Consider the following 71,758-nt stretch of genomic DNA (forward strand, 5'->3'; position numbering starts at 1 on the left):
GGGGGGAAATGAGGCTCAGGGAGAGGAAGGGTGGCGCCGGGAGAGTTAGTGCTGAGACAGTCATTACATGGGCGTTACCTTGCAATAGAAGTTTTGCAATTGAGGAAACCAGACATTGTGATTAGGTTTCCATGTCAGCCTGAACCCCCGAAGGGTGCACGTATTCTCTGGGAAAAGCCAATTTTTCACTCCCCATCTTTTTTTTTTTTTTTTTTTTTTTTTTTAAGATAGCATCTCACCATGTTGCCCAGGTTGGTCTGGAACTCCTGGACTCAAGTGATCCTCCTGCCTCAGCCTCCAGAGTGCTAGAACTACAGCTGCATGTCACCAGCCCAGTTCACTCCCATTCTTATAAGGTCTGGGGGCTGTCACTAATTTCCTAGCATAGCCGGTTCCAGGAGACAGTGCTAAGGGGACTTGGATGAGCAGTAGGACCTCATCCCCAAAAAGGAGCTCAGGATGGGAAGGAGAAGAGCATACAATAAACAAGTATTGAACAAATGAGTGACTGAAGGAACTTAACCCTTCCTATTTAGCTCCTCATTGATTCTTAAATCTATACACTCCCTTCAATATACATTGCTATTTCCCAGGTCAGGTCATTATCAGCTGTCACCAGCTCCCTCCTGGTCACTTCCAAGTTAGATCTGCTCCTCCTTTCCCCATCTCCCACAGTAGACAGGGTGCTCTTCCTGAATCCTGAAGGGGACCCTACTCCTCCCATGCCTCTCTCTGGGTCACCTGCTACCTGTCCTCATCCAAACCCTTTTTTTTTTAATGGCCTATGAAATTTCAGGCAATCTTCTCATAGAGTCTCTATAGCTTTCTCTCTTCTTACTCTCCTATCCTTTGCTCTACTGGCTTCCTGACATTTTGATAAGGCCTGAAAAAAGTTTAAAGACCACTGAACTTTCAGTTCTTCAAAAAGTAGTTGAGTTCAACCAGGCACAGTAGCACAACCTGTAATCCCAGCTACTTGAGAGGCCGAGGCAAGATGATGGCAAATTCAAAGCCAGTCTCAGCAATTTAGCGAGGCCCTTAGCAACTTAGAGAGACTCTGTCTCAAAATTAAAAAATAAAAAGGACTAGGAATGTGACTCAGTGATAAAGTGCCCCTGGGTTCAATCCTCAGTACCAAAACAAAACAAACAACTACAAGTAGGTAAGTCAGATATCTAATAGCTATCTTCAAACCCTCACCTCGTCCTCACCCACCTCTAATCCCCCCAATGTGGGCTCAGGGCTCAGGAAAGAGACACAGGGGGTTGCTATACTATTATAATAATTAAAAGCATGAATTACATTATATGTATCAAAATATCAGGACTTGTAAGCACCATACCTAACTGACTCCTGAGCATTTGTATCATCCAGAGCATTTTTACTCAGGATGGAGGTGTAGTTGAAGAGGGAAGCTGAAATAGAAGCTCACTGTTCATACCTTGGGTGGCCTGCTCCAGACTGGCTGGGTAATTACAGCTCCTGAAGGTCCTGGGATGCCTGTAATTGACAGCTCATGTGTGCTAGCTCTGCTCTCTTGGGTGGCAGTGGTCCATGAGGAAGGTGACTGGAAAGAGACTTAAGTCATTCTAGGGAATGGCTTTGGTGTGTTTGTGCCCACTAAATCATTCAGGGATTTGCTGGGATGGTGGGGGTGTGTGTGTGAAGAAGTGGGTAGTATCTCTAGGGACTTTCTTGGCCCTGCAGAGGGCTGACCTTGCAGGCTTCTGGAGATTCTGTCAGATAGCGCCTACTATTTTGAAGCAGTAGGGCCACCACTAGGTGGCCCCACTTAAGTTACATCTACTTTCTGTCTGGCCTTGAGTCCCAAGTGGTGACTGATTAGGACACACCCAGGCTTTTCTCAGTCCCCAAGGGGAGGAAACTGGGATGGGTCAAGGGTTGGTTCTAGTGCCCAAGGAACAGCTCTATGCTGAAAGGGCAGAAGAGTACAGATATATGACAACATATACTGCGTCCTCTGTGTGGCTTTGCTTGATTCCCTGCTGTGGGAAATTCCATGGAAGGCCAGGTGCTCACAAACCCTGAGCCGGCCTCCAGTTGCTGCACCGGTTGCCAGGGTCTGTGGGAGTCATCAGCAGTCCAGTCGGGGAGGACTCAGTGCCAAGCAGTGGGGCTGGCCCTGCTTCCCTTCCCCAGGATAGAGATCACAGGCAAGGGGAGAGAGGTTAGGGCAGGCTAGGCTGAGGAGGCCCCTGTTTAGACAGAAACATGGTACCCCCACTTCATCCAGTTACCTGTTCACCCAACACAGATGCTTTTGCCACCCCTTTTGGGTTAAAATCAGCTCCTTCCTTAGGGATGGGGTGATAGGTGAGTCTAGCCTGCTTCAAGGAGCCATTGACCAGGGATGTTGCCTAGGGACAGCATGCAGGGTAACATCATTTGGCAATTCTCTGGACATGCTGGGGTCAAGGATAGAGGCCAATCCTGATCCTGAGCCTGAGAAGGGTCCCTAAGACCAAGTGTAGGCATGCAGTGTCTTCTACAAGTGACCTTCATCAGTTGGAAAGGGTTGGGCCTTTCTTTTTCTAGACAAGGTTGCTGTGTGGTCTTCCATTCACCTGTCAGTTTTCCCCACTTGACAGAGCCTCTTTGACATTCATGGTCCCTGAAATTCCCAGTCTGGTCATCAGCAGCTGTTATGTGAGTGCATGCATGAATGAACACAATGGAGATGTTACCAGAAGAGAGGTGTGACTTTGTTCATACAGTGAATTTAAGGAGGATTGTGAATCTCTGGGACATGCTGTGATGTGTGTTGTTCATTAAATGACATCCACTAATGTGGTCAGTGAGGTCTCCTGCAAGCCACAATAGTGAAGGGATAGTGTTAAGGTAAACACTGGTCAGTGCCTGGGAAAGCTTGTTGCTCCTGGCAGTGAGAAAGAAGGACTCTAAAGAATGTGATAACAAAGGAAACTGGCCACTTCCCTTGTTACCTATCTTGAGGTGAGGATCAAAGCAGAGTGACCTTGGTTGTAAAGTAGAAGAATGTTCTCATAAAACATCTGAAGAAATCCATCTGTGCGATCATCCTATGTATTCCCTCTGCTTGTAGATGCAGAGTGGCCCTCCATTGTATTCCAGCCTATTGCTGCCAAGAAGCATGTGAGTAATAAAATGTCCCAAACCTCTCTGTTTGAGTACTCCAAGTTCTTTCTTTGGGATCAGCCAAGAGTCTGCTTCAGGTATTTCATCCCTGGGGCTGAACAAGTATCCATTAATTCATTCCTGTATTTTTGTTCACTTATTCTCATCCATGCCCTTGATGCCAGGCTCTATGCTAGATCTGGAGACCCAGTGCTCAACAGGACAGAGGCAAAATAGTGAAGGAAGGACATGTTGAACGATGTTGGGTAATATGCATGAAATTCATCCATGAAGAGTCATCTTGCACTATGGCAGAACCTGAACCAGGTTGAGTCCCCAAAAGGTGTATGAAAGAGACAAAGAAATAGCCTTTCAGGAAGGTGTGTTCTAAGCAGGAATGGCACCTTTAAAGGCCCAGGAACTATATAACACCCAGAGTGGCTGCAGCACCAAATTTGAGGCTGCCCATGATAAGATAGGCCATCACGGATAAACTAAAGCAATTGGTAACTGTGATGAGATGTATATCTATCCTTGGGACAGTGGAATACCTTTAAGAGTTCTATATATGGAAATGAGTTACATGCAAGTCGTTTTTATTTATTATTTTGAGACAGGGTCTTACTAAGTTGCTGAGGCTGGCCTCAAACTTGTGTTCCTTCTGCCTCAGCACCTTGAGTTGCTGCAATTACAGGCATGTGCCACTGTGTCTGGTGCCTGTTGGGATTTTGAAGAAAGAAGCATCAGATGCCCAGGTGGTCAGTGCAAATCACAAATTAAGGGAACTTACACACAGAAGGGGCTGCTGTGTATCCTCATGGCAGACAGTGAGACAAGGGATGTTGTAGCTAGGTGTGTCTGCACAAAGGGTTCAGGGTGTGGAGTTTCAGTGAGGGGTTGAAGAATTTGGCTAGGGATACTTTCTTTTAGTGTTTCGGAAAAACAACCTAAATACCTTTATTCCAGTGCCTGGGAATGTTCAAGGCCCAGGCCTAAGTTCAAGCCTCCAGGGAAAAACATATCGGTGGCCAATCACAGAGAGGTAAAGGCACTTTGTTTTTCTCAGTTAGGACAGGGAAAATAGTCGGGGAACAAGTGGAAACCAAAGAAAGGCTGTGACTATGTGGGTCTGGAGTAGGCCCTGCGCTAGAGACTCTAAACTGAAAGCCATGGATTTACATGGGCCCAGCAGCCCTACATGAGGGAATGTCAAGTGTAGTGGGTTGAGTGGTGGCCCTCTAAAAAGGCACATCCATGTCCTAACACTTGGAATGCGTGAATGTGATCTTATTTGAAAAAAGGGTCTTTGCAGATAAAATCAAGTTACAGGTCATAAGGTGAGATCATCTTGGATTACCTGCATAGACTCTATATCCAATGACAAGTGTCTTTATAAGAAATCAGAAAGAAGATGCAGATGCTGAGGAGAAACCATGTGATTGGTGTTATGCAGAAGCTGGAAGGGACAAGGAAGGATTCTCCCTGCCAACCTTCAGAGGGAGCATGGTCTTGTCAACATCTTAATCTCAGACTTCAGACTTCCAGAACTATGGAACTAACTTCTGTATTTTAGGGCTCAGTTTGTAGTAATTTGGTACAACTTCCCTAGAAAATGAATACATCAGAGGCCCATGATGGAATTCAAGGGCCTTCTGCTGACGGCTAGGTGGAGGAAGTAGGGCCACAAAGGCTGAGATCAGAGATAGCATCTTCTGTAGGCAAGCAGAGGGACACAAATACAGAATGAATGAATGGCCTCCTCCTACAAGATAAGGAACATTGGAAACTGAGGAGACATGACCCTCAGCAAGTTCTGCCTCTTCTCAGGGGTTCAGATTCCTCAGAGGATATTAACCAATGAATGACTCTGAGACTCTGTGGAGACCTTGCTTATGCCTTTGGCTACAAAAACTTATTGTGTGGAGCAAGGTATATAGGAGATTTCCATCCTGTTATGGTTTAGATATTAGGTATCCCCAAAAGCTCATGTGTGAGACAATGCAAGAAAGTTTAGAGGTGAAAAGATTGGGTTAGGAGAGTTTTAGCCTAATCAGTCCATTAGTCCCTTCAATAGGGATTAATTGGGTGGTAACTGTAGGCAAGTAGGGTGTGGCTAGAGGAGGTGGGTCATTAGGGGGTGTGTACCTTTGGGGTATGTGTTTTGTGAGCTGAGCTTAATCTCTCTCTGCTTCCTGGTGCTATGTCCTGAGCTGCTTTTCTCTGTCACACTCTTCTGCCATGATGTTCTGCCACATCTTGGGCACAGAGTAATGGAGTCTATGGACAGGGACCTCTGAAACTGTAAGCCCTCAAATAAACTTTTCCACCTCTAAAATTGTTTTTTTCAGGTCTTTTGGTCCTAACAGTAAAAAAGCTGACTAAGACACATGCCTTCATGTAGTCAGTAAATAAATTGAGTCCATTTCTGTGGTTGGTGCTTAGAATATGGTGATGGAAAATGCACACATAATTTATGTACTCCTGGAGCTCCTAGTTAGTGAGGGGAGGAAGACCTTGATCAAGCAATCATTCAGTTTTCAACTGCGGCAAATATTACAAAACACAAAGGAACATGAGGGACTGTTATGGAAGGTTTGGGCTTGGTCAGGGAAATGAGGAAAATCCCTCTGCCTGAAGGAATCTGAAGAATTTTGAAGGATTTAATCAGGGAGTGGCAGGGGGTTCTAGACAGAAAGAAGAGCATGTGTAAAGACCCGGGGATTGAGTGGGAAGAGGCGGATGGCCAGTTAGAGGGACAGGAGGATGATCAGTGTGGTTAGAGAAATGAGCAGAGGCCTTATACATGACTTTTAGGCTTTTTAAGAGCAGTGCAATTTCTTCAGTTGCAAGTGATGAGCACAGATCTGCATTTTGAGATCATATCATAGAGACAAATAGTGTGGAGAGATGGGAGGGAACAGAAATGAAGGAGCAGCCATCCAGGAAAGTGTTGCAATCGTTCAAGTGAAAGAGGATGAAGGGAAATGGTGGCTTGGAAAACTTAGGCGGAGGAATTGAACAGACTTAGGATCTGGATAGATGGAATCAAGGGGCAAGGGAGGGGGAGGTGGACAAGTACAATCCCCAGACTTTGGATGGGAAGCATCTCCTTCAACACAGTAGGGAATATGGGACATGTGGAGTAGGGGGAAGGGGAGAGGACCAAGAACTCAGTGTTGAACATGTCACCAATGAGGTGTGTGTGGACACTCAAGTGGGGATGTAGACTGGTCAGTTTTGTGAGTCTAAAGTTAAGAAGCAAGGAAAGGTAAAAAGAGTAATTTGTGAGTCATCTATACATAGGAAAAAATATGGAAAAAGAAGAGGAAAGTAGAGAGCCTAGGCCTGAGCTGTGAGGAATCCACAACTTTTACTGGCTGATGAGACGGGGAGAGGAGGATGCTGGGAAGAAACCTGGGCAGATGTGGCAGGCAGGAGAGTAAGGAGGGAAAGCAAGGGACTAAAGTATTCCAAGGAAGCAGTAGGGGTGTCAAATGCTGCTCCAGAACTCAGCAGATAAGAACTAAAGTTAGGCTGTTGAATTTAGATATCTGGAGGTTAGAATGCATTGAGAACTGGTTTGGTTTTAGGGTTAGAAGGCTAAATTTGAGGCCTGAGGTGGTAAGATGGAGGTGAGGATAAGGAGATCACTCTTCCCTGCTGGGCTCAAGAGAGAGACCCCCACTAGTTTGAGGGGCTGGAGGAGAGTTTGTGTCTATAGTAGAGACTTGAACATATATATAGGTCAGTGGGAAAGATCCAATAGATAGAAGGAAGTTGAATATCCAGGAGAGAGAAGAGGGCAAGATCCTGAGAAGAGATTGGAAGATGCAGAAGGCAGAGGGAGGTTTTTGTAGCATAACGGGATATAGCAGATGTAGAAAGGTTTCTGCTTGGTTTTAGCTGAGCTTTGGCTGGAGGTTGACACAGGCAGGAACAGTGGCTCTCTTTATTTTACGTGTTGTATTTCTGTGTGTCTGTCTTTCCAGGGTCTGTGCTGCCTGACTGGCCAGTGTGTCATAGAGAATATCCACACTGGGCCTGGGTGGAGGCTGGGCATCTCCAGTTCTGGGCTCTGGTCCCTGATGAGATTCTCAGACCGTGTTTCTCCTCATTCATGAGGAGGCAGGTTCATGGAGCAGGCGTGGGAAACTGTTTGACCGCCAGGAGTCCCCCAGCGCAGCCTGAGGTTTGCTACATTCCCGCATCATTCGCTCCCAGGCTGGACTGGCACAGTGCAGTGTCTAATCTTTTGGTCTGATAAGGCAGACCTTGAGCAAAACATGGGTTCTCCAGGCTGTGGCATGACATCCCCTGTACCCTGTCTTTGGAGTGCCTGAGTCAGGGATCTGAATCCCTCTAGGAGATTGACCTGGAGACCAGTGAGTGGATCCCAGGTCCCTAGTCTTCCTCAAGGTCTTCTTCATTGGTTTGTCCCCTCTCCTGGCATGTCTCATCCACCTGGTGGTGGGATGGTGAGGTAGAGAGACAGACGGGGTCGTGTAGTCGGCAGAGTAACTGAGCAAAGGGGCATGAGCTGAAGCTGGGGAGTCCGCCAGCGCCCAGGAGCGCTCCCCGGACGCCCCCGGCGCAAGGAAGGGGTCGTCGCCCCTTCTGAAGGCGCCCAGGTGCTGCAGAGGGGCACAGGCCCAGTCCCACAGGTGGGAGCACGCCGAAGGGAGGCAGGCGCGGCATACGTGCAGCGAGCGGCCGACGGCATGAAGGGCGCGGGGCGGCCGGCTCCAGCCTGGCGCGAGGCCCGCTCCCGCTCCCGCGCAACCCGGCGGCCTGGGCCTTCCCGGCGGCGGCGTCCCCCGGCGAAGCTCCAGGGCTCAGAGCCAGGGACCCGGCCGGCCTGGGGGGCGGGAGGTGGGGACGTGGCCGAGGCTCAAGAGGGCGGAGCCCGGTCGCGGCGGGAGGCGGAGCCTCAGAGGGAGGAGGTGCCGAGCGGGCCGGGCGACGCCGCAGGAGGTTCTGGAAACGCCGGGAGCGGCGCGTGTCCAGGTGAGTGCCCCGCCTGCCGGGTCAGCTGTTGGGCTCCTTCTCAGCTGCGGGCTGGGGTCGCCGGGAGATGGGTTCTGCCAGCGCGGAGCCAGGACTCGGGTGCTGGAGCCGGGTCGCGCCGCCCGCTGCGCAATCGGCGCCCGGCGCCCGGCGCCCTCCGCCTTGTTTCTGCACCCGTCTGGGTTCCTGGCCCGCCTGCGTTCCTTCCCGAGATCAGGGTGGTGAGGTCAGCGGCGCCCTTCCTGCCGGTCCCCTCGGCGGCAGGCTGGGCGGGGCGGGGCACTTGGCCGCCCTGCCCTCTCAGGCTCCCTGGGATAGGGTGGCCTGACCCCGGGGGCTGCCAGCGGTTGGAGGCGGGGATGGGGGCGTCGGCCTGGCGGGAGGGGCTGCTCGGTGTTGGGGAAGCCCACTGCTCTTGCTCCCATGCCGGGCAGGATCAGCTGGAAGCTGTTAATTAGATGAACAGTTAATTAGATCGGTTGGCTCAAAAAGTCGTCTTTCCCCTTCTGACATTCCTGTTCAATCTGCGTGTTTTTTTTTTTTTTTTTTAATGTTGTTTGTTTGTTTCCAGAAATTACGGAGATTTGGGGTAATTAGCTAACTAATTCAACAAACGACCCGCTACCAGGAGTTGCTAGCGCAAGGGGGCAGGCAGACTGGAAGACCGGGAAGAGTACAGGCCAGAGCAGTATGGTAAGTGCTGTGCTGGCAGGAAGGTGCGCTGTGGGTACTCAGGATGCCCCAGGCCAGAGGCTTCCTTGAGGAGGTGACCCAGGAGCAGATGAAGTGTGGCAAAAGGATAATCTGGATAGAAGAAAAGGCTGTGTGAGTGGGAGCTGACTTGGGCCAGCCTCGTCCTTGTGATACTCTAGTGGAAGCAAGGTGATGGGGAAAGGACACTTGAGGAAATAGCTGCTGTGGACCCCATCCACAAAAGCCTGGAGTGAGAGGACAGTGCCAGGGGTTGTACCCTGCTTGCAACATAGTGCAGATCAGAACATTTCCTGCCCCAGCTGCTGCTGAGCAGAAAGAGTGGGCCCTTGGCCTCTGTATTCTAATTTGACACATTGAAGATGCTCAGGAGAGCATTAGGGTTGTTCCCAAGACAGACTTATCTTATACTACAGAATAACACACGCAAGCCTTGTGCTTCTTGATGCCGACTGGGCACAACAGCCCCAGCCCTCTTGCAGACTTAATCCTACAGACTTGAAGAGCAAGTCTGGTGGACATCACTTTGTAGCTTAGAGCATTCTCAATGTCCCAGACTTTGCACAGATCCATTGTTCACCTGAGAATTTATCAGATATTTCTGCCAGCTGCTGCTTATTCTCAACTTGTATCACATCCAAGACAACAGGTTTCATGATTTAGTTCTCTATTAAGTGGACCAAGATTCCCTTTGTCCTTTGCTTAAACTGTCCCTGAAGTATCCAGGGTGCAGTCTCTTACTGTGGTTGTGCCTAAGGGCCCAGCCTTTTTTTTTTTTTTTTTTTTTTTTTTTTTTTTTTTTTTTTTTCTGCTTCTCCCTGTTCACAGGATATTTGGCTTTTGAATTCTTTTCTTTTAGGACCTTCTTATTCTCACAGTGCCAAGCATGTCCACTCTGTGGCCCAGACAGTGAGGCCACGTAGCAAGGATGGAGTTGGCTGGAGGCCTTATCCCAAAGATGCTGTCATACTGAAACTGAGGTTTGTGATAGGCTCTCCTGCCCTGTCACAGGCTCTGAAGTGGGATGCCTGATAGAATGCTTACTTTGCCACTGGTTTAGACTGGCCACAGCTGTGCTCTGTTCATTTCTTGACTATCTCCTGCTTGCGTGCTTGGCTTCTGCCTAAAGTGTGCCCAGGGCTAGAATTAGGGAGATGAGGTGGCCAAGGCACTATTCTTGCCTCTGGGTAGCTCTTAATCTGTCTGAGATTGTTGTTTCATGCTGGTAGCTGGGCACATGCCAGAGGGAGTGCTCGTCACTCAGACGTTGGGTACGTGCAACTCCGAGGAATGAATCGGGTGAGGAAATACAGGGTCTTCTCATTTCCTGAGAAAACCTCCCTTTTTAGCTCTGCCCTCCCACATCCTTGGGAGGATCTGAGGCTGGATGCAACGCCTTGGCCGAGTTGTGGCCACGCTGGCTGATAATGTGCAGAAGACTGGTAGGTGTGTCCCTAGTTCTTGGGATCTGTCAAGAGTTTAATTTTATGCAGATGGAGGCTGGCAGGAAATGTAGTACAGGCACGTGCAAGCCTAGCAGAATACTAGACTGAGAGTTCAACTTTGAAAAAGTTGCTCAAATCTAGCAGTTTGGACTTTTGAAGTGCCTGAGGGTGGGACATCAGTCTATCCTAGAGTAAAGGAACCTGATGAATCCTATGGCCTGTGGGTTTGTGCTGGGAACAGGGAATGAGGGATAAATAGACAGTTTTTTTGTTCTTAGAAAGAGCAGAGAGGAATGAAAAGTCTGAACTAGACATCTTGGAGCCCTGGAGGAGAGTTTTTGTTCAGTTGGTGTCATTGCAGGGCTGAGGATTAAAGTGTTTGGGTAGTATGTTCTCCAGCTCAGAGAGGATCTGTCTGAGCTGGTCAGAGGCCAGTTTCTGCTCTAGACCTCTCCAAAAGTGCTTGCTAGAATGTAGCCTGCTCTGTACCTGGTACTCCAGAGGGTGCGGCAGAGATCCCAAGACTGGTACTTGGAGAGCCTGGAGTGAGCAGGTCAGAGGCTCAGAAGTACGTGAGATCCTAGTGTATTGGTCCAGCTCCCTGCCTTTTGCTAGAGAAATTTCCTTGGTGAGCTTTGGGACCAGGGATTGGCTGATTCCAGGGTTATCCCCGATGGGCAGCGTGTTGCATAACAGCTGACTCTAGTCTCTCCTGTAAATCTTCTGGCACTCCTGGGACATGGAGATTGCCCAGTTTCTGCTTTGTTCTTGGCGTCTTCACTGACCCCTGGTCTGGACCTCCTTCCTCACCTAATCAACAGGGCAACCAGCTGCTTCAGGTTCACTGATTTTTCTCTGGTGAAATTGTGCCTGGTGCTTGCTGATATTTGTTGTCTCGTTCAGTCACAACAGCCCTGTGAAATATAGGTCCTGGTATCATATAGATGGGGAAACTGAGGCTTAGAGAAGGCTGTGACTTACACAAGGTCACAAAGCCAGTAAGTGGTGATAGAGCTGGGATTTAACTCTGGGTCTGCCTGACAAGAGTATCTGCTCAGTGGGCTGAACTGCTTTGCCATGAGTTGGGCAGGTTGGTTACATGTGAGTGCTATAAAGTCTTGAGGTAGGAGAGCTACCCACCTGAACTCAGGGAACTGCATTGCTGTTTTCTGGGTCCATGTTGGTCTCCTGGTGGGATCCAGCCACAGATGTCTTGAACCTGCTTTGTGAACCTTTTGGGTAACCCATGATAAAGTCCTTAACCTGGGCAGCCATGCTTTACTAGAGCAAAGTGTTGCTTCCCTCTTTGGAAGACCTCTGTGCTCTAAGGTAACAGATATTCCTGAGTATGATTGGATGGCAGCTGTCTTTAATAGAAAGTGTATTTGGGGCTTAGTCTTGGTTCTGACATTGATTTGTTGTCAGATGTCAACTGCGGAAGAAGCCCTCTCAACCTCACTTGTCAATCTTTTGTATCTATCTTATACAGTAGTTTTTCCCCCTTACCCACAATTTTATTTTCCAGTTTTAGCTATACATGATCAACCACTGTCTGAAAATATTAAATAGAAAATTACAGAAATAAAAATTTGTAATTTTTTTGGGGGGGTACCAGGGATTGAACTCAGGGGCACTCGACCACTGAGCCACATCCCCAGCCCATTTTTTATGTTTTATTTAGAGACAGGGACTCACTGAGTTGCTTAGTGCCTTGCTGTTGCTGAGGCTGGCTTTGAACTTGAGATCCTCTGCCTAAGCTTCCCGAGCCTCTGGGATTTCAGGCGTGTGCCACCACACCCAGCTATATAATTTGTATTTTCTAAGTTGTGGGCCCTTCTGACGAGCATGATGAAATCTTGTGCCATCCTGCATGTTCTGTGCAGGACATGGATAATTTGTCCAGTGTATCCATGCTGTATATGCTACTCACTTGTTAGTAACTTTGTAGCCATTTTGGTTATTATATTGACTATTAATGGTATTGCATGTTCGTATAATCCTTATTTTATTTAATAATGGCCCAAAGTGGAAGAGTAGCTATGTTGGCAATTTTGTTATAATGTTATATTTTGTTATTTGTTTTTATCAGTAACCTGTTACTGTGCCTAATTAATAAGCTAAACTTTATCATAGGCACATATGTATGAAAAAACATATGAAAAAACACAGCATATGCAAGATTTGATATTTATTACCTGCGGTTTCAAGTCTCCACTGGGGGTCTTGGACTGTATCCTCCATGGACAACGGGGGATTACTATATCTGGAATGGAGATGATTATTTAGCTTACAAGATTTTGGTGAGAATTAGATGGTAGAAATGAAAGATTTTTGGAAACATAAATTGTGGTTACCTTAGACTGTGTTCCCAGAAAATAGCCTGAGGAAGAGCTTAAGTTCTTAATGCTTTATTGGAAAGCCTATTGCAGGGCAGCCAAGACAAGGGAAGGGAAAAATGAGGTAGAGAAGAATGGGAAGCACCACTTGCTGAAGTGGTGCTTTAGCAAGCTGACCACTCTGCATGGAGATCTACTTCTTGTTCACCCTTTCAGGACCTCTCTGTGCAAGCTCTGTAGAAACTCTGTGCCTCAGAGTAGTTGCTTGTAAAAGGCCTAGAGAGAGAATTTATTTGCTGAGCTCCTCTTGTCTTCTGTGCATCATTGGTCAGAACTGCCTCGTGAGCAGTTAACTTTCCCCTCACTCCTCAGGAAGGTCCTTTTGTAGACTCTAGAGAAGTCAGTACGGAGATAGTAGGAGGATCCAGAAATTCTGGCACAGGCCTTTGCAGTCTCTTTGACTAGATTAAGGCAAAAGCAAGTGGTCCAGGGCCTAGAACATGGGTGAGACCAAAAGAGTATGAGATGGCATGATGATGCTTCCAATATGGTGGTGTATGGATTTTGTCCTCGTGTAGATCCTTCTTATGAAATAAGATAGCCCAGACTGCCAAGTCCCTGCCAAGACCCTGACTGAAAACTCAACTTGGCATTTGCATATTGATTTTAACGGTCTTCCCTGCTACTTCATTGTCTAATTACTGAAGCAGGAGATTTCATGGTTTTCATGGTTCCCAATTAGGAAAGTGGAAATCAAGGTTTTCATGTACTGGATAGAGAAGGTATAATGACAGATACATATTATCTGACACATGCACCCTCATCCATTTTTGCAAGGGCCATTATGCCTTCCTTTCTCTACTGAGGGTCAAAAATAAAAAGCCCAGGGAGTTTCCTTACTGACAGTTTTTATATGGCTTCTTAAATGTGGAATGAGGGATGAGGTTCAAGAGAACACTTGACTACTTGAGCACAGTTCTAGTCTTCATTAGGTTTTTGGTGAAAGAATATTTTTCACAAGAAGAAATTGTTGAAGATACAAAACCTGGTGTAGTGAGGTGGGGCTGGAGAGGGCAGCAGGTCCAGGTCATGCAGAGTTACAAGGGCCCTTTGGGTTAAGGAGTTTGGATTTTATCCTGCTGGCAGTGGAAGCCAAAGGAAGGGATTCAGTAAGCCATGCTGACTACTTTGTAGAATGGAGTTGGAAGGGAAGCCAGATGAGGTGTGGAGAGATCAAGAGGAGGTTGGGCCAGCATGGCTATAGCAGTGTTGATTGGGACTCAGGTGATGGTTAAGGCGTGACATCAGATGAGAGTTGGGTGCCTTTCCTGGAGTGGCAGTGACAGCAGCTTCGGGCCTGAATGTTCATCCATGTGCTTTGGGAGTGAGGCCCCCTGGAGTCTCTGCACAGCTCCTCCTAAGTCGATTGTATAATTCCTTCCATCTCTGCCATCCTGGAGTTGGTCACAGCACTGGGAGGCAGGGCCATGGCAGGGGTAGGGGGTCAAGGAGACCTGTTCAGGGAGGTTTTGCTCCTTCATGGAAAGCAGGCAGAGTTTTGTCCAGTGCCAAGCAAGACCTTTCTGTTCTCAGCAAATCCATGTTCTGTCTCTAGGCTGTTAAATACATTGTTAAAACTCAAGCTGTTGGTTTGGATTGCAGCTGGGAGCTTGGCAGAGGATCCTGCCTGATGAGGTAAGGGGAGAAGCTAAGGACGCTGCTGGTTTGCAGCTGGAAACATCTTTTCATGGTCATTTGGCCAGGTTGTAAACGTTCTTTCCAAAGAGCAGTCTTGGTAGGACCTCTGGTTGTATGTCTTGGAATTTCCCTGTGCTTAGAAACAGTGCCAGTTGCCTGGTGGGTGAATTGCTGTCACTGGGGTGTTGGCAGGCTTCACAGGACCTCCTGTGGGGGTCTAAACTCTAGGGCTGCGAGGACCCCTTTGGAGTTCATTTGAGAAGGGCCTGCTTTGTTTCCTTTATATTTTAAGTATATTATATAAAATATTTTTAAAAATTCTTCTAGAATTCCTTGTAGAAAGATTAGGAAAACAAATAAGCATAAAAAGAAAAATAAAGTTACTTCACCAAGATACAACTAGATCATGCCTCTCTTCTTGCATATATACTACATGCAGTAGTTTTTCCTTACAAAAATGGAATCATGTGGTGTATATTGTTTGGGGCCTGCATTTTCGCAGTGCTTTGATCTTTCCACGTTGCTGTGCATACAGTAGTCATTCTTGTGTACTCCATAACAACTCATTCTATGGAAGAAATCTAAATTTTCTGTTGTTGTTTCCTAATTTGAACAAGTCTGTGATGAAGAATTATTTGTGGGGTGACTTCCAGGGCACTGATACTATTCTAAACTCTGGGGGTGCAGCTCAGGTAAAACTCAACAATGGTTTTCTGCTCAGGCTTGGTGCAACTTTGTTTTTTCACAAAAGAGGATTTGACCAAATGGCACGTCCTCAGGCCTATTCTGCATGGATTTCTGAGGGTTCCTGAAAGGGCTTTTGGCAGCATTGGACACTGCCTGGCACTGAGCAGGTACACATCCTCCCATTTACTTTGCAGGGTATGGGTATAAGATGGGGTAAGGGTTGACCTTTCCCACATGTGGGGCACAGTCCCTTTTGAATGCCTCCTCCTCCCAACTTCATGCTAATTAAATAACCTTTGTGCAAAGTCTTTTGAGTAGCAAGGCCCAGGAGAAACGGGATGGGGTTCCAAGATGCTCCTGCTTGGGATGGTAGTGTGGATGTGGCAGTCTGGGAGCTGCTTGGGGGTGCCCAGCTGTTTGGACCAGCAGGGTCGTCATCCCCCTCTCCTGCCAGAGCAAGACTCTGCAGGCTAGTAAGTCATTTCCCAAAACTCATTTGTGATTCTTTGAGGCTCTGCCTTCAGGCCAGGATTCGTGGATAAGCTCAATCTAAGCCACACAGCACATTCCAGAGAACGGGCAGCTGGTATTCATGTAATAAAGAAACCTGGCTGCTTTTCCATAAGTGCTATAGGTGATTTGAAAGGCATTCAAATCATTCATTCCTTCCATGAATTTTTTTTTTGCCTGAACTCTGCAGAGGTATGCAGCTGAAGATGATGACACACCTGGAGAGAAGTGCGTGGGCCCCCCTTCCAGTCATGTCTCGTCTGGTCTCCTGCCTGGACATTGTTCTCTCCATCACCCCCTGTCCCAAGGCTGGTCCCCTACTGTTCACAGATCCTCCTGGCTTTGTTTTCCCCACCTGCCGACACACAGAAGGTGCTCTTCTGAGCTAGTCAAGCCTCCTGAGGTACAAGGAATAGACACATGCCCTCTTAAGTTAATGGGCTAGTAGAAACAAGAAGAGAGGCCACTTGGAGAAGACAGTGTGGTGCAGACCAGACTGGACCTGGGAGGACCTGGGCTGTCCTCAGAGCTAGCCCATACCTACTCACCTTTTTGCTTTCTTTTGATGCCCTAACTCCATAATGGACTCCTTAGCCCGATATTCCCTGCCTTACAGCACATTGTGGCTTGAAAGATAATTATCCTGTGTCTCTGAGCCCCTAGCACCTAGACTGTGACAGGCATGCTGTCAGCTCTGCAGCTCTGCCGGGCACGAACACATGGGCCATGCACTTAAACTACCTTCTTCCTGTAGAGGAACCTGTTTGGGGCTGGGGGCCTTCTCTCAGCCTAACCTGGAACCACAGTGGATTGGAAATTCTTCTGAAAGGGAAAGATGAGGATGGTGAGTGTGACTGTGTGTCTAAGCGACCATGGCAGGCAAAAATTGGTGAATTGGCATTAGGCAGCTCAGACTTGGAGTTCTTTCAGTTAAGACTTTTATTTTTTGGAGAAGTGTTTGTATTTCCTTTATTTTCCTTGTCTTCTGTAGTAAATTTCCATTTGAGCATTCCAGTGAGGCTTGGCTGAGATGGACCCGAAAGAGAAGGACTGGCCGAGCAGGGGCTCAGCTGGGTGCTGGTCCTCCTGCACGTCCTGGGCTGCATGGCTGAGCTACGAGATGATGTCTGAAGCTTCTCTTGTGTATTTGGGTTCACTGCCAGTGAGACTTGCCCCAGATGGTGCCTGCTTCCCTCAGAGCTGTGTCTGACTATTTCTAGACTGATGAGAAGGTGGTGGCTGGCTTTTTCCCTATGTCAACCATCCAGCCCAAGAGTTTGGCTATGAGTGGCTAATTCATTTTTGTCTTCTGAGTGCCTAGCTCAGTGCCTGGCATCTCTGGGTCATCAGTAAATATTTGTGAATGAACGATGACTGGTCAGTGAGGACAGTGTCTGCCAGGGGGCCTCACTACAGGAAGAACAGTGTCTGTCCTGGATGCCACTCCCCTGACTGCTCTCTGCAGGTGCAGACTGGCAGGGGTCAGTTTGATTCTTCTTCTGGCTGACCATCTGCTGTACCCCTCTGTTTGGGCTAGGTTCCCTGGAATATATCATATTAAGTTCTCTGTCATTGTCTTTTCATACTGTTACCTTCTTATGGGCCAGGACTAGGTCCCCAGAATCTGGCAATATCATTATCATGGCTTGTGTTGGAAGGTAAGATAGAAACAGTCTGTGAAATGAGAAGGGGTAGATCAGAATCTTGGGCTGTCAGATGCTTGGAACCAGAGGTAACTGTCCCCTCACCATGATTCAGTCTTTTCATGTTGTTGGTGGTTGCCAGGAGTTGAGAGGATGGAGCCTCTCCCAAGGGCACATGGCTTTCCAGAGAAGTGGACAGAATTGAGCACATGTCACTGGTTCCACCCCCTGTATTCTTTCCCTAGGTGATCTCTTTCTTAGCACTCTTGTGTTAGGCCAGGATTTTGGCACATTTGAGTGTGTATATATGTGGGCACGTGTGTGTGGGTCTCTTCAACCTAAGTTGCTCTTTTTCACTGGCAACCTATTGGTCCTAGCTATTGACTATCCTTGTTTTTAAGCCCATTTTGATCTAATGAATATCCCTGAATGCCTTGCAGATGCTTCCCTCTCTGACCATGAAACTCCAGGTGTCTGCCTTGCTGGTGGCCTGGTTTGGTGTCCTGAGCTGTGTGCAGGCCGAGTTCTTCACCTCTATTGGTATGTGGCAACAGGGCTGTTTGCCTAAGCATCCCTTGGCTCAAATGCCAGGCGATTTCACTACCTGAGGCCTGTTCTCATTCAAGGGAGGGTGGCCTCATCCACTGGTTTTGACTAGTTCTGGGGAGAGTGGGACTTACGACTTGCTGTTTTCCCCCTCTGAGATCCTAATGATCTGGATTTCCGGGGATCCAGCTGTCTGAATTGGACCTTTCTCCCTGGGATGTGCAGCTGCATGTAAGCTCTCTGGCCTTTTTGACTAACACTCTCCTGGGTCAGAGAGTGGTTCTGAGCAGTGAGCACTCTGTGTCCTGGGAATCCAGCTTTCTCCTTACCTGAAGTTTCAGAGCTTGTTTCCATGTGACAAGCCCTTAGGATGTCTATGCCCAGTGACATGCCCAGCTGGGTAACTGGGAGAATGAAATTTGGATCTTCTTCCTTGAGTAGCTCCAGCAAATTTATCCCAGACATCCTCTTGGCACCTCTGCCTTTCTCTTCTCGAAGTTGGGGCCAGGACCACGTGAGTGCCTAGGCCCTCTTAACTCCCAGTCCCATGGTTCCCAGAGAGCTGACTGCCCTTGTCCCAGAGAACTTACTTCTGAGTTGGTGTTTTGTGCCCCAAGAAAGGGGGCTGGACATCCCTCATTAATTTCTCATCAGCCCTTACTTCTCTCCTATAGGGCACATGACTGACCTGATTTATGCAGAGAAAGACCTGGTGCAGGCTCTGAAGGAGTACATCCTTGTGGAGGAAGCCAAGCTCTCCAAGATTAAGAGGTGTCTAATGTCCGAAGGCCCCACACCCACTTTGAGTCAGCCCTCCTGCCCCTCCCCAAGCCCATCTAAGGTGTCTATAGAAGGAAGTCCTCAAGAGGTGTTGTAGGACTGGCCTAAGATGACTTGAGTAGCACATGGGTTAAGGAGTCACTGTCTTTTCCTTTCTGCTTAAGTCCTTTTTACTTTCACTGAGGTTCCCAACTCTTACTAAGATTAAGGAGCTAGCAGTATCTGTGGGAGTTATTGTATTCATGTTTTATTACCTCTTGACAAAAAGGTACTGGATCTCATCAGGGAAATTACCACAGATCAAGTCCTGTGTGGGTGGGTATGTTAGTGTTCCTTTTCTTTGGTTTCACAGTTGGGCCACCAAGATGGAAGCCCTGACCAGCAAGTCAGCTGCTGACCCTGAGGGCTACTTGGCCCACCCTGTGAATGCCTATAAGCTTGTGAAGCGGCTGAACACAGACTGGCCTGCGCTGGAAGACCTTGTCCTGCAGAACTCAGCTGCAGGTGAGAACAGTGAACAAATGTCATGTGAGAATATACACCCTGCTGATCCATGGCTCTGTCCTTTCTCTTTTGGTCCTGGCAGTTGGCTGTCCTTATTTTAAAACTTGCAATAGTAATTAGTTTTTGCCTTTTTATAGTGTTTGTACCTCCCATCCTATCCCCTTTTTTTTGGTAATAATATTTTCTGTAATTTACTTTATTATACTTTAGTAATACGTGTTTTTATAGAAATATTAGGGAAACCAACACAGTCATGTGAGAAAATTACAATTCTTAATCCAATTGCCTAGTAATAAGCACTGTTAAAATTATGATCTTTCCATACATACATACACATTTTTTTAAATAAAAGGAACCAAACATATACCAGGGGATGAAAACTCATTTGACTTGAGGTACAAATGAATTATAAATGAGTCAAGTGGGCTGCGTTTGGCCCACTTGACTTTGGCTTGAGTATAGGCCTCATCTGAATTCTTTCCTATTCTTTACTTTTACAAATAGAACATTCGTTTGTGGATTTGTGGCATAAACATATATTCTTCTCTGAATTTCCCAGTTTGTCTGTATGTCATCTCCCCTACCCTGCCTCAGTATTGGGGGATTGAACCCAGGGCCTCACATGCACTAGACAAGTACTGTACCCCAGGCTATACCCCAGTCCCCCTGCTCTCACTCCTTGTGTGTGTGTGTGTGTGTGTGTGTTATTTTGAGATGGTTTCGCTGACTTGCTGAGACTGGCCTCGAACTTGAGATCCTCCTGCTCTCGGCCTCCTGAGTAACTGGGATTACAGCCACCCAGCTTCTATATGCTATTAAATGTTCTTCTGCAACATGATTTTAATAGCTGAATCATAATTTGTCATGTTGATATACTATAAAACTGGAAAAGTCATTGGACATGGGCTTGTTTCCAAATTATAATTATCAGCAATCTTTCATATATATTTTGGTGTCTACCTCTGATTATTTTTCTAGGGTAAATTCCTAGAAATGGTATTAACAGGTCAGAATATGACTCCCCCTGCTCCCCCCGGCCCCCGTACCTCCCCAGAGTATGACTTTTTTGAAAAGCTTTTTCTAGGGTAGTATTATCTGTGCTCTAAAATTTTCCTGTCAAAATGAAGTGATGGTGGGGGTGAGCCTGGAGGGGAGCCCATGGACTCCCATCCTTGGGCTCAGACCCTGTCTCTTTTCTCTGAGTTAGGAGTGCTGGTTAACTTCAGACTAGCTGTCTCTCTGGCTGAGACATTTCAGCTCATGTGGCCAGACTGGGTCGGGCTTGGCTGGGGACAGGGTGGCCTCCAGGGAGGGATTGGTGAGCTCAGCCAGGCTGGAGCTGTGCCCAGTGAGCTCACTGCCTCCAGAAGCCACGCCTGCCTTTCCCAGACCCCGCCTCCTAGGCCTGGCCTGTAGCTCCGAACAGTCAGTTCTGCCTGCACTGCGGGAGACTGAGCCTGCTCAGATGATCTCTGCTCACTGACCTTGTTCTCCACACCCTCCCCTCTTCATCAAATCTGGAAAACTTTAAAATTACCTAGAAGGATACTGAACAGGCTCAGAGAGCAATAGGTTGTTTTCCTCTTTGAGTTCTTGCCCCTGGGGTGTGCTGACAGTGTCCTGTGGCTTTTTCAAGGGGGCTTGTTTTCTATTTCCTGGATTCTGAACTCTTTCGGAGTCCCTAATCATGAAGCCAGAAGGAAGACAGGGTAGTAGTTTCTTGACCCCTGGGTCCCCAGGCTTGGCTAGAAATGAGTATTTGAGTCTGTTGTGAGAGTAGGTTGCAGTGTGTGCTGCCGCTCTTGGGAAGGGGCCAGGGAAGGAATACCCTGGGGTTTCCCTCCCAATTCTCAGCTCACAGATGGAACTGAAGGCCCAAATCAGCCTGGAGTCCTGGAATTTCAGGAGATGCCTCTCTTGCTGTATGACTTGGGTTTGGAATCCCAGTAAAGCCTCAGTAGGTGCACTTTAGTGGTCAGAGGCTTTTCCTGGGTCCAGGCTGTGGTCCTGGGCACGAGAGAGCTCATGACTTGACTTCTAGACTCCCAAATGTTAACCACTGGACAGGCCATTTCTGTTCAGTTCCAAATGGGCAGCACAGGTGGTAGGACACTGAGGAGTGGAAAAAAAAGTTCATGGCCTGGAGCAGTCCAGGAGAACTTCCTGGTGGAAGGGTAAACTCTCTTCCACAGCCCCCAGTGCTGGGAATGGATCCCAGGGCCTCACACATGCTGGGCAAGTGCACCACCACTGAGCTACATCCCCAGCCTGCCTCTGAGGTGAGAGGCAAGGGGATTCCCTTATCCAGAGACCCTCTGGTGGCTGCCTCTTTGGTTCCAGGAGTATTTCTGCTTCTGGATCCAGGGTAACCTCTCGTTCTCACTCTCATTTGGAAGGTTTTATTGCCAACCTCTCAGTGCAACGGCAGTTCTTCCCCACTGATGAGGACGAGTCTGGAGCTGCAAAAGCCTTGATGAGGCTTCAGGACACATACAAGCTGGACCCAGACACGATTTCCAGAGGGGAGCTTCCAGGTAACTCAGCACTTTGGGACTTTGCCCATCCTGCACGTGTCTCTTTGCTGGCTGGACAAGGAAGAGGCAACATATGGTCTCTGCCTCTACTGATGATCCTCTCTTGGATCCTTATTTAGTGTCTCCTGTTCTCAGGATAGCCACTTCCCTCCATGCATTAGCCAAGGTCCTCCCTCTCCTCCTGTGTCTCAGAAAATGCCGAGGCTGCTATCAGGAACCCTGTTGGTCAGTGCCCCCAGAGCAAGCACCACAGATCTGAGACCAGACCTGCTTCCATCTCCCACCATCCCGATTTTTTTTCCAAGGCTGATCTCTGGACTCACTGCCCCCTCTCCTAGGTCCCTGCAGTTACAGTCTCTGCTCCTTTCCATTCTGTCCCCACCTCTTTGGGGTCATTCCTTGAACTCATACATAAACTCTATTCTTGCTCATCCCAAACTCCTCCCTCAGGGTCCACGACTCTTTGGTCTCTGCTGCTGGTCAGTGTCCTCTCCCCTCCTGAGTAGGCTATGGGATAGACCGATTTGCGCTCTTTCTCCACTTCCTGGTTCCCAAGTACTCCTGACTCCACAGTGCACCAACCATGCTGGGCTGGTAAAGCCAACAGACATTTCAGACATCATGTTCTTTAACTTTTCAGCAACATTCAACACATTGATTGCCCCATTCTGCCTGATATTCTCCCCTCCTTTGAATTCTGGGATACCAATCTTGAATTCTCCTCTTTTGGCCTCTCTGGTCACTCATTCTTTCTCTTTTTTAAACCAATTGCTTCTCCATTGACTTCCTCCATGTTAATGTTTGTAAGAAGATATGCTGGGTTTGGAGAGTTGTTCAAGACCAGTAACCCTAGGGACTCATTAGACCTTGAGTACTATCTCACTTGTGGGGACCCCAGAGAAGATACAGAGAGATCCATAGTGTGTGGAATCTTTCTCCCTCTTTAGGTTTTCTGTTACTGGCTAGGTGAAGCCTGGGGCCTTGGCCCAGAGGAGTCTGACGAGCTAGCAGAAGGGGGCATGGACTTCTTATTTCTTCCTCACTCAGGTCTTAGACCAAGCCAGGCCATGAGCCTGGAGAGAGAAGGCAGCTAAGGGCACCTGCAGGATCCCCTCACCCTGTAGCTGTCGTATTGGTTAGTTGGGGAGGGAGCTGCACCCTGACAGTGACCTTTCACACTCAGTTAACACACCTGTGAGTTAACTGTGAGGATTCGGTTCCTATGTGCCTTCCCCAGGAACCTAGCAGTTTTCATCCCTTGAGGCATTTCCCACACATGGTTGATTTCCACATCTGAGTTTCCCACCAGGACAGCCTCTTGAGCTTCCACCCAGTGTTCTATGCTTGGATATTCCATGAACATGTCAAATTTCATGTGTCCTAGATTGAAATCCTTAACTCCTTTGAACTGTTGATTCAATTCCCTCACCTATTCTCTCAGCAAGAAGCATCTCCTTCTAGTGGCAGCCTAAGCCAGAATCCTGAGGCCTCTAGATTCTCCTTCCCCAATGTCTTCTGTACTATCCCCTCACTGCTGCCCCATGATCACTTCTTTTCAGCTGGATTATTAAAATATCAGCTGACTTGTTATATATTCACATGTGCACATGATATAACAATATGTCACTATCATTCCCCAAGATTTCCCTTTTCCATTCTCTGCCTTCTCCCCCTTGCCCCTTTTGTCTGCTCTATTGATCTCCCTTCCAGTTTCATGAGGATCCTTCCCTACCCCCACCATTTTTTTTTTTTTTTCCTTTTTCCTCTCTAGCTTCCACATATGAGAGAAAACAGCCCGGGACTCTGCATTTCGCTTATTTCATTTAACGTAATGTTCTCAAGTTTCATCCATTTTCCTGCAGTTGTCCAGCTCTCTTTGTAAGACCACCCTCCATGTTGTCTTTAGCACACTAGAACCTGGTCACAATGCTTAACTTTCAGGGATAAACCCAAACCCCTCTGATATATAGTCTTTGCGGTCCTCTGTATCCCTGGCTCCTTGCCCATGGTTCTCGGCTTCTCCATTGCTGAGCTCCTTGGTTCATCCCATTCCCTCTGCAGGAATACCTTGACCCATGTCAGCTGGGCTACTCCATGTCTGACTGCCTTTCCACACTCAGCTCAGCTGTCACTCTGCAGGGTGTACTCTCCAAGGAGTAGATGTTCAAGTTGACTTCTGCGGAGGATGCTGCATGCCTGAGAGCCATTCTTAACATTCTTGGCATCTGTGAGACATTTTGGTAATTGCTGCCAGTCATTCACATCCTGAGGCTCACAGGAGCCATCTTCATATGTCATCTCACTGAATTCTTGGCATAAACCCTTTAAAATCAGTCTTATCATCTCTATTTAGATAGGTAGATAGATATTCTCTCTATGTAGGTAGGAGACTGAACTTAAACTGGGTAGCTTGACTGCAGTCACAGAGTTAGTGACATACTGAGGCCCACACAGACTTGGCTTTGTCTAGTCCCAGAGCTCCATCTCTCTATGCTACACAGCATCCTTTGAGGTAGGTTCCCGGGACTACAGAGCCAGCTGAAATCTGCAGTGGTGCATGGAGAGGGGAAAGGGGCCCTAGGGACCCTCATCCCTGGCCTACCTGCAACTCCATCCTGTGATTACTCCCCCCAACTTCTATCCTACTTCGCTGGTTCCTGAGCTACCCAGTCTCTGATGCGGGCACTTCCTACTGCAGAGGGAATTTCATTTTGGGCAGAGGTCCATCTTGGATATCAGGCAGAAGGGGCCCACTTCTGAGGCAGTTCTTTCATATCATCCATGTCCACGTGGCTTTGGGGAACTCCTGTGCTTTCCAGTAGGGGTCACAGCCCTCCTTGTTCCTCACGGGACCTGTTTTCTCGTTATTCCTGTAAAAACACACACAGTCTTTCCGTCCTGAGCCTTCCCTAAACCCTGCATTTCCCTATAGCCACTCCTCTTGGCTTAAAACTGACTTCATGGTTACTTTCTAGTGCTCAGCTCACAGCACAAGACCTGAGGTCTCAAGGCCTGCTGAGTGGTGCTCACCAAGGTCCCTGCTGCCTGATGACCAAAGCCAGCACTGCAGCCTCTGCTCCTGGCCCCCCTCGGTGTCTGTCACACTGCTCTGGCTCCCTCTGTTTCCTGCCTCTTAGTTCTTTGTTGATGTTATGTGTCCTCTGTCCTTTCTGAGTGGGTGCTCCCTGGGGCTCTGGCCTCAGCCACCTTCTCCACTCCTCCCTCAGACTTTTTTTTATAAGTGATCACCCTCATCGGTGGCTTTTGCTGCCACCTGAATTCTATTTCTTCACCTAATTTTTCTATCCTCCCAACTGGTGCCAGCTGCCCATCAGAAGTCTTCTCCTGTGTGGCCCACAGGACCTTCACACCTTCCTCAACACTACTTCTTGGTGGGTTTCCTAGGATCTGCCATAACACAGCTCCTTCCCCCTTGGAAAAAGGGGAGTCTGACGCTAAAGATTTGCTGTGAACCCCAACCCAGAGCAGAACCCACCTGTCTGTGGTTACTGTATCAGTGGCACATCGGGGCATATGGTCTGAGGTCCTTGTGGGATTCTGCTGTGATAGGAACCTCCCCCCATAACCCAGGAATTTTTTGGATCCTGACTGTTGGACTCTCCTGCTGCAGGAACCAAGTACCAGGCAGTGCTGAGCGTGGACGACTGCTTCGGGATGGGCCGCACAGCCTACAATGAAGGGGACTATTATCACACGGTGCTGTGGATGGAGCAGGTGCTAAAGCAGCTTGATGCTGGGGAGGAGGCAACCGTGGCCAAGGCCCAGGCACTGGACTACCTGAGCTACGCCGTGTTCCAGTTGGGTGACCTGCACCGTGCCCTGGAGCTCACCCGTCGCCTGCTCTCCCTTGGTAAGGAGGTTAGGAGGAAGTAAGACAGAGATAGGGAGCTGGCAGAGAAACTGGATGAACTCTGCTGGATGTACTACTTGACCCTTCTTTTGGGACTGAGTCAGCTTGACCTGTCACCCGGTCAGTGACTAATGGCACATCCCAACTAGCTCTTTATCCATTAGCCCCTGCCCAGTTGCTGATGTATGTACTCTGTGGCACCTCTTACATGGGAACATTGCCATCTGGAGTTTCACAGACCAGCAAAGCCTGTTGTATGCCTCTGCTTTCCATGGGACCCTGAGATGGATGTCAACTAAAGTCACTGAACATCTTTGAGCCTCAGTTTCCTTACCTGAGGAGTGTCACAGAAATCCTGCCATGCCTGCTTTGGCTGCTGTGATGTCCACAGGACAGAGCTATGGCTGTTCTTTCTGCTCGTGTTTCATCTTGCTTCTAGCTGTGGCCAGTGGGCAATACAGTCGCCAGCAGTGCCTGAAGTCTGAAGAAGGGCTGTCCATGGAAATATAGCTGTGACAGGGAGGAGGCAGGTCTGGGACTTCTGCCTGGGTTTTGGGGACCCTGGGACCTCCAGGGAGGCCTGAGGAGGAAGCCTCCTCTGTGACTGGATAGGGGTCCCCTCCTTTGATGGTGCTTCTCTCTCAGCTATGACCAGAATGGGGAGTCCTCCATTGACTTTTCGGCTCTCACCCACACAACTAGTTAGGTGCTGAAGGCAGAGGGCAACACACAAGTAGGCTGCTGGGAGGGAAACCGCTTACTGAATAATTGATCTGAACGACCTAACAGATGTTTGTGGTTTCCTTTTCCTTCTTGTTCTTTGCTTTTTCTAGACCCAAGCCATGAGCGAGCTGGAGGGAATCTGCGCTACTTTGAGCGGTTATTGGAGGAGGAAAGAGAAAAGCAGTTGTCAAATCAGACAGAAGCTGTGCTAGCTACCCAGGGAAGCCTCTACGAGAGGCCAGTGGACTACCTGCCTGAGAGGGACGTGTACGAGAGCCTCTGCCGTGGGGAGGGGGTTAAACTGGTGAGTCGTGGGAGGGGGCACAGTGCCCAGACTGCAAACCTGGACGCCTGATGTGGGCAGGCAGGTTTGGGAGGATGTTCCCCTGTCTGTAGACACTTTTCTTAGCATCTCCCCCAGTTCTTGGTAGCATCTGCTGAGGCCGACGCGTGGGTGTGCTCTGAGGTGTAGGACTGGAGAATTTCCCTGATGCCCCAGGTAGAATTTCCATCCCCCAAATTATTGTTGTGCTCCCCTCCTCACCCCAGCTTGCCCAGCTTTTGCTCATCTCACTGTTGTGAGGAAAAACATGGGTATGGATGTGCTTCAGGTCCCCAGGGAAGTCACAGTGTAAGTGGAGAATAAGTCTCTGTGGTAAAGATGAAGCCCTTGCTGGAGCTTGGTGTTAACACCACTGGTTTTGGGGAGCCCTGGGCTTCCAGTGCTTCCTCACAGAGGCTCAGGTGTGAGGCAGGCTCTTGCCATTTCCACGCCTGTCCACTTGGCTCTCACTGTGTCCTCCCCTGCCTACCCTCCAGACCTTTTTGAATCTCTGTGAAAGGATCTGGAATCACCCTCTGCCACAGGACTTGTGGACATGAGGTGATCTTGCAAGAGAAGAAAAGTTGCATGATTTGTGGTTTGTCACTTCATGCCAGTCAAACGGAGAGGCTTTTCTTCTGTGGCAGGGCAGCAGGGAGCAGCAGCTGGTCATGGGTGTGAGACAGTGTCCACAGACAGCTGGGCTGGGACCGAGGTTAAGGGCTCACTCGGCTCAGTGTCTGCTTCTTTGTGCTCCCCAGACACCCCGGAGGCAGAAGAGGCTTTTCTGTAGGTACCACCATGGCAACAGAGTGCCACAGCTGCTCATCGCCCCCTTCAAAGAGGAGGACGAGTGGGACAGCCCGCACATCGTCAGGTACTACGATGTCATGTCTGACGAGGAAATCGAGAGGATCAAGGAGATTGCAAAACCCAAAGTAGGTGTCTGTAGGGCCTCCTAGGGGTGCTGAAGGGGACAGCTTCTCTTTCATCTCTAGCAGCAGGGGCAGTTTGTTTACCTAGTCAAGTCCTTATCAGTGTCTAGCATGAGGCCACTGTGGGGTTACTGAGATGCCGCAGACTCAGCCTGACCTGTGGGTTCGTGGTGTAATGGGAAAGAAAAGTGAGGGAACCAATGTGGACAACCAAGCACTATGGTCAAAGGTCATTTTGGGAGCAGGGCAGGCTCACAGTGAGAAGGGTCAGTTCACCTGGTTGGGGGACTGACGTGCAGGTGAGTGTTTTTTAGGAAATATGCCATAAGGTGCTGGGAAGCTGGGTTCCGCGGCCCTCCTGATTGGGACTGCAAAGTGTGATTCACTTGGAGGAGATTGTTCATCTGTACGCTCTTGGGTTTTCTCACCCAGGGGCCTGCCAGGTCTCTTTCCATTTTTTCAGATCTTTTACAATTTTTATTAAGTTTATTCATAGGTGACTTTTTTGTTATTGTAACTTTTTTCCTTCACTGTATATTTTTTAGTTTTTATTTTTGTTTGTTCTAATTAGTTATAAATGACAACAGGATGCATTTCAATTCTTTGTATACAAATGGAGCACAACTATTCCTTTTTCTGGTTGTACATGATGTAGAGTCATGTAATTCGTGTGATCATACGAGTACCTAGGGTAATGATGTCAATCTCATTCCACCATCTTTCTCACTTGCCTGCCCCCTTTGCTCCCCTCACTCCCTTCTGCCCAGTACAAAGGTCCTCCATTCATCCCCCTCCCCCATTATGGACCAGCATTCACATATCAGAGAAAGCATTTGGCCTTTGGTTTTTGGATTTGGCTTATTTTGCTTAGCATGATATTCTCCAACTCTATCCATTTACCTGTAAATGCCATAATTTTATTCTCCTTTAAGACTGAGTAATATTGCATTGTCTTCACTCTATTTTAGCTGGTTACGTTATTATATATTAAACTTGATTTTAAAATGTATCTTATGATACTTGCTAATTGTTACTGAGTTCTTAAGGTGACAGGACCTGGTCCTAAATGCTTAAATCATATTAACTATTATGTGTGTTAAGTAGACTGTGACACTGGCTTTATTTCACCTTTGGAGAAACTGACTTGTGCAGTCACGGGTGGTGGTTGAACTCACTTTCTTTCTTTTTGATTTTTAACTGATTCTCTTGGGTGCATGTAATATCATCTGCAAATAAGAAAAAATTTGTTATCTCCTTCCTAATACTTGCAATTCCTTTGTTTATATTGTCCAATTGAACTGCCTAGAATTTTTGAGGCATCCTTGTTTCTGAATTTCCTGGAAATTCCTCTTGGTTTTTTAAATTGTGTGTGTGTGTGTGTGTGTGTGAGAGAGAGAGAGAGAGAGAGAGAGAGAGAGAGAGAGAGAGAGAGATTATAAAATTATTCTTCTATTTCTAATTCATAGAAGCTTGCTCCCATTTAGAATCATCTACCACAGATGATTGGAAGGGAGGATTTAGCTGGATTTTCTATTTCTCTGCTCCTATAGAATTGGAGTGGCCAGGAGGCCCACTGCTCCTGGAGAGAGTTCTCTTCTGGTTCCTGGACCTCATCTTGGAACAACCTTGTTTTGAGGTCCTAGGACACTAAGGGTTAGGGTCACTTGGTATCATTGATGTGGCTAAGGGAGGGTCTAGCTAGTGTGTGTGGAAAAATGGATACTAGGACCCCGCTTTCCACTCCCTGGGAAGCTCCAAAGTCCTCCAGGAAAGAACATTACTTTTCTGGGTTCCAGGTGAGAGAGGGGGTGGAATGCCAAAATCTCCTGAGAGATTCCTTACCTGTCCCTCAGTCCCAGACACTGAGAACTTTTCCGTGCGTGTGGTTCATGCACACACACACATGGCAGAGCTGCGGCAGGGAGCAGTGGGAAAACTTGCCTTTGAACAGGAGCCATGCCAAGAGCCAAATGTGTTGGCCATCATAAGCTGACCTCTCCTTTCCGGAGGCTATGAGGGACAGATGCTATTCTGGCTTTGAAGTGGGGCCAGTGAGCTTAACTTGGCCTGTGGGGAATGCTTGGCAGCTGCCTGTGGGTCCCCAGCCCACTTTCAAAATAGCCCTGTCTGTCCCTAGGGGCAGAGCACAGTTGCCCAGCGTCTCCTTGTGGGGACCAGGCCAACGTCGAGGCTCCAATGTTTGGATGGGGTCTAGCTGTGGCAGCAGCTGTCATCAGGGAGGGACGGGCATCAGCTGAGCTCAGAAAAGACCCACAGAGAGCCATCCATCCAGGGAAGCCATCCATTCTGGTATGCCGGCCACCTTATTAGAACATGAAGCAGCACAGTGTCCAGGTGGGTTGGTTTCACCCCCTGGCAGACTTTTGGTCTGTCCACTCCTCTCTGTCCCTTCTGCTGTGACCTCCTCGCTAGCCACCCTCTTCCCACTCCAGCCCTCCCTGGTCAGCTCCCCACAAGGTGTGCACAGTGGTGCCTCTTACCTTTGGTTGTGAATGTCGCTCCCCTGCATAAAGCTTGCCCTGTCTCTCATGGGCCATGAGATTGCTTCAGACCTGGACCTTGCTTTCCACTCAGTCTCTTCTCTTTCCTTCACATCACCCCTAATTCACAGCACCATATGCTTTTTCATCCCTTTGCATCACTGCCTCTTCCCTGTTCCTGTAATGCTCCCCTCCTTGGCTAACTCTTATTTACCCTTCAGATCTCATCTAGGTGGTTCCTTTCTCTAGGGAGTTGTTCTTGACTCTGAAATATTTTCACCCATACAGGCCAAAATTACTTGACTGGTTTTCTGCTTTCCTCTCCCTGACTAGATTTGAGTTAAACGAGGGCAGGATCCATGTCTCAGTCACCTAGCACATAGTAGGCACTTTTCACATATTTACTTCAAGGGAAAGTACTTTGGAGGTGGGGTAACTGGGCCTATGGCCCCACCTATGTGAGGACTTTAGGACAGTCCACAGCCGAAGCACATGGACCCTTGCCCTGGGGGCTGGCTCTGAGTAGGGGGCTCCTCCTGACCATAGCATTAAGCCTCTTTATGGGGACTGGGGAGATGAAGTAGGTGAGCAGTGTGTGTGTGTGTAAGAAGGTGGGGTGGGTGTATTCAGGTAGTGGTTCATTTATTTCAACGTGAAAATCCCTTTCCTGGTTTTGTCATCTGATTTTGTGAGGCTCCTGAGGGAGTGAAACCTCTGCAGCACAGGAGCCCATTGTGCTGGGTGGCACATCAGGAGAGCATTTGGATGGCTCTCTTGGCAGAGGAGGGCACTGGGGTTCAGAAGGATGTAGAACTTGACCAAGTCAAGAGAGGCACACAAATTGAGGCTCAGGGATCATGGTACAGACCGAATGTGGTGGGAGCAGCTAAGCTCAGCTGTGCTTACTCAGGATGGTCTGTGGGTCTGGCAAAGAGGGAGGCTGTCTAGGCAGACACCTAGATGGACAAAGCCAAATCCATAGGCATAATTGTGCAGGTATCACAGACCTGGGAAGGAGAAAGGATGAGTAGTGACCAAGCAGGGAAGTGGCCAGGGTCTGATAGCAGAAAGGGAAGGTGGAGGCCTCAGATGCCTGCTTTGGCCTGGCCTACAGGGTCATGGGGTCTTGCTAGAGCCTCTGCCTGCAAAGCTGTTTCTCCTACCAATGGGGCTGCCAGATCTTGTCCCAGTGCTCTCTGAGAAAACACAAGGCCAAAAAGGTTAAGTCTGCCCTGTCTTCCTGACCTCCAGCTTGCACGAGCCACTGTTCGTGATCCCAAGACTGGTGTCCTTACTGTTGCCAGCTACCGGGTTTCCAAAAGGTAAGCAAAGATGGTAGGGGGTGGGCATGTAACTGTTCAAGCTCAACTCCAAGGCTTCCCAGTACCTACCCAATGGAGGGTGGCTTGGCTTAAGTCTGCTAACACCTCCATATCCTCTTTCAACACTCACCCTGTTCTGCCTATCAGTGCTGGTCTTGATGCTGGGGAGAGAAGACAGGGCCTCATCTAAGTCTTCCTTCTCCATTTTCTTTTACCTGTTCTCTTCTTTTGTCCCAGCTCCTGGTTGGAGGAAGCCGATGACCCTGTTGTGGCCCGAGTAAATCGTCGGATGCAGCACATCACAGGATTAACAGTAGAGACAGCAGAATTATTGCAGGTACAGTTGGTCCCTGGGACCATAGGAGTTGGGAAGGGGATATGTCTGACTAGATGGTCTTCCAAGGTACACATTCTGGGTCTAGGAAGGCTTGCCTAATAAACAGTATAACTGCACCATGCTGTGAACATGGAGTAATCTCATGCTGGGAAAACCAGAATCTATAATATCCACTGCATTCAGCAGTTAGCATTTGACAAATGTCAACTGAGCATCTACTGTGTGCTGAAGTACCATGCTAGGGCTAGGGATCAGTGATGGGCACAGCAGCTTGATTCATGTCTTCTTGACTACTTAAATTCAAATCCTAGAATTATCTTCCAAGGTTTTGATTCTGTCATAGTGAAATGCACTTGGAGGTGAGATAAAGTGTTCTGTGATATGTTGCTAGGGAAAAATGGGAGACCTGAACTGGTTAGCTGGTGAAGGTGGAATGCTCTTGTCAAAGTACTCCCATTGAGACCCCAGTTTCCCACCTTCATTTCCATGGTGGCACCACACTGAGAGGTTCTGGATAGAGCTCCTTCACAGTGTGTCCTTGTGGGCACGAAGTACAAATCAGCACTGGCTCACTCTCTTCTGAACATCAGAACTCCTGGGTGCTTTTATAAAACTATGACCTGAGAAACTATCATAGAAGCTTCACTAGCATCTTTCTAGAGTCCCTGGATCTCTGTTTGACTAGAGTGTCTATACATTTAAAGGCAGCACCTTCACCTTTAGGCTTGGCATTTGGGTCTGACCAGCTGTAGATTTCATTAGAATATTGACTGAAAGTCATTTGGGAAGGATTCTCTGAACCTTTACTTGGACATATCCAAGCAAAACAGCACTCACTTTTACCTCCTCTGTTGGAAGCTGCATCTGCAATCAGGAAAACCAGTTTCAAAGTTCATCATAATGGATTTGTGTGAAATCCAACAATTTTCAAGAACACACTGATTATAAACGTGTATTTGTAAAACAGTCTTATGGAATTTTTTTCATAATTTTTCAGTTCAACTCAACTTAGTGTTGCCTAGTTTTAAAATAAGTTCTGCAGATGAGCAACACAGTAGAGGACTTCTGCTATATCCCCTTCTTTGCCTCCTATGTGCGAGAAAACCATTCCAAGAAGATAGTTCTCTGTGCACTACACACATCTCTGTTGGCATTATCTTGACTTAAGTCTTCCTGGAGCAGGTTTTTTGTTGCTGTTTTATGACATCTGCCACTGCTTCTTTCACATCAGAGGCAGTGTTCAGTGTTCTCATGGTCCTGAAGGACAGCAGTCTGCTTGATTGGCTGATTCTATACCATGAACCACAGGGCTGAGTGGACAGGATCTGTGCTCTATTGCTGCCCTGTCCTGGCTGGCTGCCTGTCTACACTCTCTGTACCCCTGTCTCACCTTCAACCATGGAAGACAGCAGCCTCTTGCCACAGGCTGGCTTCTCTGCTATAATCTTTGCTTCATCTATCTGGCCTCACATTGTGTTGTAACTCAATCATCTGGTATCTGAATGTTACAACTCTCAGTGGAGGGGCCCTTAGAGCGAGGGCTCTTTTGGAAGATCTAGCCCACAGTTCCCAAGTGACTGAGATGGGGATTTTGTTTTCTTTCTTCCTCTGGGAACTATCATGGCTTTTTATTTGAGAGCCAGTGGTGTTTTGAAAGCTTTGATCTTACCTGGTCTTTGGAACAGGAACCTGGATTTCAGTACCTGTTCCTGAATGCTCACTCTACAGGTACTGCATGTGATGTGATAAATACCTAGGCACCAGCGACAGCCCATGCACCAGGGTCCCTTTGGAAATGCTGCAGGCTTTTGGAAAGAAGTTGGTTCTTCTGCTACCTGTCAACACTCAGCTCTAGTTCATATGTTCACTCTAGACCTTTTTGGAGAAAAAGGGCAATAGAGGAGTTGTTATGAATTGAATAGGGACCTGTTTGATGAAGGAGTTGACGCTGCACCTCCAGGATTCCCCAAGATTTAAGACTTCTGGCCTGATGATGTCTCAGCGTCTTCAATGGTTTTTAATTTTTTTTTCTTCACTCTGGCCTCAGCATCATAAATACCCATGTCTTTTAAATGGCCAACTCTACCTTATAGCATTAAGAAGTATAAAGTTTCATATGAATACCTTCTCACAGGATCAGTGTTGATATATAGTTGCTTGTTATTAAAGGTATGAATCTGGGTCTTCGGTGTGCAGGCATGGTGAATCTGATTGCTTCAAACCCGGAAGTTCCCATGACTTCTGTACTTCTTTTGGGACCATATTAAAGAGTGTAGCTACAGTGACTTCAGCACTGTGATCAAATATAATTGTCCAAACTGTTAAAAGATGAGCCAGCTATTTTGCAGTGCAACTTCTTTCACTGTCTAGGATCTCAAAGTTTAGTCACTTCATCAGAAAGGAGCAGGTGAGTTACAAAGTGCAGTCATGCTCTGCAGCCCCAGCAATAAGCAGTGATGGAAATTTCTGGAGGGCCTTGGCATGCTAGTCAAAGCCATGTCTAGAATTTTCTTCAAGTTCTTGTTTAGAATGGATACCAAGAATGGATACATTTATGAAAACATGGAATAGCACTTCCTCACAGGCTCTATCTAGCACTTCCCTCCTTCAAATAATAAATCTGTCTCCAGCCCCAGGCACCTGCTGCCCCAGGCCTCTTTATGCTCTTGACAGGATCTCAGGTATTTCTGGTGCAGGAATCTTGAAGACTGAAGCACTGGATGACAGTGTATTTTCATTCTGCCATGATTCTTTACATCACAATTTTTATTTTTGTAGACATGGAAAAATATATTGCCCAAATTTTGCATTTTATCATATTTGGTACATATCATTTGTGCTCCAACTAGGGGATTTCCTCTCTTGTAAGGTCCATCCTCCCTTTTTCTCCCATATCTGAAGATCTCCATTATTGCCAGTTTTGCAGCATCCCTCTCTTGACTGTTAGAATGGCCAAAAAGGATACACAAAAGATCGTGATTTGACAAGAACTAGTGGCTGAGCCCCAAAGGTTTCTAGGGTTTCAGTAAAAAACAGTGGACAGCTGTTCCTAGATAGATTTGTGGTGCCACTTGATTCATCAAGTGGATTATGTCAAATTCTGCATTTTCTTTTAAACCTTTTCTCTCATCGTATTTACTGAAGCTAAAGTAACCTTTGTGATCTTGGATGTTACATTGTGTGTCCACATAGTGTTCACAAAGGATTTGGGATTTCTAATCCAATTAGTCACACCTGGTAGTTGCAGAGGCTGCTGTGGCTCAGGTTGTTACAGGTGCAGGCTTACTCCAGGGGTGCTGAGGTGATAAAGCAATTCTTGACCATCCAGCAACTGGCCACCATGTCCTTCTCTTATGTGCAGGAAGTGCTCCATGCAGTACCCCACTCAGCCTGACCAAGAACAGCTGCTGAGAAATGGAGGCAGGAGGAATAATCTTGAGCCAGGTGTGGTGGCATGTGCTTGTAGTTCTAGCTACTCAGGAGTCTAAGGCAGAAGGATGGCTTGAGCCGAAGAGTTTGAGCAACACAGCAAGACCCTGTCTCAAAAAACTCAATCTTGAGTTTAGTCTTGACTTTTCTTTGGATCACCTTCTCATTTTCTTTCAAACAAACTGGCTCCCTCTTGAACCATCTGAGTATTCTTGAAGGGCTGGTGCTTCTCCATAAGTCACCCATCTTCGTCTTTTCAGGGAACCGTATATATTCTCGGGCACAGCTGTGGAGATGTTTGCAACACTTGCTCTGCCTGTGCTGTCAAGACAAGATTGTCTTCCTCCTTAGAGAGGCTGCTCTTGCATATGATTGTTGGGAGGCACGGAGAGGTGGTATCTGTGTTATGAGTGTGTTCATGCTGCTGACAAGGCCCAATGCTGTTAAAATTTCTCACCAGGTTGCAAATTATGGAATGGGAGGACAGTATGAGCCACACTTTGACTTCTCCAGGGTAAGACCCAAGTCACAGAGGGCCCCACTCTGGTTGATTTGAGAAGGCTGGAGCTTATAGGAGCATTTCAGCCTCCACATCACCCCTCCCCCTCCCACTTTCTGCCTCACCAGGAGAGACTGTTACTGGTGAAGCCCAGTCTGGAAGCACAGGGTCTGGGGAGCCCAGTGGAGCCTGGCCTTTCTACGTGGCCTTTCCCCCTGCCCTAACTCTGTTACTTTTCTTTAATTCTAGAGCAAAGGACCTCAGTAGGTCTCTGTGAAAATAATTCCTTGCCCTGGCCAGAATTTCCTTTGTCTGATTGTCCCTTGTTCAGGCCGTTTTGGGGAACACACACTTATTATCTTCCATTGTCCCTTTTGGCCCCAGTCACTTGGGTGGCGGGTAAGTTGGTGGCAAACTTGGGTGAAAGTTGTTGTCTGTTGCAGCGACCTTTTGACAGCGGCCTCAAAACGGAGGGGAATAGGTTAGCGACGTTTCTTAACTATGTAAGTACTGGGTCCAGGCCCACTTGTCCACTCTCACTTAATTTTATAGAACCATGAGCAAGATGTTTTCAAGCATTTAGGGACTGGGAACCGTGTGGCCACATTCTTAAACTACGTGAGTATGACATGTGCAGCTTATGGGCCTACGGGGGACCATGGGTCCAGAGGGCTCTTAAATCCCACCCTCATCAGGCTGATACCACCCACCGTTGGCTAGTGGTCCTTTTGTCCCTCAGCACCCTTCTTGGCTAGAGTAGAGAAAGTTGATCTCTGTTCTCATCTGTTTGGCCCCCCAGCCCTATGACTTTATCCCTGGCTCCTCCCCACCCACAATTTTTTTATTGTGCTACAATACACATAACATAAAAGTTACCATCTTAATCATCTTTAAGTGCACTTCAGTGGTATTAAATCCACAACGTCATGTAACCATTGCCACTCTCCAGCCTGGAACTCCCCTCATCTCGTAAAACTGAAACTCTATTCCTGTTAAATAGTAATTCCAGAGTCCCCTCCCCCTTGCCAGCCTCCATTCTGGTTTGGATGTCTCACATCACATAACCTCTAGTAGGTGAACTTGTAGAGTATTTTTGTGTGTGAGTGTGGTGGGCTTATTTCACTGAGCACAGTGTCCTCAAGATGCACCCACGTCATAACATATGCAGTCTCCTTTTTGTGGCCCACTACCACTCTGAACTTTAAGGATGAGTGCTTGGAGGGATCTCTCCTTGGCAGCAGAGTGTGGATGTGGCCATGAGGTGCTCTTAGCTGAAAGCTGCCTTTGTTTCCCCAGAGGCTGGTGGGCACCTCTCCCCACCTGCTGCCTCAACTCCAGCCACAGGCCATTGGATTTTCATGTGAGGACCAGTTTTTCTCTCCCCTCTCTGTGAGAGTCTTCCCTGAAGAGTTGTAGAGACTGTCAAGGAATTCAAGAGACAGTTTATTTTTTCCTTCTAAGTTTTAACTGCATGTTTATTGCATGCTGCAGGCTGTGTGGTGGACAAGCTGTGAGCAGGACCTTTGAGGTCTAACGTGGGAGACTTACTTTCAACATAAGAGAGATGGTTATTTAGTTACCATGGGAACAGGTGCTATGAAGAAGTGGCCCAGGCTTGGGGTTCAGAGAGGGCCTCCCTTGGGAAGTAACAGGTTGGCTGAGACTTAAATGTTGAATGGAATTTAGCTGGTGGAACGTGTTTCTGGCAGAGAAGGGAATGTGTGTAAGCCCAGAAGAGAAAAGGAGTTTGAGATGTTGGAAAAATAGAAGAGGGCCAGTGTGTCTGGAGGGAGAGGCTAATGAGACAGGCAGGCCTTGGGGTTTCCCTGAGTTTGATCCCCAGGACTGGGGAGTCATTGGGGGTTTTCATCTTATTCATTTAGCATGTGTCCATTGAGTGCTCCTCAGTCAGTCTGGTATGCGTCCTGTGGAAATTCTTTTTAGTTCCAATTTTTTTTAGGCAAAAAAGTGAGAGCCAGATGAGAAAGGAGTGGTGCTTTGGCTGGAGTCGAGGCACACTCCGTGGGCGTGAGTGCAGCCTGGCTGCTGAGGATCTTGTGTGCAGTTTTTGGAGGTCTCACCATAGGGGAAAGCAGGCCTCTAGAGTCCTAGCATCCCACCTGCCCACCTAGAGGGCAGCTGTTTTGGGAAAGTGAGTGTTAGCCCAGAGCAGCAAGCTGCTGGAGCCAGAGAAGCAGCCCATACAGGTGGGCTCACTGGTGGTGGAAGCAGCAAGGGAGCTCCTGGCTCGGGCAGTTTGCCAGGCATGGTGGCTTAGGTAAGGCCCAAGCTGGGTGGGGATTGAAGGAGCAGCAGTCAGGACAGGAGTGTTCTGATTATAGACGCAGATTGCTCCCATGCGGGGACAGCCTAGATGTTGGTCTCCTGCTTTTGAACGCTGTGGCATGGAGACGGCGCTGGTGAACCACGGGGAGTACATAGGTGTAGAAAGAGTCTCTTGTTTGAAGGATGGCCATGAGCAGAGCCGGCCAGCAGGGACACGCATGCTCAGAGGAGGGCGATCTGCACACCTTGTCATGACTTTTGTGACTCTCTTGTTCTGAGATGCTTGGGTAGAATGGGCAAACCCTATGCCTTGTGTTCCCAGATGAGTGATGTGGAAGCTGGTGGTGCCACTGTCTTCCCTGATCTGGGGGCTGCAATTTGGCCTAAGAAGGTAAGTTCTGATTCTCATGGGTCAGAGGTTTTAGACCTTGACTGTGTCCCCAGTCCCATTCCCGGGCCTGTGTGACTGTCACTGGGATGTGCCTAGCCCCTTCTTCCCTGTGTTCTGGACTTGTGGTCCCAGTATCTACCTGGGGAGAAGGGATGAGGAAGGAAGTCTTTCAGGACCAGATGGGTTTCTAAACTTCCACCCACCATGAAGGCTAAGAACTTTTGGAGTCCCAGATCCCCGTTCCTCTGCACACGGGAAAACTGAAGGTGTTTTTGTTCAGGGCAGGGTTTCCAGGGTGCTCGGGTCAGGTCCCTGAGTCCAGTCTCTAAGGATATGTTCTGACAGGTCATCTCTTTCCCAGGGCACAGCTGTATTTTGGTACAACCTTCTGCGGAGCGGAGAAGGTGACTACCGAACGAGACATGCAGCCTGCCCTGTGCTCGTGGGCTGCAAGTGGGGTGAGTGGCTTCAGGGTGCTGTTGGCTGTGGTGTTCTCAGCCTGAGCTTTGATGGTGGGCCTTAGGCTCAACTGGGAGACAGCTGCTGCCAAGTTTGCACATAGCCAAGACTGTCTCCCTTCTGAGGGGTTTTCTGCTAACTGGAAGTACCAATCAGTCATGTTGCAGTCTACTTGGTTAAGTACTGAGACAACGGTTGAGAACACTCTCAGAGATGCCCAGACAGCAACAAGCACTGTAGATCCAAGGCAGCTCTCCAGAGGAGTGGGCTCTGGACAGAGTTCTGAGGGAGCAGCGGGGAGAGCTAGAAGCAGAGAGGGGAAAACCTCCTACGAGCAAGTGAAGCACAGGCTCCATCCAGCATCATAGGTATGGGGGCTGCTGTCCTTGCCACTTGAAGAAAGGGAGACCAAGAGATAGGCTGGAGTCTGGGACCAAACTGCAGAGGCTGAAGTTGACCCTTATCCTGGAAACAGCTGGCCAGAAGTGGTCACACGAGTTTATAACTGTTGGAGTTTGGGGGGTAAATAGTGATAACTTAAAAAAAAAAAAAAAAAAAAAGTAAAAAAAAGAAAAGAAAGTAGTTGCTGACTTCAGGAGGAAAAAGTTGTACAAGAAAGGAAATTTAAGTGTGATCTAGATGACTCAAATGTAGCATTAAAGAGACATAATGATGTAAATACTGCATAGTAATGTTAACTAAAATTCATGATTTAACTGTATATACTATTTTCACTATAAGCCTTATAGATAATTCATGCAATTAAGTACATGTGCTGCTTTAAGTTAAATTTTATTTAAAAATCTCTGACTTCAGTGGTGCCCTAAAATAATTTTTTCTTCATTATGAGAGAACTTAGGATCGAGGAACAGAACTGTGGTTCATGTGCATTTGAGGCAGCTGGAGGTGACAGTATTGACACTAGGTCTGCTGCTCTGGTGCCCCCAGCACACTGACTGTGCTGCTGGTCCACAGCGCCTGAGGCATCTGATGGCCAGGCCCCTGCAATGCTGACAGGCTTCCTCACACCCATCCTCTCAGCTTCTACCTGCTAGTTCCTGGTAACAGCAGGCTGTTTGAGGTCCTTGACACAAACCAGAATGATCCCTGCCTTCATGACTTTCTCATCCTGCTCCCGCTTTCTGCATCCAACCTTGTTGCTATATTCAGCTTCATATTCAAGCCCTGAGGTCTCCTCTTCCCTAAACGGCCAGATGCTCTTTGGCTCTGTTCCCATGACAACCTCCACACATGTATCATGTCACTGGCAGAATTTTGTACAATTACCTGTTTACTCATGTGTCTTCCTTAGTAGCCCATGAACAACTTGTCTCACTCAAGTCTGTTTCCCAGAGCACAGTGCAGGAGTCATCTTGGAGGAGCCATTAATTTTGGCTACTGAAGGGATCAATGAGATTGTAACCTACTTGCTTTCTGTTCACAGTCTCCAATAAGTGGTTCCATGAACGAGGACAGGAGTTCTTGAGGCCTTGTGGATCAACAGAAGTTGACTGAAGTCCTTTTCTGCCCTTCCCCTCTGGCCCCACGGCTCAAGTCATCTTCCAGTTCAGCGTGACAGATACCTTTATATGTTCCAGCTCCTATCAGGCGGGTCTTTGGAAGAGTCAATGTTTGTCTGGAGTGGATAGAGTGTACTGGGCCAGGTCCTGCATGACCTCAGTCCCAGCCTCTGCATTTAGCCTGTGCCATCTCTGGCCCCAAGGGTAGCATTGGAGCAGCTGCACCAGAGCCAGGCTGTCTAGCACCTAGCAAGGTGCCTTTGTACCTCAGATGTTTTAGGTGTGAGATGTTTCATTGAACCAAAGTTCTGATACCTTGTTTACATGTTTGTTTTTATGGTATTTTTATCAATTGTGACTTTAACCAAAAAAATAAAATATCCCTGCCGGAAGCCTTAAAGAGCCTTATTTGGAATATTCTTTTAAGACCTGGGAACTTTTACCACATTTACCATTTTGTATGTGTCCCCTCTGTGCAGGCAGTCTGGATGATGAGTCTGTTAGCAGCAAAACCCTATTTTTGGGGTTCTGTTTTCGTGAACTTTTTTGTTGCTGTGACCAAAAGATCTGACAAGAGCACTTTAGAGAAGAAAGAGTTTATTTGGTGCTCGCAGTTTCAGGGGTCTCAGTCCATAGATGGCTGACTCCATTGCTATGGGCCTAAGGTGAGGCAGAATATTATGGTAAAAGGATGTGGAAGAGGAATGCAGCTCAGGACGTGGCAATCAGGAAGCCGAGAGTGCTCTGCTCACCAGGAAGAAAATATAAACCCCAAAGGCATGCCCCTAGTGACCTGTCTCCTCCATCCACACCCTACCTGCCTATAGTTACTGCCCATTAATCCATTTCAGGGGAATAATGCACTGATTAGTTAAGGCTTTCATAACCCAATCATTTTACCTCCAAACCCTCTTACATTGTCTCACACATGAGCTTTTGGGGGACATCTCATATCTCAACCATAACAGGTTCTAGACCTGGTTTAATGCTTGTGACAGCTCCAGGCTTAAGTGTCCTTTTCTGGCAGGTCTGGGTAAATGGTCTCTCCTTGTCTCCCAGAGAATGCCAAGAGCATGTATGTTCATGATTGTCATACTGTCCTATTTGAAATTTCTTTTTTTTAAATTTTTTTATTTGTTCTAATTAGTTGTACATGACAGTAGAATACATTTATACATTTTGAGAAATCATACATGTATGAAGTATAATTTCTCATTTTTTTGATTGTACATATTGTAGGATCACAGTGGTCATGCAGTCATATATATACATGAGGAATAATGCCTGTTTCACTCTCCTGTCCTTCCTACCCCCTACTCCGTCCCCTCCCTTCATTCCCTCTACCTAAGTAACTACATTCTTCCCTAGCTGCCCCGCCTTATTGTGAATTAGCATCCACATATCAGAGAAAACATTCGGCCTTTGTTTTTTTGCGTTTAGCTTATTTTACTTAGCATGATATTCTCCAACTCCATCCATTTACCAGCAAATGCCATGATTTCATTGTTTTTTAAAGCTCAGTAATATTCCATTGTGTGTATATACCACATTTTCTTTATCCATTCATCTGTTGAAGGGCATCTAGGTTGGTTCCATATTGTTTAGCTATTGAGCTGCTATAAACGTTGATGTCGCTGTGTCACTGTAGTATGCTGATTTTAAGTCCTTTGGGTATCAACCGAGGAGTAGGATAACTGGGTCAGATGGTGATTCCATTCCATGTTTTCTGAGGCATCTCCATACTGCTTTCCAGAGTGGTTGCCCCACTTTGCATTCCCACCAGCAATGTATGAGTGTACCTTTCCCCCACATCCTTGCCAACATTTATTGTTGCTTGTATTCTTGATAATTGCCATTCTGATTGGAGTGAGATGAAATCTTAGTTTTGATTTACATCTCTAGCAATTAGAGAAATTTCTTATTTTTAAATTTTGAGATGTACATACAGAATTGTTCATGGCGCATGGATATGTACTTTAAAATGTGAAGGGGAGTAGGAGCCCTTGTGTCACCAACCCCCTGGCTGGAGATAAGAACTTTTCTGTCAGTACCTTTGGTAGCCCCTCCCAGATCCCATCTCTTTCTCTGCACCTGGCACCTAGTGGTAACATCGCCTAGGAACTTGTGCTAGTTCTTCCTTGCTTATCTTTGTAGTTTTGCCACCTTTGCCTAGATCACTGCATATGTGGTTATTTAATTTTCACTGATTTTGAACTTTTTACGAGTGGAATCAGACTATATATTCTTGGGTGTTTAACTTCTTTTATTTGACATTGTTTTTAAGATTCATCTGTATTGTCATGTAATTTAATTTTTATAGTTCATTCACACTGTTGTACATTGCAGGGCTATACCATAATATAGTCAATTACTATTGATGGACATTTGAGTTGGTTTCAGTCTTTGTATGTTAGGATTAATGCTGTGATAAGCATTTTTACATATGATTTCTATTTTACATAAACACATTTCTGTAGGATATATATCTAGAAGTAGAAATATGGAGTTTTAGTAGGTGTGTCTTCAACTTTACTGTAAAATGTGTTCCACAGTGCTTTTATACATTCTCACCAGAAGTGATTCAAGTTTGTTATCCCGCATTTCTCCAGTATCTGATTTTGTTATGGCAAATGTGTTTGCATTTTAGCTAGCTTGGTGCATGTCATGAACTGAATGTTGGCCTCCCCCACTCTCCAAACTCATATGTTGAAAACCTAACCCCAGGTTGGGTGATTTAGGAGGTGGGACCTTAGGGAAGAAATGTCCTCAGGAGGGTAGAGCCCTCCTGGATGGTGCCTTGTAAATGATACCCCAGAGAGTTCTCTCTCCCTATATTCTGCCATGTGAAGACACAGCAAGAAGATGCCTCTCCCAGGTTCTCACCAACAAAAATCAGCCCATGCCTCCATCTTGGGCTTTTCGACTTCTAGAACTGTGACTGTTGTGTGGTACTTCATTCTACAGCAGCACTGCTTGAGCCAGCACATGTATGGTGTCTTCCAATTTAACATGATTATTGTTTTTTTTGTTTTGTTTTGTTTTGTTTTTGCGGTGTTGGGGTTTGAACCTGGGACCTTGTGCTTGCAAGGCAAGTACTCTACCAACTGAGCTATATCCCCAGCCTGTGACATGATTATTAACGATGAGCAACTTTCACATTTTTATCAGTCATTTTTAAGTCTTTTTCTTATTGACTCATAGAAATTTTTCATATGGATACAAGCTCTTTGTTCATTATCTTTTCCCAGTATCTGTTTTGTGGTTTGTCTTTTCACTCTTTTAGCTCTTTTGATAAACAAACTTCATTTTATACCAGATTTATCAAGCTTTTCCTTTTTGACTTATGCTTTTTAGGTCTTTTTTTTCCCCTTTGCTTTTTATGTCTTAAGACATTCTTCTTTACCTCGAGATCATGAATATATTTCCTATGTTCTCAAAGCTATAGAGTCTTTGTCTTTTAGTTTCATTTTTGTATGTAGTATGATGTGCAAGGCTACTTAAAAATTTTTGTTTGTATTTTGTTAGGATAAGATAGACTTATCCTACAGTAATAAATAATTCCTAAATCTCAGGAGCACCATAGATAAAACTGTTTCTCATGAAAAAACAAAAACAGAAACAAAAGCACTAGGTCTAGGTCTAGGGTCTGTGTACTCCTATCTCATCTCCTAGTGGCTTCCATGGGTGGGACTTGAAACCAGCTGGAAAAGCAGTCTGGGAAATGTAGTTTAAAGAGTTACAGCTCCTGTGTGACAATAGGGAATAGAGCTTGGAGAGAATGACAGAAAATGACTGGTGCACAAGGCAGGATTTTTAAAAATTTGTTTTTTCCTTCTTGTTTGAGTTTTCTGGGGACTTCTTGAATCTGCAATGATGTCTTTGGTCAACTTTGGAAAATCATTAAACCATTGTCTCAATGTAGTCTGTGTTCCCTCTGAAACTCTGATGAAATGTAAGTTAGACCATTCATGCTATACTTTTTGTGTCTTAACCTTTCATGTCTGTGTCGTATTTTATATCTGCTATATTTTCAGATAAATTTATTGTTCTTGTGTATTTTAAAAATTCTTCTATGAAATGCATCTAGAACTTTTTCTTTAGGACTTAAAAGATGTAATTTTATTGTTTTCCAGATTGCTCCATTTCTGTTAAAAAAAAAAAAGTCAGCTGTCTCGTCTTATTGCTCTTTTGAAAGTAATTTCTCCTCCACTCCTTCGCTAGCTGTTTTGAAATTTTTTTTCTCTTCATTTTGGTTTTCAGTAGTTCTACTATGATGCACCTAGTGTACTCTTCTTTTGTTATTTACCTGCTTGGCATTTACAGAGTATCTTGAATTTGTGTGTTGGTGTCTTCAATGAGTTTTGGAAATTTCTCAGATGTTATATCTTCAGATATTATTTCTGTCCCATTTCGCTCTCTCTCTCTTTGTGAAATTCCCAAAATCTGAATGTTAAAAACTTTTCAGTGTTTCATATATACCCTATTCTCTCATGTTTCCCAGTCCTTCTTCCTCCTTACTCTTCAGACTAGATAATTTCTTTTGATCTGTATTGTAACTCATTTATCTCCTATGCTAAACCTATAAAGTTCTCAATTTCAGTTCTTAAATATCCTTTTTTTTTGTTTGTTTGTTTTTGTTTTTGTTTTGGAGGAAGGAGGGTGCCGAGGATTGAGCCCAGGACTTCACACATGCTGGGCTCTACCTCTGAACTATATCACCAGCCCATTAATTTCTGTTTAATGGATTCAATTATCAGAGGATTTATTTTGTTTTCTTCATATTTTCCCCCAAGTGAAACTGTTACTTGAAAGTTCTTGTTGGATAACTCCATGATTTAAATTTCCTATGGCTCTTTTTTTAATTTTTAATTTCTTTTTAGTTATACATGATGGCAATAGAATTTTATTTTGACATATTATACTTACATGGACTATAGCTTTCCATTCTTGTGGTTGTACATGATGGTGGAGTTACACTGGTCATGTATTCAATATATGAACCTAGGAAAGTAATATTGGATTCATTCCACTCTCTTTCCTGTTCCCATCCCCCTTTCCTTTCCTCCCCTTCCCTTCATTCCCTTTTGTCTAATGAAGTGAACTTCTCTTCCCCCCTTATTTTGTGTTAGTATCCACATATCACAGAGAATATTCGGCCTTTGGTTTTGGGGGATTAGCGATATTCTCCAGTTTCATCCATTTACTGGCAAAAGCCATAATTTTATTGTTCTTTAAAGCTGAGTACTATTCCATCCTGTACATATGCCACAGTTTCTTTATCCATTCATCTGTGGAAGGGCATCATGGCTGGTTCCATAGCTTAGCTATTGTGAATTGAGCTGCTATAAACATTGATGTGACTGTATCATTGTAGTATGCTGATTTTAAGTCCTTTGGGTATAAACCGAGGAGTGGGAAAGTTGGGTCAAATGGTGGGTCCATTCCATGTTTTCTGAGGAATCTCCATACTGTTTTCCAGAATGGTTGCCTCACTTTGCATTCCCACCAGCAATGTATGAGTGTGCCTTTTTCCTCACATCCTCGCCAACATTTATTGTTGCTTGTATTCTTGATAATTGCCATTCTGACTGCAGTGAAATAAAATCTCAGTGTAGTTTTAATTTGCATTTCTCTAATTCTGTGGTTCTCTTTCTATTCTGCCCACCTCCCTGCTTTCTGGTCATTTGGTCCACTCTGTTGGCATTCCTGGTAATTTTTTGCTGAATGCCAAACACTGTGTGATAAACTGTAGAGGTCCTGGATGCTGTTAACTTCCTCCACAAAGGGCTCACACTTTCCCTCTAATGAGGCAGAGTGGACCTTAATGCAATCAGGGCCTGAGCTGACTGAAAGACTGGGTTGTGGTTTTCATTAAGACTATTTCTGCTCTACCCTCATCTCCCCACTTACAGGATGTGGTCTTCCAGGGGTTTTCCATTTGAGAGCCACAGTGTTCACTGGATCTGTCCCCAGTGGCAGTTCCTCAGCTCTGATCTTGGTATCCTCAGTGTCTAGACTCTGACCCCAAAATTCATTCTCCTTTTCAGAGAATTTGAATTTTTGAATCTAAGCCAGAGATCTTAGATCTCTGCTTAGCATCTTAACCTTCTATTCTGCACAGCTTCAGATTTCAGAGAATGTCTTAATAGGTAACCAGGCTGAGTATTTGACTAAATTTTCTACCAGTTCTACTTAATATTCTAACAAACTAGGGTCTTATTTTTGTCTTTCAATGCCCTTTGATACTGCCAAAAGTTCTGTTGGTTTCTCTGCCTCTTAGAAGTTGCCCATTGCTCTGGATCCTCATTCTTACCCCAGGCCTAGAAATGCTAAGTGACTTAAGAATAAAAGAAGCTGCAGACTTCTGACCCACTAACACAGGTTCATCCTTCTCCATGATCGGGATACTCTTGCCCTTTTTGCTTTAGCAATTGATGCCTTCAAACAGACTTTTAAGAGATTTTTATTCAGTTTTCATGATTTTTAATTTTTATGGGGGTTTTTGGCATGAAAGGGGCCTACTATAAGATATTCCATCTTGGCTGGAAGTGGAAGCTTACCATTTATTTTTTAAAAGATTATTTTTCATGTAAAATAAAATGCAGATACTGAAAACCCTACTTTGATGTCTTTCTTTGCCATATGGTATGACAAGATGTTCCACATTCATTTCAATATTTTTTTTGCACTGAACATGTAATCAGTCATTGAGGAATCTGTTACGTGTTGGTGTCTGCTCACCAGTTCCAGCATGGTCCTGGGATAGCACAGGGTGGTGTCGACCTTCCAGGTGCAGCTTCCAGCAACCCTTATTAACCCACTTAGCTTGGCATTAACTGTTCACTATAGCAGCTGAGATCATGAAGCATTTCAGGGTGCATTTGGTACTGTTCTAGGGATGCTACAGTCTATTATTTCATATGATAGCTCTTCACAATCGGTAACGAAGAAGGGTAAGGTCAGAAGCGTTAGTTAATGTCACCAAGGTCACGGGAATTCTCATGACCAGTAAGTGGAAGGTCTGGGAATCAATCCCTGATTTGGAAGTTTCCCAGAACCTTTGCTCTAAAATAAATATACTTTCATTCATTCAACATTTATTAAAGGTCTGATGGGAAAGCAAAGATAAATAAATACTGTCTTCACCTTTAAAGAATTAAGAGCAGTGGAAGAGACTCTTAAGTAGACATGTGAAAAGTGAGAGACCAGGTAACAAGAGAGCCTAGGGCTCAGGGAACATGATGAAGTGGGGCTCTGCTTTACCCAGGAAGTTGGCACTGCATCGGCAACACCAGCACTGGGTCTCGAGGCACCGGTGGCTGCTGCTCTCTCTGCTAGCCCAATCGAAAATAAGGAGTTACTGTGAACAATCCCATCTCACCCTACTGCTTCCCATCCCTAGTTCCACTCCCTACAGGAAACTGTTTCAATTGTCCTTTTTATTGTGCTTACTATAAATCATAAAGCTTATAAAGTGTTGTTTCTTGATTTTTCTACTTTATAAATTCAAGAATCATTTAACTTGTATTCACTGTCTTCAACTGCATCTCCCCCTCCCTTTGCCACTTCTTTTTTGTTTGTGTTTGTTTGCGACAGGGTCTCACTATGTTGCACAGACTGGTCTTGAATTCCTGGGCTCAGGAGAGCCTCCCACCTCATTTTCCCAAGTATCTGGGACTCAAGGTGCACCACCAGGTCTGGCCTCCTTTGCCACTTTTTGATAGTTATAGTTCTGTCCTTTGCCTGGCAACATAAATCTCTGTTTTGTTTGGTAAATCTAAGATGGTATCTCTGACATTCTGGTAAATGAGATGAAGATCTAGACTAGCATTTGACCAAACAACTGACATCATGGTCTTGCCAAGTTGATTTATAAACTTAGCTATCACACACTCTTTCAGCTCTCAATTTCTACTTAGGATCCTTTTGACTTTGAGTAACTTAGTAAGTTGCTTCTAAAAGTTGAAAACCCAAATACTATGCTTCTTAATTTAGTTGAATTTACCATCATTAGAATGATGTGTAACTAATCATAAAAAAGAATCTGTGCCTTATTTGTTGAATATGTATTTGTTTTCTAGAGCTGTGATAACACAATGCCCCAGACTGGGTGACTTAAATAATAGAAATGTGTTTTTTCACCGTTCTGGAGGCTGTAAGTCCAAGATCAAAGTGTCAGCAGGTTCTGTTTGTTCTGAGACCTCTTCCCTGGACCCACAAATGGTTGCCCTTTGGTCTCTGTGTTGTCTGTGTTCTGATCTGCTTATAAGGACAGCAGTCTTACTGGAGTAAGGCCAACTACAGGACCTCATTTTACTTTAGTTGTAACTTTAAGGCTACATCTCCAAATACAGTGACATACTGTATTAGGGTTTCAAAATACAAATTCTGGTGGAACACACAATGCTGCTAGGAAATTTATTAGCTCTGAAATACTGTTGAAAATATAATAAGCAAAGTACATTTCCTTACTCTTTGTACATGAGATATAACCCAGAAGAACAGATTATTAAGAATGTTTATATAAGAATTATATCCTACAGTGAATATCACCATTGCATATCCACAGGACAATAATTTTTAAAATGTAAATAAATAGATCAGTAGAGCAGAGGAAAGGGAACAGGGAGAAGGAGGGTAAAGGTGAGTACTGGGGACTTAATTGGACCAAACTATATACTCTATACATTTATAATTATGTCAAAATAAATCCTAATGTTATGTAGAACTATTATGAACCAACAAAAAATAAAACACATAAGAAAGTAATATCCTAATGAGAATGAAGTTCGATTTTACTGAAATTAGATAAAAAGGGATATAGACTGTCTTGTGAAATTATCACTAAATTGGAAAAAAATGGTATTTGACATGAAATATTTTTAAAGCCACGGATCTGATAAGGGGACAAATATAGCAGGGATTTATATAAGAATGCAAAAGCCATTATTCATTCCACCAAATAATTATGCCACATAAGTTCATAATATTAATATGATAAATGTTGTTTCTGTGAATTCAAATATTGCTTCTTTTAGTATTGTACAAAGGATATATAACTGTGAAATCATTGAACAGATGGACTATTATGCTTGTTCTAAAAGCTACATTAAAAACATATGTGAGGGCTGGGGTTGTAGCTCAGTGGTAGAACACTTGGCCAGCATGTGTGAGTCACTGGGTTCGATCCTCGGCACCACATATAAATAAATAAATAAATAAATAAATAAATAAATAAATAATAAATACAATGACTTTTTTTAAAAAGGAACTTAAAACACACACACACACATGTGAGGACTGGGGTTATAGCTCAGTGGTACCACTCTTGCCTAGCACATGTGAGGCGCTGGTTTGATCCTCAGCACCACAAAAAAATAAATAAATAAAAGTGTTATGTCCATCTACAACTAGGAAAAATTTAAAAAAACACGTGAATTCTGACAGGCATCAAGATCAAATATAATCAAGGCACTTCAACATTTAAAGATGTTTGTCGAGTGAGAGCCTTTCTGACCAGAACAAGCTCCGAGTCCCGGAGCCAGTGCAGCTCAGCGTACTCTGGCACGCAAGCAGATTCAGGGTCCAGACAGGGCAGCCAGAGACTTCCCCAAGTAGTCTGGACCCCTGCGGTGGGAGGTGCCGTTCAAGGCTAGCCTCTCGGAGCTGACCGCCCAGTGAGAGACTTTCTACATAGAACCAGCCACAAGCCCCTGAACCAACGGAGAGCCTCAATCCACAAACAGCCTCCGGGACCAGGGCAGGGCAGCCAGAGACCTCCTCAGGCGGCACTGCCCACTCCGGCTGCAGGCTCTCTTCTCGGGGTGATCCAAGATGGCGGCCTAGAGGGAGACTGCACCCCCTGTCACTCCAGAACCCAGGAGTTAAGAAGGGGAGGCATTGAGAGACTCGGACTGAAATAGAGCCACGGGTGAGTCTGCCCACTGGGTAAAGCTCGGCCCGGGTGGCAGGCCCAGATTGAGGTGGCTTATTGGAGCTGGGCAGGGCAGCTAGAGTCATCCACAGGCAGCCCTGCGCACTCCGGCGGTGGGCCCCGCCCACACAGCCAGCTTCTCCAGGTTCTCGGAACGGAACTGGCCCGCTAGTGAGAGCCTTTCTGACCAGAACAAGCTCCGAGTCCCGGAGCCAGTGCAGCTCAGCATACTCTGGCACGCAAGCAGATTCAGGGTCCAGACAGGGCAGCCAGAGACTTCCCCAAGTAGTCTGGACCCCTGCGGTGGGAGGTGCCGTTCAAGGCTAGCTTCTCGGAGCTGACCGCCCAGTGAGAGACTTTCTACATAGAACCAGCCACAAGCCCCCGAACCAACGGAGAGCCTCGATCCGCAAACAGCCTCTGGGATCAGGGCAGGGCAGCCAGAGACCTCCTCAGGCGGCTCTGCCCACTCCGGCTGCAGGCTCTCTTCTCGGGGCGATCCAAGATGGCGGCCTAGAGGGAGACTGCACAACCTGTCGCTCCAGAACCCAGGAGTTAAGAAGGGGAGGCATTGAGAGACTCGGACTGAAATAGAGCCACGGGTGAGTCTGCCCACTGGGTAAAGCTCGGCCCGGGGGGCAGGCCCAGATAGAGGTGGCTTATTGGAGCTGGGCAGGGCAGCTAGAGTCTTCCCAAGGTAGCCTTCCACACTCCGGCAGTGAGCTCCTCCCACACGGCCAGCTGCACGGTGCAGGCCCACAGTGAGAGCATTTCAGCACAGAGCCAGTTCCAAATCGTGGAACCAGTAGGGGGCTAGGGGCAGTTTTCTTCGGATACGCTGCTTTATCAGATTCCTCCAAGACATCAGGCTACTGAAGGCTGGGAGGTGATACACTGGAAATCTACCGGGACACTATAAGCCAATAGTGGAAAACTGCAATATCTCAGGGTCCCACTGACAACTGACCAATATGAGAAAACAAGGGAAGAAAATGTCCCAAACAAACCTAGATACTACATCAATAAAACCCAATGACAGCACAGCAGAAGAAATGTCAGAAAGGGAGTTCAGAATGTACGTAATTAAAACGATTAGGGAAGCTAATGAGGAGATGAAAGAGCAAATGCAGGCATTGAAGGAGGAGATGAAAGAGCAAATGCAGGCATTAAATGATCGCACCAATCAACAGTTAAAAGAGCAAATACGGGAAGCAAGAGATCATTTCAATAAAGAGTTAGAGATACTGAAAAAAAACAAACTGAAATACTTGAAATGAAGCAAACAATAAACCAAGTTAAAAACTCCATAGAAAGCATAACCAATAGAATGGAGCACCTGGAAGACAGAACCTCAGACATTGAAGACAAATTATTTAATCTGGAAAGCAAAGTTGGCCAAACAGAAAAGATGGTAAGAAATCATGAACAGAATCTACAAGAATTATGGGATATCATGAAAAGGCCAAATTTAAGAATTATTGGGATTGAGGAAGGCTTAGAGAAACAAACCAAAGGAATGAACAATCTATTCAATGAAATAATATCAGAAAATTTCCCAAATCTGAAGAATGAAATGGAAAACCAAATACAAGAGGCTTATAGAACTCCAAACATACAAAATTACAACAGACCCACACCAAGGCACATTATTATGAAAATACCTAACATACAAAATAAAGACAGAATTTTAAAGGCCGCGAGAGAAAAGAATCAAATTACATTCAGAGGGAAACCAATAAGAATATCAGCAGATTTTTCAATCCAGACCCTAAAAGCCAGAAGGGCCTGGAACAACATTTACCAAGCCCTGAAAGAAAACGGATGCCAACCAAGAATCTTATACCCAGCAAAACTTACCTTCAAATTTGACGATGAAATAAGATCCTTCCATGATAAACAAAAGCTAAAGGAATTTACAAAAAGAAAGCCAGCATTACAGAACATTCTCAGCAAAATATTCCATGAGGAAGAGATGAAAAACAACGATGCAAATCAGCAACAGGAGGCGCTAGCCTAAAGGAATAGCCAAATAAAGGAGAAACCAAATCATGTCAAAAACAAATATGAGTCAATTGACTGGGAATACAAATCATATCACAATAATAACCCTGAATGTTAATGGCCTGAATTCATCAATCAAAAGACACAGACTGGCAGATTGGATTAAAAAGAAAAATCCAACAATATGCTGCCTGCAAGAGACTCATCTCATAGAAAGAGACACCCATAGACTAAAGGTGAAAGGATGGGGAAAAACATACCATGCACACGGACACAGCAAAAAAGCTGGAGTATCCATCCTCATCTCAGATAATGTGGACTTCAAACCAAAACTAGTCAGAAGGGATAAAGAAGGACATTACATGCTGCTTAAGGGAAGCATAAATCAGCAAGACTTAACAATCATAAATATCTATGCCCCAAACATTGGCTCATCCACGTACGTCAAACAAATCCTTCTCAATTCCAGAAATCAAATAGACCACAACACAATCATACTAGGCGATTTTAACACACCTCTCTCACCACTGGATAGATCGTCCAAACAAAAATTGAATAAAGAAACTATAGATCTCAACAACACAATCAGCAATTTAGACTTAACAGACATATATAGAATATACCATCCAACAAAGAACGAATACACTTTCTTCTCAGCAGCACATGGATCCTTCTCTAAAATAGACCATATTTTATGCCACAAAGCTACTGTTAGCAAATACAAGAAGATAGAGATACTACCTTGTACTCTATCAGATCATAATGGATTGAAATTAGAAATAAATGACAGAATAAAAAACAGAAACTTCTCCAATACTTGGAGACTAAATAATACACTATTATATGATGAATGGATAACAGAAGACATCAGGAGGGAAATAAAAAAATTCTTAGAAGTAAACGAGAACAAAGACACATCATATCAAAATCTCTGGGACACTATGAAAGCAGTACTTAGAGGAAGATTTATTTCATGGGGTGCATTCAAAAAAAGAAGTAGAAATCAACAAATAAACTGACTTAACACTACAGCTCAAAGCACTAGAAAAAGAAGAGCAGACCAATACCAAAAGTAGTAGAAGACAGGAAATAGTTAAAATCAGAGCCGAAATCAACGAAATCGAAACAAAAGAAACAATTGGAAAAATTAACAAAATAAATAGTTGGTTCTTTGAAAAAATAAATAAAATTGATAAACCCTTAGCCACACTAACAAAGAGAAAGAGGGAGAAAACTCAAATTATTAAAATTTGGAATGAACAAGGAAACATCACAACAGACACGAGTGAAATACAAAACATAATTAGAAGCTATTTCGAAAATCTATACTCCAACAAAACAGAAAACCTCGAAGACATCAACAAATTTCTAGAGACATATGAACTACCTAAACTGAACGAGGAGGACATACACAACCTAAATAAACCAATTTCAAGCAATGAAATAGAAGAGGTTATCAAAAGCCTACCAACAAAGAAAAGTCCAGGACCAGATGGGTTCTCAGCCGAGTTCTACAAAACCTTGAAAGAAGAGCTCATTCCAATACTCCTCAAACTATTCCATGAAATAGAAGAGGAGGGAACCCTCCCAAACTCGTTCTATGAAGCCAATATCACCCTGATACCTAAACCAGACAGAGACACATCGAGGAAAGAAAATTTCAGACCAATATCCTTAATGAACATCGATGCAAAAATTCTCAACAAAATTTTAGCAAATCGCATACAAATATATATTAAAAAGATAGTGCACCACGATCAAGTGGGTTTTATCCCAGGGATGCAAGGTTGGTTCAACATTCGGAAATCAATAAATGTCATTCACCATATCAACAGACTTAAAGTTAAGAATCACATGATTATTTCAATAGATGCAGAAAAAGCATTCGATAAAATACAGCATCCCTTCATGCTCAAAACACTAGAAAAAATTGGGGTAGTGGGAACATTCCTAAACATTATAAAGGCAATCTACGCTAAGCCCATGGCTAATATCATTCTAAATGGTGAAAAACTGAAAGCATTCCCCCTAAAAACTGGAACAAGGCAGGGATGCCCTCTTTCACCACTTCTATTCAACATCGTCCTTGAGAATCTAGCCAGAGCAATCAGACAAACCAAAGAAATTAAAGGGATACGAATAGGAAAAGAAGAACTCAAACTATCCCTGTTCGCTGATGACATGATTATATATTTAGAGGAACCTGGAAATTCCACCAGAAAACTTTTAGAACTCATAAGTGAATTCAGTAAAGTAGCAGGTTACAAGATCAATGCTCATAAATCCAATGCATTTTTATACATAAGTGATGAATCTTCAGAAAGAGAAATTAGGAAAACTACCCCATTCACAATAGCATCGGAAAAAATAAAATACTTGGGAATCAATCTCACAAAAGAGGTGAAAGACCTCTACAATGAGAACTACAGAACACTAAAGAAAGAAATTCAAGAAAACCTTAGAAGATGGAAAGATCTTCCATGTTCCTGGATAGGCAGAATTAATATCGTCAAAATGGCTATACTACCTAAAGTGCTATACAGATTCAATGCAATTCCAATTAAAATCCCAATGATGTACCTTGCAGAAATAGAGCAAGCAATTATGAAATTCATCTGGAAGAATAAAAAACCTAGAATAGCTAAAGCAATCCTCAGTAGCAAGAGTGAAGCAGGGGGTATTGCAATACCAGATCTTCAACTCTACTACAAAGCAATAGTAACAAAAACGGCATGGTATTGGTACCAAAATAGACAGGTAGATCAATGGTACAGAATAGAGGACACGGACACAAACCCAAATAAATACAATTTTCTCATACTAGACAAAGGTTCCAAAAATATGCAATGGAGAAAAGATAGCCTCTTCAACAAATGGTGCTGGGAAAACTGGAAAACCATATGCAATAAAATGAAATTAAACCCCTATCTCTCACCCTACACAAAACTCAAATCAAAATGGATTAAGGACCTTGGAATCAGACCAGAGACCCTGCATCTTATAGAAGAAAAAGTAGGTACAAATCTTCAACTTGTTGGCTTAGGATCAGACTTCCTTAACAGGACTCCCATAGCACAAGAAATAAAAGCAAGAATCAACAACTGGGATAGATTCAAACTAAAAAGCTTTCTCTCAGCAAAGGAAACTATCAGAAATGTGAAGAGAGAGCCTACAGAGTGGGAGAATATTTTTGCCAACCATACCTCAGATAGAGCGCTAATTTCCAGAATCTATAAAGAACTCAAAAAAAACTCTACACGAAGAATACAAATAATCCAATCAACAAATGGGCTAAGGAAATGAACAGACACTTCACAGAAGAAGATGTACAAGTAATCAACAGATATATGAAAAAATGTTCAACATCCCTAGTAATAAGGGAAATGCAAATCAAAACTACCCTAAGATTTCATCTCACCCCAATTAGAATGGCGATTATCAAGAATACAAGCAACAATAGGTGTTGGCGAGGATGTGGTGAAAAAGGAACACTCATACATTGCTGGTGGGGTTGCAAATTAGTGCAAGCCACTCTGGAAAGCAGTGTGGAGATTCCTCAGAAAGCTTGGAATGGAAACACCATTTGACCCAGCTATCCCACTCCTTGGTCTATACCCAAAGGACTTAAAATCAGCATACTACAGAGATACAGCCACATCAATGTTCATTGCTGCTCAATTCACCATAGCCAGATTGTGGAACCAACCTAGATGCCCTTCAGTTGATGAATGGATAAAGAAACTGTGGCATATTTATACAATGGAATATTACTCCGCAATGAAGAATGATAAAATTATGGCATTTGTAGGCAAATGGTCGAAATTGGAGAATATCATGCTAAGTGAGATAAGCCAATCTCAAAAAACTAAAGGACGAATGATCTCGCTGATAAGCGGATGAGGACATATAATGGGGGTGGGAGGGGTTAGCATTAGGTTTAGGGTTAGGTTTAGAGTTAGGCTAAGGAGAGCGGTAAGAATGAAGGAAAGAAGGACTGTATAAAGGGAAAAGGGTGGGAGGGGTGGGGGGGAAGGGAAAAAAAATAAACATCATTACCCTATGTAAACGTAAAAAAATAAATAAAAAAATAAATAAAAAAAAAATAAAGATGTTTGTCAAATGACAAAATATAATATCCTGAAATAGAAAGCATCTTGGTGCAAATAGATCACAAATTTTTGAATCAAGTAGAAAGAGTTAATAAAGGTTAATAATTAAAAATGACTGTGCAAAACTACATGCTTCATAAAAGGCCTATCCTTTGGCTAATAACAAATGAAAGTAACTCTGAAAGTCTGATTAATGTAAAACTTCAGCAAGAGAGGTGAATGTACCTGAACAAAACAGAAAAACTTGGAAATGAACAAATCATCAGAAGAGTGTATCAGTTATTGTGGGAAAATTGTTTATCAAATAGAAATTAAAGAGATTATATCTAGAGATGGAGACATGAAAAATCAAGTGAAGTGTCTTCAGATTTTGAATTATTACCTGGAAAAAAGATATTTTCTCTGATTTACAAAAGGTAGTCACTGATTTGCCTCTTAATAGACCAATAGTTTAAATCCTGTGGAAATGTCATCTGAAAACATTTTAGGCAGCATGCAATATCAATAATCTGTAATGTAAAATCATCAGGTTTGTATCCTCCAAAACTGATTCATGTACAATCTTATCTAAATTTGGAAGTGATCTTGAAAATGTGTTTTTAATACTAATTGCAGAGAGATCTTACAAAATAAGTTGAAAGTGAAGTTAATTAAAAATTACTTAGGACCAGGTGCTGTGGCACACATCTGTAATCCCAGTGGATCAGGAGGCTGAGGCAGGAGGATCGTGAGTTCAAAACTAGCCTCAGCAAATTATCAAGGCCCTAAGCAACTCAGTAAGACCCAGTTTTATTTCAAATAATGAATAATATTATACAGGATTTTTTTAGATGAGGTCTAGCTATGCCCCCTAGGCTGGTCTCCAAATGGTGGGCTCAAATGATCCTACAACATCAGCCTCCCAAGTAGCTGGGACTGCAGGGATATGCCACCACAACAGGCGTGTGTCAGGTATACTAAGAAGTTATTTGTTTTTTGTGTGAAATTCAATCACTGGGCAAGCTGTATATTATCTGGCAACTCTAAACATAATGATCTACGTGGTCAAAAGATCTGCCTGCTTCATGGTACAGTGTCACAGTTTGCAAGGCCATCTTGCCCTTTCCCTGCTGGTTATGCAGTCACGTGGCTTGTGAATCACACTGGCCATGTCAGATCACACTGTAGGCCCGTCAGATCCTCCCCAGGTCTGGGACACCAAGGCGGCCTCCCCCACCACCGCAGAGGGCAGAGGAGACCACACCCTCACTCACATCCACCACCCTCTCCCCAGCTGCTTCTGCTCCAGTCACACAACCCTCCTTATCATCTTTGGGCTCCCTGGAGCATTCTTTCTGCAGGTAGTCAGTCTTCACCCTCATTCCTTTCACGACCGATCAAAGATCTCCTAATCGAGAGACCTTTAAAGACTACTGGGAAGAGTTTGCGTCTGCATATCCTTCTTCCTTACACTGCTTTGTTTATCTTGAAAGCATATGGCCACAAGTTAGAGGCTACATTTATGATTTGTGTATCAGCTTATGAATTGTCTGTCCCCCACTGGTTCAAGCAGCTCCTTCATCTTCCATGGAAGGAGATTGTGAGGTATTTTCCCCCCACTCTTCTGGTCCCAGTGCACAGAAGAGTGTTTGGAAAGGACTAAGTGAAGCTCTCCCTCACTGACCTCTTAAGTGGGAATGTAAGGGAGGAGCTCAACGTCCCAGATGGAAGGGAGGGACCTTCACAGGGGTGGGGCTTCCGGGAGAGACAGGGTCAGAGGTTTTGGAAAGACTGGCAAGAACTCGGGCCCATGGACAGTGTCTCCAGAAGTGAGAGAGATGATGAGCATGGTGGATGTCAGCCTATGACTGCAGCTGTAACTGACCTGGGCTGTGGCTGCTGGGGCAGGGCTCCTGGCTGGCCCCTTCTTGCAAACTGTCCTGTTGGTATGGCCCCTCTGGACCTGGAGAGGATGTGTAGGGACCTGGAGTCTGTCCCCAAGGCCTGAGTCACAGGTGAGGAGAGCAGGTTGTAACCCCCTCTGAGTTACTCCCTGATGTATAGAACAATAGTTTTCAGGCTGTGCCTAACCCTGAGTTATTTCATTTTGTAAAGCAGTAGCTTGCCATGAGTACTTCACTGATTTTGTGAAATCTCTTTATGTCCCTGTTTTAATGGCTATTGTTTTGTATAAGCTGTTACCACATGTGTGGGTGTCATCTGGACTTGTTAATCTAGACTTCATAATTTTTATGTGTTTTGCTGGCCACCAGTTTTAATATATTAATGACATCACCCCTATGCCTAAACTGTTTTCTATCTCAAGTGAGCAATATATGCCGTGTTAGCTTTTCATCACTGTCCAAAATACTTGATAAGAACAACTTAGAGGAGGAAAAGTTTATTTTGGCTCATGGTTTCAGAGGTTCATTCTGTGGTTGGCTGACTCCATTGATCTGGTCCCAAGGTGAAACAAAACATGGTGGAAGGACATGGTGGAGGAGTGCTATTCTTTCATGGCAGCCAGGAAGGGGAGGCGAGGTGGGGAGAGAGGGAGAGGAAGAGGGAGAGAGCTGGAAAGGGACCATTGGAAAGAAGAACCCTTCAAGCACATGTCCCCAGAGACCTACCTCTTCAAGTCACACCCCTCCTGCCTACAGTTACAAGTCAGTTAGGTCATTCCAACCAAGATGGACTAATTAGGTTATAGCTCTCATAATCTAATCATTTCATCTCTGAATATTTCTTTGCTAACACAGGTGCTTTGGGGGGATACCTTGTATCCAAATCATAACTCATAACTCATGATTACTTCTCCCATCCTTTTTTATTTTTTATGGGTGAGAGTACCAAGATTGAACTCAGGGGCACTCAACCACTGAGCCACATCCCCACCCCTATTTTGTATTTTGTTTAGAGACAGGGTCTCACCGAGTTGCTTAGTGCCTCACTTTTTGCTGAGGCTGACTTTGAACTTGCAATCCTCCTGCCTCCTCCCAAGCCACGGGGATTACAGATGTGTGCCACCGTGTCCAGCTACATGATTACTTCTCTTGGGTTACTACCATAGTATAAAATGTTTGCTCTGGTTGGGCCGACTTCAGTTATCTTGCCACCCAGTCCCTCATGAGATGAGCCCCTGCACAGGGTAGGCAATTTGACTTCCCAGCTCTGCAGTCTTCAGCCCTGATCTGCATGGATAGGAGGTATGCCCTTCTTCCAGCATCCAAGTTGGGTTTCACCCCAAATGGTTTGCCTGATGGTATGAACCAGGCCTTGGATTGATAGACTATACCATGAGTCTTTGGTATAGATGCTGAGTTTTATCTGTATTACCAAATGACTTATTTCATTTTATTTATTTTTAGTTATACATGACAGTAGAATGTATTTTGGCAAATACACATATGTAAAGCATAACTTTTTCTATTAGGTTCCCACCCTTGTGGTACTACAGGATGTGGAGTTACCCTGTTTGTGTATACAAATTCAAGGCTAGGAAAGTTATGACCAATTGATTGTATTGTCTTTCCTATTCCCATCCCTTCTTTTTGTTATTCTTCGTATAGTCCAATCTATTTCTATTATTCCTCTCCTCAACCTCCCTTGTTTTGGGTGAGCATCCACAAATCAGAATATTTGGCCTTTGCTTTTTGGGGATTGGCTTATTTCACTTAGCATGATATTCCCTAGTTCCATCCATTACCTGCAAATGCCATAATTTCATTCTTCTTTATGGTTGAGTAATATTCCCAAATGGCTTAATTTATATGAAAAAAGTTGTATATTTCTGATTATTTTATCAAAGGTATATTTATTTGTTGGATTCCTTCTTTAACAAAGGGAATCCTGAGGACTATGCCAATTGTCCTGAGTTTTTAAACAATTAACATAGACCAAACACATTTGTGTCTCTCCATAATGTCCGAATTTATTGAATAACAATAAATTCACAAGCTACACCACTTTCAGTGACTGCAATTCATGGAGTAGTTGTGGGTTACCTGATAGAAACCAGGCAATCACAAGTTCTTTCATTCCATTCCAATCTTGATAATTTCTAATATCTATAACACTCAAGTCACACATCATACTTCACATAATGAGAGAGATATATAGGTCACAGAAAGACTTAAGAAAGGGTTAAGGTGGCCACAGTGTTACAGGATGCTGTGCCAAGAGCACAGGTAGAGAGAGAGATGAGTGCAGAGTCAAAGAGAGCCTGTAGGTGGTCAGACAAGGGCTTTAACAAGTACGTTCTGCAAGAGTTGTCAAGACACAGATCTGGACAGGTGGCAGTCTCAGAGTGTCAGCTTGAAGTGTCAGCTTGGGGCAGGTCCCTGTGCTGTCGTCACAGGCTGGAGAAACTATGCCATACTGAAACCTGGAGGGACAGAACTGGAGGTTCCTCACTTTGGTGATCTTCCTGGGGAAGACTTGTGACAAGCCACCAGGTGGTGGGGTTTGGGTTCCGTCATGTCCAGTCTTGGGGGAGCTTCTCCTTTTATGGGTCTTAGGTAAAGGGGTGGCATCTGGTAAGATCAATAAGCTCTTGCATCTGGTGTTCCTGATGTGACTTGGGATGTCCAGGTGTTCAGCTGCTCCTGATTTATTTTGATACACTGGCATAAATAAGTTATCAATTTAAAGCTGTGCAGGACAGATGGTGGCTATTTATTTGTAGAGACCCAAGGTATAGAGTCATTCTAACTTGGCACTTGAACTCAAAATGGAGTAACTGAGGGCAAACTACTACTTAACAAAATAGGATAACTCAGGGTTACTACTCTTTTATGTATCTCAGACTAACTCAGAGAAGGGCACTCTACAGCAGGTGGGGTGGAGGATGTGGGGGCAAACCACTTTTTTGTAAAGCATTTGGAGGTTATGAGAAGGTAAGTGATAGGAGAGGGCCATGGGTATTTGACAGACCCAAGGTTTGATTGATGGATGAACAGGGTCTCCCTAGCTTGTTCAGGCTCATGTACCTGCTGGGCTCAAACAGTGCTCCTGCCTCTGCCTCCTGAGTAGCAGGGACTATGGGCCGGAGGCCAACATGCCTGGCTCAAAGTTTTATGTTTTTAAGGCACTTTTCATTGTTTTTCTGAAAGTACATTTATAACATGGAGGATCAGCAGCCCCAGGCAGGCTGTCTTCCCTGATCTTTCTTTCTTCCCTGAAAAGTCAGTCTCTTTCTTTCTCTTCATGAATTTGTAGCCAACAGAATCCATCAAAAGTAACAACCCAAACCCTTCATGTTCTTGATGGACTCATGACCTTCTTTAACTTCTTAATTTTCTTCTTCCTCTTCTTTCTCCTCCTGCTTCTTCTCTTTGTTTTTGTCTTTGTGCCATTCTTCATTTTTTAACACAGAAAGTCTTTGACGAATTCCCTGAGATTGTCAAGTACAGTGTTCCTAGTCCTCCTAGTGGTGAAACTCAGGTAGACACTCATGACAATATTTTTCTTCCAGTAAAGCACTTCATGATCTAGAACAAGTCTCACAAATTGTTTAATAAGTGATTTAAAATAGAGCCTGATGTAGAAAAATAGTTAACAGTTGCTGCTAAAGTTTTGGGGTAATAGACCCTCCTGAAAATCTTGTGAAATTTCTGGAACTTTATCCCTAAAAAAAGTGCATGCTAAATTTTATCTATGTGTTTCAGAGCCTCCTAGACTGGCCATAGTTCATGAATTCAGATCTTGGGTTAAGTTTCCTAAGATGATAAAATGAAAAGGTATGTTTTCATAGTGTCATATGCACAGTCCAGTTGTGCTCGGGCCATGGAGTAGGTTGCAGAAAGGCCAAAGAAATTGACTGGAGATGGCATGTGAGACCTGATTTATTGAGGGAAAGTGTCAAGAGATCAGTAACTGCTCCAAGAAGAGTTCAGTGGCAAAAGCCCTGTGTTTGCTCCCAAGTATTAAGAAAGAAATAAAAGTTCAGTGGCAACAGGTTGGGCAGGTGCTTTGCTTAGCAATGTCCCCTCTTCTTCCAGTACTTCACCAGTGGCAGCTACGGGTGAGTCACATGAAGTCTTTCCACAGTACCCTTAGTTCTGTGCCAGTCCCCATTCAGAGAAGGGTTTTATGTGTCGGGCTGCGGAAGCAGTGACATCATCAGCATTAGCTTGCCGAGTTTGCTTGCATGACCGGCATCCCAAGGAGCAACTGTACTCAAGTTTGCTTGCATGACCTACGTCCCAAGGAGCAACTGTACCCATGCATGTGCAAGACAGTAGCTTCCTACAGATAACACTAACTTGCCCCAGTTCCCAGTGAGCAGAAGAGAAAACAGTGTCCTTCAAGATAACATATATCTGGACATTCTGACCTAGGCTTGCTGTCATTGTTCCCTTAACTTAGCTAGGTTTTGGGGAACAAAAAGAGGGTATTCAGGGATATGATACTTAATATTTATTTTTTAATAAGGATTAGATCCAAGGAGACATTAGTCATTCTTTCTTTAAACCTCTGCCTTGGCTTCCACAATCCAGCTGCCTTCTGGATGTTCCTTTTGCCTCTCTGACTATAACTTTCCAATATCCTCTTCTGGACCTCCTTTCTCAATCCTTATTTATAGCTCAGAGTTTCTTTGTAGCCATTTTGCTTTCTGCAGGCTCATGACTTCCAAATACCACCTACCTTGAATTCTAGTTTTGATCACTTTCCATCTTCCAGGTCTGACTCCTCCTAGAGAAGTTATTTAAATACGTCCCTCACCAGGGCCATTATATAGCCAGCCCTCTGCATCCCTGGGTTCTGCATCCCCACTTTCAACCAGCTATGCATTGAAATATTTTTTAAAATTGCTTCTGTACTGTACAGACCTTTTTCTTGTCATTTTTCCATAAACAATACAGAACAACAAATATTTACATAGCATTTACATTGGATTGGGTATTATAAATAATCTAGAGATGATTCCAAGTGTCCAGGGGGACATTGGTAGGCTATACTGCTAATAGTATGCCATTTTATCTGAGGGACTTGAGCATCCTCAGCTTTTGATGTGGGTGTCCTGGGACCAATCCTCCATGTATACCAAGGGACAACTATATTTACATTAAATGGTTCTTGTTTCTGTTTTACCTGTCATTATGAATGGCAAAAATTACTAATCATCTCTCCTGGCCACGGACCCAGCTAGGAGGAGATTTTCTCTTTTCTCTCCACTGCTCTTGGTAACTGTTCATGTGAACTTTCAAACATTTATCTATTTTCACTCAGTACCAAGAAAGTGAGGATTTGTTTCTATTTTGCTCTTAATATTTAGAGCAACCTTAGCAACCTTAGGTATATGGTTCCCATTTTACCCACGAGAAGACAGCCCTACTTTTAAATTAATTACATAGATAACATGTGTATACATGTTCCCTCTAAAGAAGTTTTGGCAGAACAGAAATAGACAAAATGCTCCCTCTATCCCTCCTATCTCTTTTCCCTCCTATCTCCAGAGCAATGATAACTAGGGAAATTTTACCCGCTAGGTGACATTTGGTAAGGTATTTTGATTGTCTTAACTGAGGGGATACTACTGAAAAGTAGAGGGTAGAGGCCAGAAGTGTTCCCAAAAAGTACAGGGCACAAGACCACCCAGCATAGCAAATTACCCATCCCGTGTGTTACACATCCAGGTTGAGAAAGCCTGCTCTGGAGGTAATCACTATTTTTTATTAAATTGTCCAAAACTGTCTTGTCCAATACTATAGCCATTAGTCACACGAATCTATTTAAACTGAAATTAAAATTAAATTAAAAATTCAGTTCCTCAGTCACATTAACTACGTCTTAAGGGTTTAACAACCACTGCAGCTAATGAATTAAATGGTGTAGACTGTAAAACATTTTCTTTGTTGCAGTAAGTTTTATTGGACCATTGCTATGGTGTAAATATGGTTCGTTTCCCTGAAATTCATGCTGCAGTTTAATCTCTGTTGCAAGGGATTAAGAAAATAGAAATTTGATTTCGCTATGGTGTTTACAGGTGGGTTCTTTGGGAATTAATTAGGATTAGATAAGGTTATTAGGGTAGAGAACTTATGATTGAATTTTGGTGGCTTTATAAAAAGTGTGAGAGTAGACAAACATACTCTTGTCTCTTGGCATGTGATGCTCTGCCTTAGGACTCTACCAGCAAGGTGGCCATTACCAGATGAGGCCTCTTGTACCTCTAAAGCCATGAGCCAAAATAAAACCTATTTTTAAAAATAAATTTATCTTGCCTTGTGTATTTCATTATAGAGAAACAAATCAGACTAATTTAAGTTTGTATCATAAAAATAGGTTTTATACTTTACATAAACAGAATCATGGACATGTTGTTTTAAGTTTTGTTAATACATCTTACAGATTTTTCTATCACAGTATATATAACTAAATAATTAAATGTGCTAAGTATTGTGATATAATTGTTTTATTAAATTATAACTAACAATGTAGTTCACTTTTACCTTTTATAAAGTTCATATACATGGACTTATATAGTACCTATTCTTTTTTGTTTAGTTTATTTCATTCAGTGTTATGTTTTTAAGACACATATATGCTATTTTTATATATAGTTCATTTCTCTTTTTCCGGCTGACTGGTGTTTGTTGGATGACTATACCACAGTTTATCTGTTCTATTATTGATGGGCATTTGAATCTTCCATTTTAGAGATGTAGTGAATAATTCTGTATGAATATTCTAAACTTATTTCCTGTATGAATACTTCTATGAAGTACTTAGGTGGAAATGGAATTACTGGGTCATTGAAATTTACTAGATTATTCCACTTTCTCAAAATAGTTATGTTTTTACTCTTACCAGCATGGGAGATCCCACTGCACAGCATCCTTAGCAATATCTTTCTATTTGCCAGACCTTTAAATTTCAAACTTTCTGGCGGGATGTAGTTGTATCTTGTAGTTTTATTTTGCATTTTTCAGCTATTAATGATATTGAACACTTTGATATAATTATTGGACTTTTTGATATCTTCTTTGTGAGTCTGTAGCCCATTTTTCTTTTGGCTTGTTTTCTTATTCATTTGTAGGAAAGCTATAAGTGTTCTGAGTACAAACTTTTTATGTGTATATGTTGCAAATATATTCTCATGCATTTTTCTTAGTGAATTTTTTGTTCATTTTAGAGAAATGCTGTTTTCTTCTTAACATCATTTAGAGAAAGGAAAATAACACTGATAAACCATTTTCAATCTAACTCCTGAAAATTTAGCTGGGTTTAGCTCCTCAGTTTTCAGATTTATAATCATACGACTATAATCTGAAAAGAAAAAAAACAGATATTTCTCTAAATGACGGTCTTTGTAAAAACAAATTAAACATTCTGTGCTCTTACACATTGTATTCCACTTTTGGATGTTGCCACCAGTAATCTGACTCAACAAATGTCTAGATTTGGACACATCAGTTTAATATTTAAAGTAATGTTTCTTCCAAACAGTGGAAAAATTCATGTCTTATCTACCTTCTGTGCTTTCCCAGTGCTAGATGACTAAGCACTTCCTATCTGGTTACACAGTAAGATACTGGACTTTGCCACTTACAAGGTGACCTAGAGCACATTACCTTAATGATGCTGTGTATTAATTTATTTTGCTATGAAAATGGAGTAATATATCCATAATAATTCCATAAATTTGTTGTTAGAGAAGATAAATAGCCTGTTGTTCGATTAGAACAAATGGAAGAATTGGTAAATTAAAGGACCAAGTAGATGATTTAGTTTCCTAAAGGTCAGCTCAAGGGAGAAAGTTATAAAGGCTATAGAATTCTGGATGAAATTATAGCATCACCTCAAAGAGAGATCACTTATCCCTAGTCAGAGCTTCTTCCTGAAGTAGTAGTGGTATTGTGGGGTGAGGACCTGTGAGCCTGAACTTGCTTTACCAATAGAAAAATCAGTGACCTACTCATCTATTTCACAGGGCTAACCATGACTGTCCTTTAGGAAAGATACCTCTGATCCTTTGGGTACTGTGAAGTCCTTCAACTTTATTCTTTTTCAAAATTATTTTGGCTATTCTGGGTACCTTTCATTTCCATATGAATTTTAGGACAAGCTTATCAATTTCTGCAAAAAGCCTGCCAAGATTTCTATAGGGATTGCACTGAATCTCTAAATCAATTTGGCAAGTATTGCCAACTTTATTATCTTCTAATCCATGAACATAGGACATTTTTTCCATTTGCTTGAATCATTTAAAATTTCTCTCAGTAGTGTTCTTTTTTAAATGTACAAGTCTTCTATTTTGTTAAATGTGTTTCTATCCATTGTATTCATTTCCTTTTAATGCTATTGTTAATGGAATTGTTTTATTAGTTTTATATTTGGAATGTTTATTGTTACTGTATAGAAACAAATTTGATTTTTTAAAAATATTTTTTAGTTGTTAATGGATCTTTTATTTTATTTATTTATTTATATGCGGTGCTGAGAATGGAACAGAGGTCCTCACACATGCCAGGCAAGTGCTCTACCACTGAGCCACAACTCCAACCCCACAGTTGACTTTTGTATACTGATTTTATATCTTACAACCCTTCAAAAACTTTTCTATTAATTCTAAGAGCTGTCTTATGAATTCCTTGGAATTTTCTACCCTGTAGCCTGAAATTACCGTTTTATGTTCTTTTTTTCTCCTAATTAAAAAAAAAGTGCCTTATTAAACTGGCTAGAAATTTTAAGTACAATGTTGAAAAGAAGTGGCATGAGTGAACATCCTTCCTTACCTTTCTTCCGATCTTAAGAACAAAGCAGTCTGTCTTTCACTATTAAATATGATGATAATGGTGGGATCTTCATTTATGTACTTTATTAGGTTGAGGAAATTTTATTCCTTGTCTGTTGAGAGTTTTTTAAAACGTCATGAACAGGCTGGGCATAGTGGCACAAACATTTAATCCCATGAGGATCTCTTGAGCCCAGGAGTTCAAGCCAACCTGTGAAACATAGTGAGACAAGATGTAAATAAATAAATAAAATCATGAATGGATGTTGAACATTCTCAAATGCTTTATCTACATCTTTTGAGATGACCATATTTCTTTTATTCTATGTAGCCTTTTACATTAGTTGAGGGTGAAACCTCATATTCTTGACATATCCTACTCGATTGTGGTGTATCAAACCCTTTTACATATTGCCAAATTCAATTTGATAATAATGAAGGAGTTTCGTGACTATGTTCTTGAGGGTTCTGCATTTTTTTCATATGATGTCTTCCTTTGGCTTTGTTGTGAGAGTAATATGAATCTTATAAATTTTGTTGTGTTGTGTTCCCTCCTGTTTTCTGAAAGGATTTGTGAAGGTTCAGTTTTATTTTCTAGTTAAATATTTAATAGAATATGCCAGTAAAACCAGCTGGGCCTGGAATTTTCTTTGAGGGAAATTTTTTTAATTACTAATTAATTTTTTTTAAAAATCTATTTTGATTTTGTATATATTATTGAATTTGTTTTGGTGAGTTGTAGCTCTCTAAGAATTTTTCCATTCTATTAAAAATAGACATAAAGATGTTTAAAATATTTCTTTATAATTCCTTTAATTTCTGCAGGATTAGCAATCTTTTCTCTTTCATTCTTTTATTTTGGTGATTTTTACCTTAATTTTTTTTTTCTTCATCATCTAACTAAAAAGGTTTGCTAATTTCATTGACCCTTTTCAAATAACCATTCCTGGTTTCCTTGATTATCTCTTTTTTATTTCATTATTTTCTGCTCTTATCTTTATTATTTCATTCTTTTGCTTATTTTATTTTAATTTTTCCTTTTTTTGCTAGTTTCTTAAGGTATAGGCTTGTTGAATTGAGACCTTTATTTTCTGATATAGGTCTTTAAAACTATACATTTCCTTCTAAAACCTACTTTAAGCTGTGTCCCATTAATTTTGATTTTTTTTCAGATTGTATGTTTCAGGAATTTATTTTTTTAATTTAGTTTTTAATTTTAATTTTTATTCATTGTACACAAATGGAGTATAACTATCATTTCTCTGGTTGTATATGAGTAGAGTCATATCATTTGTGTCTTCATACACGTACATAGTGTAATGATGTTTGTCTCATTGTATTATCTTTCCTTCCCCCACCCCTCCCCAGCCCTCATTTCCATCTACACAACATCCTTCTTCCATTCTTCCCTTACCTCCCCCTGCCCCCGTTATATATTGTGGTTTTGTTTTTTATTTAGTTCAAAATATTTTCTAATTTCCACTGTGAATTTTTCTTTGACCTATGTATTATTCAGAAATATATTGTTCAACTTCTTTGCTTTCCTTTTTTCCTTCTCTTTTTTCTTTCCTTTCCTTTTTGGGTTTTGAGATGGGGAGTGGGAAGACAAAGGTCTTGCTATGTTACCCAGGCTGGCCTTGAACTCCTAGGCTCAAGTAATCCTCATGCCTTAGCCTCCTGAGTAGCTGGGGTTACAGGCACACGTCATTATACATGACTTTTTATTCGATTTTGAAATATTTTAGGCTATCCATGATTTCTTGATATTTTAATTTTTAATTCAATTCCATGTGATTAGAGAGCAAACTTTGTAAGATTTACATCTTCTAAGATTGATTAGGACTTGATTTATGATGTAGTGTATAGTCTATACTGAAGAATGTACTGTGTGAGCTTTAAAAGACTGTTTATTCTCCTATTATTTGGTGCCATATTCTATAGGTGGTAGTTAAATAAAGCTGGCTCATAGTATTGTTTTAATCTTCAATACCTTTATAAATTGTCTTTGTTGTTTACCAATTTTTAAGAGTGAGGCGAGTATCCTGATATTATTTTTGAACTATTTTTTTCTTTCAGTTCTGTCAGTTGATGTTCCATGTATTTTGGGTTCTCATTAAGTATGCATTAATACTTGCTATAATTTTCTGACGTATTGACCCCTTTCACATTATACAATATCCTTTTTTGTCCCTACTACTATTTCTTGTCTTAAAGTCTATATTGTCAGATATATAACCACTTCAGTTCTCTTATGGTTGCTACTTGCAGTAGAAAAAAAATCAAGAAAACCAAAGACTGCCTATCTGAAAAAAAAAAAAAAAAAAATCAATGTTTTAGTCATTTTGTGTCTCTGTGACCAAAAGACTGACAAGAACAATGTAGAGGAGACAAAGTTTATTTGGGGCTCATGGTTTCAGTCCATAGACAGCCAGCTCCATAGCTCTGAGCCAGGGGTGAAGCACGACATCAAGATGGAAGGGTGTGAAGAAGGAAGGCAGTGCAGGACATGGCAACAGGAAGCAGAGGGAAAACTGCTCGCCAGAAACAAAAAGAGAAAACCCAAAGACATGCCCCCAGTGACTTACCTGCTCCAGGCACACTCTATCTGCCTGCAGTTACCACTCAGTTAATCCCTATGAATGGATCTATCAATTGATTAGATTCCAACCCTCACAATCTGTTTCGCCTCCAAACAATTCTTGCATTGTCCCACACATGAGCTTTTGTGAGACACCTTTTATCTAAACCATAACAATCTACATTAACAAACCTTTAATTATACTGACCAACAAAGATACATTGTATACGTTCCTTTTACTTTCTGAAACTTTTTAGATTATCTGAATCTAAAGTGTATCTTTGTATGTAACATGCATTCCACTCTTTATTTATTCAATCTGAAAAACTTTACTTTTGTTAAGGAAACTCAAGGTGATAGAGTGATGGAAAGACTTGGGACAGAAGAGTCTCAGATAGGATGCCTCTTTGTGGAAGTAGCATGCATAAGCTGAGACCTAAAGATAAGATGGAATTAGTATGTGAAGAGAGGAGGGAAAAGAGTATTTAAGCAAAGGGAATAGAATCTGAGTTATAAGAAATCTTCTCTGATATGTGGATGCTAATTCACAATAGTGAGGTGGGGCTAGGGAAGAATAGAGGTACTTTGGGTTAGAGGGGAGTGAAGGGAGGGGAGGGGATAAGGGGGTAGGAAGGATATCAGAATGAATCAGATATTATTACCCTATGTGCATATAGGATTACACAAACAGTGTGATTCTACATCGTGTGCAATTAGAAGAGTGAGAAGTTGTACACCATTTATGTATGATGTGTCAAAATGTATTTTTCTGTCATGTGTAACTAATTAGAACAAATAAAAAAAATTTTGGAAGAACTGACAGAGAAAGCTGGTATATAGGGAGCAGGGGTAATGGGGTGGCAGATGAGGGTGGGGTATTAAAAAGGGTGAGAGCCCCGGGGACAGTGATGCACATCTGTAATCCCAGCACCTCCAGAGGCTGAGGCAGGAAGACTTCGAGTTCAAAGCCAGTCACAGCAACTTAGCAAGGCCTTAAGCAACTGAATTTAACCTTGTCTCTAAATAAAATATTTTTTTTAAATGGGGGTCTGGGGATGTGGCTCAGTGTTTACGAGCCCCTGGGTTCAATCCCCAGTACAAAAAAAAAAAAAAAAAAAAAAAAAAAAAAAAATGGTGAGGTCTTGTAGAATCTTGGTCTAGTGATCAGGAGATAGCTCTTTATTCAAATGTGGTGTGACTTCATTAAAATATTTGAAGATGAGAAGAAACTTGATTCAATCGGTGTGCACAAATGTACTAAATCTGAATCTAAGCCCTGGTAAATAAGAAACAACATATTGAATTTAAAAAAAATTTTTTAATTTGTTCTAATTAGTTGTACCTGACAGTAGAATGCATTTATACATTTTGATAAATCATACATAAGTGGAGTGCAATTTGTTAATCCAAATTAAATTTGACTCAGTACCCTTCCTTTCTGAGCTAGTGAGAAATTTCCTATCTGTCATTACTGGGGCTCTATCCCCTCCAAAGTGCCCACCAAAGTACGGGAACCTAACAAGATTGCCAAAAAATAGAAAGTAGGTTTCTAACTTTGAGTTGGTCATGACCATTTGTGATAGAGTGGATGTTTGACTATAGCCACAGCATTTTCTTGAAAGATGGCCATTTTCTGCTTCTAGGCCTCACTAGGGTTCACAAATCTGTGGGTGACTGGGAGTCCTGGTACTCTTTTTAATGTACCACAGAACCATCACTTTCTAGGTCTCTTTCCTAGGGATCTACCCACAAGTTCTCTGGACTTAACTTTTGTCTTTTCCTTCCCTCTTCTGTCCACTCAATCACTCTAGGTTGAACACTCTTCTGTTGTTCTCATAAAAATCTCTTAGCTTGATCTTACTTAGATTTTTTTTTTTTTTAACAAAAGGTAAGGAGAGTAATTATTTCTGACTTGATACTTTGAAGAAAGAGCAGCCTAAGGGGATAGAGTGATGGACCATACTTTCTCTTTTTTTGCTGTGCTGGGTATTAAACCTGGAGTGCTCTACCACCACTGAGCTACATCCCCAGCTCCTTTTTATTTCTTATTCTGATACAGGATCTTGCTAAGTTGCCCAGGTAGGCCTCGAACTTGTGACCCTCTGCCTTAACCTTCTGAGTCAATGAGATTACAGGTGTGCACCCCTGTGCCTGGCATTTTTTAGACAGTGTCTCACTATGTTGCCTAAGATGGCCTTGAACTCCTGGGCTTAAGCAATCCTCTTGCTTCTGCCTCCTGAGTAGCTGAGACTGTGGGTGTGCACCACCTTACTTGGCAGAGTCTGCTATTTTAGAGAGATGAGAAGAGTCCT

At 43.8% G+C, this 71,758-nt stretch overlaps 1 protein-coding gene across 5 annotated transcripts; it reads left to right on the plus strand.

Moving 5' to 3' along the window:
* The first annotated feature begins 7,995 nt into the window (after window positions 1-7,995).
* P4ha2 (prolyl 4-hydroxylase subunit alpha 2) lies at window positions 7,996-40,497 on the plus strand. 5 transcript variants are annotated; one of them, XM_047556556.1, is made up of 17 exons: window positions 7,996-8,118; window positions 8,690-8,811; window positions 9,689-9,809; window positions 17,589-17,688; window positions 18,369-18,465; window positions 18,827-18,978; window positions 21,375-21,512; window positions 25,144-25,383; window positions 26,217-26,410; window positions 27,190-27,366; window positions 31,116-31,186; window positions 31,424-31,523; window positions 35,413-35,466; window positions 36,004-36,069; window positions 38,060-38,128; window positions 38,490-38,586; window positions 40,032-40,497. In XM_047556556.1, the coding sequence occupies exons 4-17, from the start codon at window positions 17,589-17,591 to the stop codon at window positions 40,100-40,102; spliced, it is 1,626 nt and encodes a 541-aa protein (XP_047412512.1). In that variant the 5' UTR covers window positions 7,996-8,118; window positions 8,690-8,811; window positions 9,689-9,809; the 3' UTR covers window positions 40,103-40,497. The 5 variants fall into 5 exon arrangements, with proteins under 5 accessions (XP_047412512.1, XP_047412514.1, XP_047412513.1 ...); XM_047556558.1 differs by lacking the exon at window positions 9,689-9,809 and adding an exon at window positions 35,895-35,954; XM_047556557.1 differs by lacking the exons at window positions 9,689-9,809; window positions 36,004-36,069 and adding an exon at window positions 35,895-35,954.
* The last annotated feature ends 31,261 nt before the right edge of the window (window positions 40,498-71,758 follow it).

This window comes from Sciurus carolinensis, chromosome 6 (genome assembly GCF_902686445.1).
Source record: "Sciurus carolinensis chromosome 6, mSciCar1.2, whole genome shotgun sequence".
Lineage (NCBI taxonomy): Eukaryota > Metazoa > Chordata > Mammalia > Rodentia > Sciuridae > Sciurus > Sciurus carolinensis.

Coding starts and splice junctions, on each gene's coding strand:
- P4ha2 (XM_047556558.1), top strand. Junction 27,367..31,115: donor AGGAGATTGCAAAACCCAAA/GTAGGTGTCTGT, acceptor CCTGACCTCCAG/CTTGCACGAGCCACTGTTCG. Junction 35,955..36,003: donor TAGCGACGTTTCTTAACTAT/GTAAGTACTGGG, acceptor TTAATTTTATAG/AACCATGAGCAAGATGTTTT.